Below are 72,089 nucleotides of genomic sequence, written 5' to 3'. Positions count from 1 at the left end.
ATAAATTCATCTGAAGATTTTACATCTTTTCATTTACTAGTATGGTAAAAAATGTAGCTTGAAAGCCATACTACAATATAACTACATAAGTTTATCAAGCTAGCACTATCGCACTTTGGGCTGCATCATTTTTGTTGTAGAGGGTTGTTATTATGGCTTACAGTATATTTAGGAACATCCTTGATTTATGTCCCGCTAATGACAGTAATATTCCACATCCTCTGTTGTGTTCATAAAAAGTGTTTTCAGATATTGCCAAATGTCACCTGGGACACAAATCAACCCCAGTTGAAAACTAGCAAAATAGATTAATCAGGCTGAAATATTAGAATAATAAATTAATTAAGGCTATATTATATATGAAGAACTAAAACATATTTGAAACCCTGATAATTCACCATGCTACTTAATATAACCTTATGATTGTTAGTCCATGCTAAAACCTTGTATTTTTTTTCAGAGACAGAGAGAGAGTCAGAGAGAGGGATAGATAGGGACAGACAGACAGGAACAGAGAGAGATGAGAAGCATCAATCATTAGTTTTTCGTTGCACATTGTGACACCTTAGTTGTTCATTGATTGCTCTCTCATATGTGCCTTGACCGCGGGCCTTCAGCAGACCGAGTAATCCCTTGCTCAAGCCAGAGACCTTGGGTCCAAGCTGGTGAGTTTTTGCTCAAGCCAAATGAGCCCGTGCTCAAGCTGGTGACCTTGGGGTCTCAACCCTGGGTCCTTCCGCATCCCAGTCTGACATTCTATCCACTGTGCCACCACCTAGTCAGGCAGTACTTATTTTTTTAGTTAATAGAATCCTATTAGAAATAGACTAAGATTTCTTTTTCCCCCAATATCCTCCCATAGCAAGGAATGTAGTTTCTTAAAAGCTTTTGAGAGTTTAAAAATTAGGATGAAACAGGTAGGTGATTGATCAAAACTTTTTCCTGTGATAAATAGTGAAAAAAAAATGTGATGATTATTCTGGATGAGAAAAGAAACAGCAAAGCTTAAGTGGAAGTTAGACATATTAGCTTCTATAAACATTTAAATCTATAACATTAGTCAGAATCTGGATTATATGATAGTAATCCAGATCTGTTTGCAAAATATTTATTAAACACAATGTAGCAAGCAATTTTTCTATGTTCTGAAGCTAAATAACTGAATAATATACTGTCTTTGATTTGACATTCCCACAGTTAAGACAGGAAATTTATATTTATTTGTTTTTAATGTATTATTTTTATTTGTTAAAATAAGTAATTATATATGCATATATATGAAGAATAAATATTCATTTAAAGTTCCATATTAAAAATATCTAATCTTATATATATATATTAATGCCCCTTTACAAATAAGCAGACATATTTTTATTTCTGTATCCAGTACAATTAAAAAAAATACTCAGCAGTATTTTAAAAGTGTGTATGATGTAAGTTTTTACTATCTGTTCAACTTCAGTAACCAAGATTTATTTCCATTCACTTAACAGATAGATTGAAGCTGGATTCAGTAGTAGTCTAGTAGTTAATGGGGTCATTACTATATTTATACTCTATTTCTCCTTTCAAAAGTTGTGTTTAAAAAACAGACAAACATAAATGATTCAATGTATAAATACTAACAAGACTTTTCAGTATTTCTTTATTTTTGCTTTCTTAATAAATAAATAAAAAATTAATAAAGGCCAAAGCCTGAGAAGGTGGTCATTAGAAACTAATTCCATTCACAAAGAGAGCGAATCTTCTGAGGATGATATCCATACAAACTTGGAGTCTTTATTTATTTTTTCTTGCTCACTAATATTCTCCAATGTAAAATCTCTGAAACCAAAGTCCTGGCATGTGTCTTTTCCCACGTATGACATCTTTGCTTATACTGTAGAATCACATTTTTAAATACTGTACTTATTCAAGAGAAGAATCTGACTCAGATGCTAACTCTTCTAGGAAACACAGTGTCTCCAGGCCAACTTGATCTTTGCAATTTCTGGTTTTTATTACACTTGCTGTTTGTACCATGCTATGCCATTCAATTCTGTAGCGTTCTGGATCCTGACCAAACACTTCATGTTATCAAAAAGAAATAAAAATTATTTTAAAGAACTATATGCAGTGTAAAAAATATATAATTATTTCTTAATAAATAAATGTAATTTCATGCAGATTTGAGAAAAAAGTATTTGCAATATTTATGAACATTGGTAAACAGGGATGTATTACACGTAATATTTCATAGAAAGGAGAAATTCAGAGAAGTTGTTGGGAGAGACATGTTTATACTTTCTTTCTACCCTGAATACAATTTTAATTAAATTCCAAAAGAAAAACAGCAAACTGTTAATACATTCAATTTCATCAATAGTTAAGCTTGAACTAGTTTTATGTCTTCTAATTTAAGTTATTGTCTTCATCTATAAGAATAGAGAATGGAAACTAAAATAAAAAATGATTGTTACTTCACTCACTCTTCTTTATTTTCTTCAAGTTTATTATCTTAATATAAATATATGATCGACTGTAAATCTGTGCATTAACAAGCTTGACATTTCTGATCCTGTCATGTAGAAATTTATTAACTATACTTAATTGATTAAAATAAAGCTATATTTTAATTTATTATTATTATTTTATTTATTATTATTATTTCTTTTTTACAAATGTATTCAATGTTTATTTTATCAAAACATTAATCAGAGTAAAATATTCATTTTTAATGTAAAAATTGAGAAGAGACTTTCATGTAAGAAATGAACATTTTAAAATGTCATAATAATTCACTATAAAACTTTACTCTTATTTTTTATAGATTCTGGGACAAACAGGAAAAAATAAACATAAATCTTTTGTCTAACTAATTAAAAAAGCAGGCTTTTGCCTGGCCCTGGACTTTTTTACATAAAATATACTGAACAACATGCATGATCTTATTGTTAGCATTATTTAAAAATTCTAGTGAATTTTACAGACTATGTTGTATTAGTTTCTTATTCCTGTTTTAAGAAATTGCTACATACATACCTAGTGGCTTAATACAACAGAAATGTTTTATCTTATTATCTGGAGGTCAGATGTCTGAAAAAGCTTTCACTAAGATTTGTTCAAGGTATCAGTGAGACTCTATTCCTTTCTGGAGGCTGTAGAGAGGTATCTGTTTGCCTTATTATATTTCAGTTTCTAGAAGACACCCACAGTCATTGGCTCATGGCCCTCTTCATCCATCTTCATAGCTGTCAACATCAGATTGAATTCCTGCATCGTATCACTCTGACCTGTTCTTTCTCCTTCTTTCACCTCTAAGGACCCACCTGGATAATCCCCATATCAAGATCATTCTTCATTTCAAGATCACTTTATTAACAATCTTAATTTCTCTTGCCATGTAATATAAAGAATTAACAAGTTTGGGGAACAAATGTGGATATCCTTGGAGGGTCATTATTCCGCCACACCTTGTATCTGATATCAGCCATCCGGGAGAACACAAGTTTTATAATTCTTTCTCTGTGACAGGTTGGGGAGGGAAAGAATGAGGTGGACATTTGATGAAAGACAAATGTATTGTTTTTTATATTTTTTAAAATAGTATGTATGGCCCTGGCCAGTTGGCTCTATGGATAGAACATTGACCCAGCCTATCAACATCCCGGGTTTGATTCTGATCAGGGCACATAAGAGAAAAAAAACATTTGCTTCTCTCTTTCTCTCCCCTCTCTCCCTCTTTCAGCCAGTGGCTTGATTGGTTTGAGCGTAGCCCCAGAAGCTGAGGATAGCTCTGTTGGAGTGCAAGAGCCTCAGGCATTAAAACTAACTAAACCATTGACCCCAGACAGGGTTGCCCGGATCTTGGTAAAGGTGCATGCAGGAGTCTGTCTCTCTCATCTCACTTAAAAAATTAAATAAAAAAGAAATAGCCTAAAGATAGTCTGCACATACCAAAGGCTAATAATTCTCCATCACAAAGTACATTTAACAGAATGTTATGAATCTGTGGAAAAGAAAAATGTACAGTTATGGCTAGACAGTACAAATTATTTCAAAATATGGTCCACACAGAATTTAGCACCAAAATATGAACCCTTTTGAGAGTTAAAGTTTGATGCCATTAACAGCAGGTACTAAGCAGATTTATTTGTCTCCAATTAATTAGGGGTTATGTTCACCAAACTCATAAAGCCCAGCTTTTCTCATCCATTAGCAAGAAATAGTTATGAATGGTACTACCTAGCATATGTGAATGTTATATATTTTAAGAACATTGATAGATTTAGGGTGAAGTTTATTTATTTTTTATTTATTTATTTATTTATTTATTTCATTTTTCTGAAGCTGGAAACAGGGAGAGACAGACAGACTCCCGCATGCGCCCGACCGGGATCCACCCGGCACGCCCACCAGGGGCGACACTCTGCCCACCAGGGGTGGGGTGCTCTGCCCATCCTGGGCGTCGCCATGTTGCGACCAGAGCCACTCTAGCACCTGAGGCAGAGGCCACAGAGCCATCCCCAGCGCCCGGGCCATCTTTGCTCCAATGGAGCTTGGCTGCGGGAGGGGAAGAGAGAGACAGAGAGGAAGGAGGGGGGGTGGAGAAGCAAATGGGCGCTTCTCCTATGTGCCCTGGCCGGGAATCGAACCCGGGTCCTCTGCACGCTAGGCCGATGCTCTACCGCTGAGCCAACCGTCCAGGGCTGGGGTGAAGTTTAAAAAACAGCCTTGGCCCTAGCCGGTTGGCTCAGCGGTAGAGCGTCGGCCTGGCGTGTGGGGGACCAGGGTTCGATTCCCGGCCAGGGCACATAGGAGAAGCGCCCATTTGCTTCTCCACCCCCCCTCCTCCTTCCTCTCTGTCTTTCTCTTCCCCTACTGCAGCCAAGGCTCCATTGGAGCGGAGATGGCCCGGGAGCTAGGGATGGCTCCTTGGCCTCTGCCCCAGGCGCTAGAGTGGCTCTGGTCAAGGCAGAGCGACGCCCCGGAGGGGCAGAGCATCGCCCCCTGGTGGGCAGAGTGTCGCCCCTGGTGGGCATGCCGGGTGGATCCCGGTTGGGCGCATGCGGGGGTCTGTCTGACTGTCTCTCCCTGTTTCCAGCTTCAGAAAAATACAAAACAAAAACAAACAAACAAAAAAACCAGCCTTAACTATCCCTCCAGTATTCCCATATGATGTTTCAGTAACACTTAGAGGTAAACAACTAAAAGAATAATTGAAGGTCGAATTGGAACATTTCTGGTATTTACTCATGCAAACATGGTAAAACTCAAAGCAAAGACAAAGAGAAAGTACAGATTGAAAGGGAAAGTATGGTCTGACCAGGTGGTGGTGCAGTGAATAGAGTGTCAAACTGGGATGCAGAGGACCCAGGTTCAAAACCTCAAGGTTGCCAGCTTGAGCACAGGCTCATCTGGTTTGAGCACAAGCTCACCAGCTTGAGGAAGGGATTGCTGGCTTGGGTGTGGAATCATAGACGTGACCCCATGGTTGCTAGCTTGAGCCCAAAGGTCACTGGCTTGAAGCTCAAGGTCGTTGTTGGGCAGATAAAATATATTATACTCACTTTGTTAAAGATAGCGCTGCCCAAGTGGTAGCCTGTCGCCCAGGTTATATTAATGGGTGTTGGGGACGGGCTGTGGGCAGGCAGGATCCTTGTAGCCTGGGGTTTGATTTTAGGACTAAGTATTTCCCATCCTTTTTGATGTGAGGTGGTAAATCCCATCATGCCTCAGATAAGTGACTTTGTATTAGAGAATTTTCTATTTTGTATATTGGATTAAAGGTTTTGATTTTTGCACTATAAAGTAGGGCAGACCAAGAGCTTGCTCTCTTGGTTCCTGAGATTAGCATTAGAAAGCAGAGAGCAGGTTGGAGACCAGAGAAAGGCCATGTGGAAGAGAAGAGAGGCAGCCAAGATGGTGGAGTGCTGAAAGAGAAGCCCGTTAGTGCAGAGTTTGTGTAGAGAGAAGGAGATGGGGAACAAAGGAGAATGAGGCTAGTGAGCTAGAAACCTTTGATTCTAGGAAACTCGGATTAGTCAGTACCTTTGTGAGCACTGAATGAGTGGGGTTTGGAGCGCAGTGTGTATTTTTACTTGTCCACCGGGTGCAAGCTAGGATTAAAGATAATGGCCCACCAGTTTGTGGCTCTCTTGTTTCATTACTGTCTGTCCGAATCCTATGCGAAAATGCATGGGCCAGGTGGTTGTGATGATGGCCGTGTATACTGGCTTTACAGTTGCTGTCTTGAGTCCAAGGTCGTTGGCTTGAGTGAAGGGTCAACTTGCTCTGCTGTAGACCTCCGGTCAAGGCACATATGAGAAACCAATCAGTGAACAACTAAGATGCTGCAACAAAGAATTGATGCTTTTCATCCCTCTGCCTTCCTGTCTGTCTGTCCCTTTCCGTTTCTCTCTCTGACTTTCTCTCTGTCTCTGTCAAAAAATGAAAGAAAAAAAAAAAGAAAGGGAAAGTATGTACTGAAACAAATTCTTGAATCCTTAGGACAAATGTAATCTTAGCTATACTAAGCATTCTTCTCAATTATTACTCTTCACATCTCTTCTTGTATCAGCTTTAATATCATTACAGAGACTAGTGTCATGCAGTGGTGCTCCATTATCAGCCCTTGACATCACCACACCACTAGTTCCCTAATCCAAGCCATCACTCTACACTTTGCACTAGTTTACCCATATGCTAACCGTTATCCTTCCAAGCTAACTCCTTCTTTCAAGGCTTCAGATAACCTCCCGCTCAGCCATCATCAATGACTTTTCATTTACTGAAGGATCAAGCCCCAAATCCTCAGCTTGACTTTAAATGCCTAATGCAGGCTGCCCTAACCTACATTTAAAGTCATAGAGATTTTTAAAACTTAAAGATAATCAGATCTAAATCCTTCATTTCGTAGAGGAAGAAAACAAAGCTCAGAAGGATTAAGTAACTTGACCAAGGTCATGCTGCTAGTAGCAGGTAAAGGAAAAGAATAAAGGTCATCTGACTCTTATTCTGTTCTTCTACAAAAGCCTAACACATTTTTCTATTAAGCCCATTATCACATTAGTCCTGATTTCAACCCTGCTAAGTAGAACACCTTTATGATTTACTATTGCCTTCTTGAAAAAAGACTAAAGCGTAACACTAAGTTATTGAAAATAGCATTATTGATTTTTTTTTTGCATTTAAGTCACAATAAAAGAACACAATATTTTTATCACTTTAAAAATGATTTTTCATTCCTTTCTGGTGTTTTAGAATTCTTCAAATTTCTGCTAAAATTTGCAATTTATAGTAACATCTTTTTCTGAAATCAAATCATTTACATGTATAATATTTATTTGCTACAACATATTTTCTAGAAACCGTCAGAGAACTAAGGTCGCAGAGTAAACATGCAACTCAATATTTGGAGAGAGAGAAGCAAGTACAGGAAGAAAACAGGGCCAAACAATTTGGATAGCAGGGAGACAGGTGTTCGTAAATTCCATATAAACTGGTGAAAAGATTATGCAAGAAATTTAGGACAAATTGCTTAAATTAAGTGTGGTTTAGGATGAGAATTAAAGCACCTGCAGGCCATAACATGGGAATTCCATACCTTTCCGAGAGCTTTATTTTTACAAACCCTAGTAGATATGAGTAGCTGAAGAAAATCCTGAAAAAGCTTCAAACACAGCTACAATCCACATAAACTCCTCTTCACTATCTCCACTACAAAACAAATACCTCATTCTGCAGAGGAAAACAACAACAACAAAATACCTGTAACCTGAAGGCAAAAACTGGTTGTGTCTGGGAGAAGTAAACAAACAAAAACCTCGAGCCCTGAGAAAGAGGCACAAATAGCTACTAGGGTCTGCATTCCATGAGGAACTTAATAAATTGGCTTTTGTTCTTTTTTTTTTTTATGGGATCAAATTGTGTGCACATTAGGAATTTTTTTATATAATTTTATTTTTTTAATGGGGTGACATCAATAAATCAGGATACATATATTCAAAGATAACAAGTCCAGGTTATCTTGTCGTTCAATTATGTTGCATACCCACCACCCAAAGTCAGATTGTCCTCTGTCACCTTCTATCTTGTTTTCTTTGTGCCCCTCCCCACCCCCTTTCCCTCTCCCATTCCCCCCTCCCCCCCGTAACCACCACACTCTTATCAATGTCTCTTAGTTTCACTGTTACGTCCCACCTACGTATGGAATAATACAGTTCCTGTTTTTTTCTGATTTACTTATTTCGCATCGTATCATGTTATCAAGATCCCACCATTTTGCTATAAATGTTCCAATGTCATCATTTCTTATGGAATGCTGATCCTACTAGATATTTCTGCTGCTCCCTCAGGGGAACAGGAGAGCTCTTATGAGGGCCATACTTCCAAAACCAGATTAGTAACACCTGTTTAAGAATGACACTTACTTAGCACATTAGGAAATGCACATTTTGCCCTTCGTCACCACATTAACAATCACTGGGTGAAAGCAAATTGAAATAGAGTAAAGAATACTATAAGAGACACATTCTCTTGGCCCTGTCTGGTTGCACAGTGGATTGAGCATCAGCCTAGTGTGAGGATTTCCATGGTTCGATTCTTGGTTAGGGCATACATGAGAAGTTGACCATCTCCTTCTCTTCTCCTCCTTCTCCTCCTCCTCTCACTCTTTCCCTCTCTCAGTCAGTGGCTTGATTGCTTCAAATGTCAGCCCCTGGGGTGCTGAGCATAGCTTGGTTGATTTGAGCATTGCCCCAGACGGAGGTTGCTGAGTGGATCCCTGTCTAGGTGTATGTGTGAGTCTGTCTCTCTATTTCCCCTCTTCTCACTTAATAAAAAAAAGAGAGGAGATGCTTTTTACTTTTTTCTTGAAGAGTAAAGTGGTGTAAAAATCTAAGCTGAGCAAAGACAATCCAATGGGTACCACCTTCAAATCCAGCCAACATGTGACGAGTTTTATACACAATGAACACCAAAGTCTTAGACCAAGGAAATATATGCTATAATTCACTCATTCCAATTTTATATTTTTATTTTTTATACAATCCTACAAAATATGTCAAGCTTTCAACAAAAAGATTTGAGACACACACACAAAAAAAAAAAAGTAAGAAAAAGCCAGTCCAAAGATATAAAGTGAGCATCCAGAATCAGATATAACACTGGTGTTAAAGTATTCAAAGTTTTCAAAATAACTAAAATAATGGGTAAAAGGCTCTAATGAATAAGATAAACAACATACCAGGTCAGAGAGGTAATTTCAAATAAATAAATAAAAACCATAAGGGAAAATCAAAGAAAGTATCACGATAGAAAAGCAATGAACAGAAATGAAGGATGCCCTCACCTGATCATGATTAGACTTAACACAGTCCAGGAAATAATAAGTGAGCTGGATGATAGGTAAATAAAAACAACCCAAACGTTCACTTAAAGAGAAACACAGAGCTAAAGAAAAAGTAAAGAGGGCCTTGGCCATTTGGCTCAGTGGTAGAGTGTCAGCCCAGTTTGTGGATGTCCTGGGTTCAATTTCTGGTCAGGGCACGCAGGAGAAGTACCTATCTGGTTCTCCACCCCTCCCCTTCTCACTTATCTCTCTTTCTCTGTCTCTCTCTTCTCTTCTCTTCCTGCAGTCATGGCTTGATTGGAGGATGTGGAGGATGGCTCCATGGCCTCTGCCTCAGGTGCTAAAAAATAGCTCCAACTGTAATGAAGCAAGGGCCCCAGATTGGCAGAGCATTGCCCCCTAGTGAACTTGCCAGATGGATTCCAGTCCAGGTGCATGCAGGAGTCTGTCTCTGTTTCCCCATCCTCTCACTAAAATAAAATAAGATAAAATACAGAGAATTCAAAGGCCATGGGACAGTAGTAAACAGTCTAACATACTATTAATTAGAGCTTCAGAAAGTAAAGAAATTGAGTACAGCATGGAAGAAATATTGAACAAAATAATGGTTGAGAATTTTACAAATAATTGATTATCACCATAGCAGAAATTGAAGAACTACAGAGAACACCAAACTCAATGAATAACAAAACAAAAATGCCAGTTAAATCAAAGCCATTTAAACTGCTGAAAACAAAAGAGAGAACACCTTGAAGTGGCCAGAGAAAGAAGAAACTTGATCTACAGAGATGTAAGAATTAGAACAGAAACGAAAGAGAAGGATCAAACAAGACACAAAACTAACAGAAAGCAAGATATAAAATGGCAATAGGGAACTCACAAGTATCAATAATTACACTAAATGTAAACCGATTACACTCACCAATAAAAAGGCACAGAGTAGCAGAATGGATTAAAAAAGAAAATCCAACTGTATGCTGCCTACAGGAAACTCATCTAAGTAACAAGGATAAAAACAAATTGAAAGTGAAAGGCTGGAAAACAATACTCCAAGCAAATAACATCCAAAAAAAAGCAGGTGTAGCAATACTCATATCGGATAATGCTGACTACAAGACAGGAAAAGTACTCAGAGACAAAAATGGCCATTTCATAATGGCTAAGGGGACACTGAATCAAGAAGACATAACAATTCTTAATATATATGCACCAAACCAAGGAGCACCAAAATATATAAGACAGCTACTTATTGATCTTAAAACAAAAACTGACAAAAATACAATCATACTTGGAGACCTCAATACACTGCTGACGGCTCTAGATCGGTCATCCAAACAGAGAATCAACAAAGACATAGTGGCCTTAAACAAAACACTAGAGCACCTGGATATGATAGACATCTACAGGACATTTCATCCCAAAGTGACTGAGTATACATTTTTCTCCAGTGTACATGGATCATTCTCAAGAATTGACCATATGTTGGGCCACAAAAACAACATCAGCAAATTCAGAAAAATTGAAGTTGTACCAAGCATATTTTCTGATCATAAAGCCTTGAAACTAGAATTCAACTGCAAAAAAGAGGGGGAAAACCCCACAAAAATGTGGAAACTAAACAACATAATTTTAAAAAATGAATGGGTCAAAGAAGAAATAAGTGCAGAGATCAAAAATATATACAGACTAATGAAAATGACAATACGACATATCAGAATCTATGGGATGCAGCAAAAGCAGTGATAAGAGGGAAGTTCATATCGCTTCAGGCATATATGAACAAACAAGAGAGAGCCCAAGTGAACCACTTAACTTCACACCTTAAGGAACTAGAAAAAGAAGAACAAAGACAACCCAAAACCAGCCGAAGAAAGGAGATAATAAAAACCAGAGCAGAAATAAATGAATTAGAGAACAGAAAAACTATAGAAAAAATTAATAGAACAAGGAGCTGGTTCTTTGAAAAGATCAACAAAATTGACAAGCCCTTGGCAAGACTTACCAAGGAAAAAAGAGAAAGAACTCATATAAACAAAATCCAAAATGAAAGAGGAGAAATCACCACGGACACTGTAGATATACAAAGAATTATTGTAGAATACTATGAAAAACTTTATGCCACTAAATTCAACAACCTAGAAGAAATGGATAAATTCCTAGAAAAATACAACCTTCCTAGACTGAGTCAAGAAGAAGCAGAAAGCCTAAACAGACCTATCAGTAGAGAAGAAATAGAAAAAACCATTAAAAACCTCCCCAAAAATAAAAGTCCAGGCCCTGACGGCTATACCAGCAAATTTTATCAAACATTCAAAGAAGACTTGGTTCCTATTCTACTCAAAGTCTTCCAAAAAATTGAAGAAGAAGCAATACTTCCAAACACATTTTATTAGGCCAACATAACCCTCATACCAAAACCAGGCAAGGATGGCACAAAAAAAGAAAACTACAGACCAATATCTCTAATGAATACAGATGCTAAAATACTAAACAAAATACTAGCAAATCGAATACAACAACATATTAAAAAAATAATACATCATGATCAAGTGGGATTCATCCCAGAATCTCAAGGATGGTTCAACATACGTAAAACGGTTAATGTAATACACCATATCAACAAAACAAAGAACAAAAACCACATGATCTTATCAATAGACGCAGAAAAGGCTTTTGATAAAATACAACACAATTTTATGTTTAAGACTCTCAACAAAATGGGTATAGAAGGAAAATATCTCAACATGATAAAGGCCATATATGATAAACCATCAGCTAACATCATATTAAATGGCACTAAACTGAAGGCTTTCCCCCTTAAATCAGGAACAAGACAGGGTTGTCCACTCTCTCCACTCTTATTTAATGTGGTACTAGAGGTTCTAGCCAGAGCAATCAGACAAGACAAAGAAATAAAAGGCATCCATATCAGAAAAGAAGAAGTAAAGGTATCACTTTTTGCACATGATATGATCCTATACATCGAAAACCCCAGAGAATCCACAAAAAGACTACTAGAAACAATAAGCCAATACAGTAAGGTTGCAGGATACAAAATTAACATACAGAAGTCAATAGCCTTTCTATATGCCAACAATGAAACAACTGAGAAGGAACTCAAAAGAATAATCCCCTTCACGATTGCAACAAAAAAAAATAAAATACTTAGGAATAAACATAACAAAGAATGTAAAGGACTTATATAATGAAAACTATAAACCATTGTTCAGGGAAATCGAAAAAGATATAATGAGATGGAAGAATGTACCTTGTTCTTGGCTAGGAAGAATAAATATAATCAAGATGGCTATATTACCCAAAGCAATATACAAATTTAATGCAATTCCCATCAAACTTCCAATGACATTTTTTAAAGAAATAGAGCAAAAAATCATCAGATTTATATGGAACTATAAAAAACCCCGAATAACCAAAGCAATCCTAAAGAAAAAGAATGAAGCTGGGGGCATTACAATACCTGACTTCAAACTATATTATAGGGCCACGACAATCAAAACAGCATGGTATTGGCAGAAAAATAGACACTCAGACCAATGGAACAGAATAGAAAGTCCAGAAATAAAACCACATATATATAGTCAAATAATTTTTGATAAAGGGGCCAACAACACACAATGGAGAAAAGAAAGCGTCTTCAATAAATGGTGCTGGGAAAACTGGAAAGCCACATGCAAAAGAATGAAACTGGACTACAGTCTCTCCCCCTGTACAAAAATTAACTCAAAATGGATCAAAGATCTAAACATAAGACCTGAAACAATTAAGTACATAGAAGAAGACATAGGTACTCAACTCATGGACCTGGGTTTTAAAGAGCATTTTATGAATTTGACTCCAATGGCAAGAGAAGTGAAAGCAAAAATTAATGAATGGGACTACATCAGACTAAGAAGTTTTTGCTCAGCAAGAGAAACTGATAACAAAATAAACAGAAAGCCAACTAAATGGGAAATGATTTTTTCAAACAATAGCTCAGATAAGGGCCTAATATCAAAATATACAAAGAACTCATAAAACTCAACAACAAACAAACAAACAATCCAATAAAAAAATGGGAAGAGGATATGAACAGACACTTCTCCCAGGAAGAAATACAAATGGCCAACAGATATATGAAAAGATGCTCATCTTCTTTAGCTATTAGAGAAATGCAAATCAAAACGGCAATGAGATACCACCTCACACCTGTTCGATTAGCTGTTATTAGCAAGTCAGGTAATAGCAAATGTTGGAGAGGCTGTGGAGAAAAAGGAACCCTCATCCACTGTTGGTGGGAATGTAAAGTAGTACAACCATTATGGAAGAAAGTATGGTGTTTCCTCAAAAAACTGAAAATAGAAGTACCTTATGACCCAGCAATCCCTCTACTGGGTATATATCCCAAAAACTCAGAAACATTGATACGTAAAGACATATGCAGCCCCATGTTTATTGCAGCATTGTTCACAGTGGCCAGGACATGGAAACAACCAAAAAGCCCATCAATAGATGACTGGATAAAGAAGATGTGGCACATATACACTATGTAATACTACTCAGCCATAAGAAATGATGACATCGGAACATTTACAGCAAAATTGTGGGATCTTGATAACATGATACGAAGCGAAATAAGTAAATCAGAAAAAAACAGGAACTGTATTATTCCATATGTAGGTGGGACATAATAGTGAAACTAAGAGACATTGATAAGAGTGTGGTGGTTACAGGGGGTGGGGGGAATGGGAGAGGGATAGGGGGTGGGGAGGGGCACAAAGAAAACAAGATAGAAGGTGACAGAGGACAATCTGACTTTGGGTGGTGGGTATGCAACATAATTGAACGACAAGATAACCTGGACTTGTTATCTTTGAATATATGTATCCTGATTTATTGATGTCACCCCATTAAAAAAATAAAATTAAAAAAAAAAAAAGAAGAAAAAAAAAAAGAATTAGAACAGAGTTCTTAGCGGCAATCACACAAGCGAGAAGTCACAAAAATGAAGTCTTTAAAATGCAAAAAGAAAAACAAAACTTTTAAGGTAAAATTTTATAAACATATTAAAAATATACTTCAACAGTGAAAGAAAAATTAAGACTTTCCGAACAGAAAATGTGGGAATTCATTTGTCAGGAGAGCTGGTCTACAGAAAATGTTAAAGGAAATTCTTCAAGCAGTAGAAATTTATCATTATTAGAAAGATTGACTTACTTAAAGATGTAGAGTTTCAAAATAAAACAAACAAAGGTGAAATATATTTTTCTTAATTTTATGCTATAACAAACCTGAATGTTAAACCAAAGGTTGTATTAAGCCATTTTGTTTTTACTGTACATGAAAAACTGAAATATAGGGCGAACATGGCCCTAGGGTTGGAACAAGTGAATACACTGAATACACTGCTTAAAGTCTCTTTTTTTTTATTTGAAAATAAAATAAAAATTTATTCTTTACCTAGCTCCCATATGATTTTCATACCAGTACGTGACTTTTTTTAAAAATAATTTTTACACTCAAAGTCAAATTGTCTTCTGTCACCTTCTATCTGGTTTTTTTTTGTGCCTCTCCCCTCCCCCCACCCTATCCCTCTCCTTCCTTCCTCCCCACCCCCCTAGTTACCATCACATTCTTGTCCATGTCTCTGAGTCTCATTTTTATGTCCCATCTATATATAGAATCATATAGTTCTTAGTTTTTTCTGATTTTACTTAAGTTTTACTTATTTCACTCAGTATAATGTTATCAAGGTCCATCCATGTTATTGTAAATGATCCAATGTCATCATTTCTTATGGCTGAGTAGTATTCCACAGTATATATGTACCAAAGCTTTTTTGAAGGCTCTTATACTACAACTACATGTGAAGTATAACATGTAGTTGCATAACATAATTTTTTATATTTATTTATTCATTTTAATTTATTAGGGTAATAGTTGTTAATAAAATAATATAGGTTTAAAGTATACGTTTTTATGATACATGATCTGTACATTGCATTGTGTACTCACTACCCAAAGTCAAATAATCTTCTATTACCATATATTTGACCCCTTTTATCCTTTACTATTCTTCACCCCCTTCTCTCTAGAAACCACCATACTGTTGTCTTTGTCTATGAATTTTTGTTTGTTCTTCTTGTTTTGCATTTATTGCTTTCAATTTTATATATTACATTTGAGTTTAATCATATGATTCTTAACTTTATTTGTCTGATTTATTTTCTTAGGATGATATTCTCAAGGTTCATGTTGTTACAAATGGCTGTATTTCATCCTTTTTCATGACTGAGTAATATTACACAGTATATCTATATACCATATCTTCTTTATTCAATCATCTATCAAAGGATGCTTCAGTTGTTTTGATGTCTTGGCCACTGAGAAAAAAATTTTTATTATTTAGAATTAGATTATTTAAAAAAGGTATATTTTAACACTTGGGACAAGCACTAATGTTGACTTTTTAAAATAAATATCAAAAATAAGTAAATAAAAAAGATTAAGCCAGAATTATAAAAACAAAATTTTCAAGTAAGACCAAGTAATACAGGAGAAGGAAAAATAAAGAATAAACAAATGGAACAAATAGACACAACTAGCAGTAAGGTAAAGTTTAATGTAATTATACCACTATTATGTTAAATATTATTAGTCTAACTGCACAAGTTAAGACAGAGTTTATAAAATTAAAATAAATGTAAAAGTAATTAACTAAATTTGGCCCAACATTCATATATAGTGGTTTAAAGTTACATTACAAAATAACTGTTTTTGATTACTTTTCTATATTCTAAGATTTAAACTCTATGAATGAATGCACCTTTAAAAGATAGTTTTGGTCACATCACATTGTTCATTTATTCAATGATGGAACTATTAAAAAATTAACAATGCTGATCATTTTCACTAACAATTATAGCTTAAGTTATTATAAAATTGTTTTACTAAGTATGAACTATTAAAAAAACCAGAAACTTAAGCCTAAGTATATGAGATAATTAAATAAAGGTGTATTAGTACAAATTTAAGAAACACATTATCTTATCCATTAGTGAAAATGATAAACACATTTTTCATAAAGTCTGTACATTATAGAAGAAAATTCTATGAATAAAAGCAAGACATAACTACTGTACAAAGAAGCATAAATTGAGTGCCAAATATATGTTATCTATTAGACAAAGAGGAGAAATATTATATTTGCCTAAGATAATTTCACTCTGGATGGTTTTTCTTCTCCCTGCTCTATGAAGAAATGTAGATATTATTCAAAGAAAACTAAATCTTTGGACAAGTCATTAAGTGTCACTGTCAGTATATACTTTTCTGCATCCTATAATTACTTTCTTTTTCTGCCCTGGGCAATCAAATAAAATCAAATCATATTGAAAACCCCAATTCTATTCTGTCTTCCTGTTCCATTGTATGGGGTTATTTCTCTTGTGAATCAAAATTTAAATGACCTGTAAATGACAGAAACTTAAATTTTTACAGTACCAGTAACTGTGGGTATAACCTTATGTAGATAAGTACAGTGAAGCAGGATGGTGAGAACAAATGGGAATATTCTCATTGAAGTATGTAGAACCAATTGTAAGTCACCATACTACATGATGCAGAGAAGGTAAATTTAATAGTATTTACCTTCTTATCTTTATTTATTAATAATTTTATTGTTACTTTAATCTTTAAAAAGAATGATGCTATTTTTATAATCTGTTAAAAATTTTACTTAAGACTACCAAACAAGCATTTCCTAAGCACCTACTAGAGTGGTTCTCAAACTTTTTGAAGTCGAGGTGCATTTAAAATCCTACAAATAATTGTAGGCACACTGTATACAAATTTCTGAGAAATATGTTATAATAATTAAGCCAAATATTAAAGAAAAAATATAAAGTTCAAGAGTGTTTTTATGGTAATTAAATGAAATAAATATGACAAAATTAAATTTATTCTGACATTAAAAAACATTTTTATGTTACATTTTTTGAGTTTTGCTTTTTAGAAATCATAAAAAGGGGGTTAAAAATAAAAAAAATTATCTTTTTATATATACAGGTACATTCTTAGTAAGATTTAGTAAATTTGGCAAGTCCCAGCAAGAATGTGTGAAGTTTTTTCACTCTTGTGTTTATAAGAAACATGAGCCTGATGTGTCCTAGAGACTTCTTCAATGTTTGGGCATATATTTGAAAGACAAACCCTCATTTCCTCATCAATACATTGAAGAAGTCTCTTTTTACTCTTAATTGTGTTGAGTGCAGAAAACCCCCACCATACATATCATCTTAACTTTACATCAAACAAAGGATAGAAGAAACTTGCCTCCAGTCTTTCAGGGAAACATGGGGGGGGATACTGTAAACAATCCAGCACCACAACTTAACAGCCTTTTGCAACCTAATCAGGCAAATGAGGTGGGAGTTTGAGGAGACTGTCAGTTTACAGCCAATTCCCCACACCTCTGTCCTCCCAAAATCTAAACTCCAAAAACCCTGTTTGTTTTTTTGGTCCCCAACAGGCACATATTTCTCTGGAATACTATAGGGTGGGTGCACGTGGAAATCTTCTAGGGCACATACATTGAGAACCACTGACCTACTAAATGTGAAAAATCACTGCTGAAGATATAGGGATGAACAAAAATGATCCTCAGCTACTAATGTCTTGAAATTAAAAGGAGACATAAATGTAAAAATAATTAAAGAAGAACATGGGATATGCTCTAATAAAAAGAATAAGGTGTGAAAAAAATATAGAAGAAGATTCTGCCTTGATGGGCATTAGGATGTTATAATGTTATTGGAGAAGGCATTGGAGGTAATGATATGCTATTTGGTGAAGAAGTAGAAGTTATACAAGACAAAATGGGGAGTTCTTCCTAGACAGAAGGGACAGCCTTCCCTAAGATAACAGAAATGGAAGTAGGGCAAATCCAGAAATAGCAAGTAATCCAATTCAAATTGGGTGACGACTGGGTAATGAAAATTGTCAATGGAGGGAAGTAAATATCGGCCACACCATAAAGATGTTTCTATGCCTTGAAAAATGTTTTATTTTAGATATTGAAAACCAGGGATTTGCTTATTAGTTACACAATAGGGAATGACACATTCACGGTCACTATGAGAGTTTTGAACTTTGGGCACAGTGGTGAATTTGCCAGGCAACAGATTAGTGGGGGACTAAAGTTAGTTCTCATTCTACCCAGCCATCTGTGCACTCCTGCTGAATGAGGGCTGCTTCAGCCTGGGTGAAAGCATGCATTTTTTTTGTAATCCTTGGGCAAAGGGAATGCCTCTTTGAAATGGATTTAAAGATTAGGAGATTTGATCTTTTTAATAGTCTTGTGAAGATAACATTTTCTTTGTTTTATAATTGAAACTACTGAAGATCAAAACAATCAGCACTCAAAATGGTCAAGAAACAGGGCTTCTGTGTTTGAAATTAATAACCACTCCTCCCTGGCTGCTAGATCTTTAGCAGATCACTTCACAACAGCTGCATCCTAATTTTATCATGTTTAAGATAGTGATGATGATATTATCTTTCACAAACAGTTGTCATTACTAGTATATTAATTTAGTATTAATGAATGATTTGATACAAAGTGATTATAACAGTACCTGTTACATTTTAACTATTCAACTGTTTGTTTCCTGGATCAAATAAGTAGTAAGAGATGGATTGAGAAACAACACTAGCTCCTGGTTAAGTAAGTTTTATATTTTTATGTATATATGTATTTAATATTACAATTTTAAAACAAAATATTGCAAGTTTAAAACACAGATTGAAATACAAATTCTCTATCAGTTTTGTACATCAATTATGGAAGCCTGAGAGGGTGATACTAGAATTAGACCCCAGAGCAACAGGTCTTAAATGGATTTACATAAGGAAACTCAGCAGCCGCTCAGTTTACACCTCCGATATCGTAGATAAAATCAAAAGCAAAAAAAAAAAAAAAAGGTAGAATACATGTTCAAATAATTCAACATGTTAATGATACTTTTATTTGGAAAAATAATAAAAGTACGCCTGAAAGATTTGTATTTAGTGCCAGCATAAGTCAACAAATCTTCCAAAAATTCTTTATCAAAGGTCCGCAGAAGAGTAAGAGGATCAGAGATAAAATGACCTGAAGGATTCACAGTTCTTATTATAATATTATTTTCAATATCTGTATGAAATTCGCTTCCACACATTCTGTAGACTGAACATTAAACATTCTGAATATGTTTTTTTTCCTTTTTTATTTTATTTAGTTTCCCTAAATTTACTACAGAAAAAATACACAGAAGCAATTGGAGCACAAAAGCAAAATGGATACTTTGTAATTCAAGACTTAAAAGAGGAAGTGCAAAGGTGATTTAAATTTATGCAACATGTAAATAACTACTTGATGCTTCCTCATTCATCTGGACACACCTATTGATAAGCACCAGTTCTCTGGTTGTGTCAGCATCAGGGGACTCGCACTAACCATCAGCAGTTGGGGATTCCAGTCCTAGATGAAAAGCATTGCTTCTTTACCCTGATTCTCTCACTTTGTGATTAATCCATTTCATTTTCTATTGTAACTGTTGCTTTTAGGAAATGGTGATGCTATTTGGTTTGTGTTGATGTTTTTGTTTTGTGTTATTTTTGTAATCACACCCAGGATGCAACATTTATTTTGAGCTAAACTAGGTCTTCATCCACTTTGTGCCACAGCTTCTTATATCTCAGGGCATGAACTCATTCACGCTCTGGTAACTCACTCACTTTGTGGTGAAAGTTATTCTGGTTGGTAACTGATGTGTTTTCTTTTTTACTTTAATGATTTTATATTAGACTCATTCTGAAAGTACTCATTATGATAGCCACAGTTTCAAATCTGCTCTGGATAACTCATAAAAATATATAAGTATCTATATCAAATTTGACTTATCACTCTTGGCAAATATGAAACAACTCAATGTTTTCTATTCACAGATCTCTTCTAATGATTCTATGGATAGTTTAGAAGTTCAAAGGAAGATAAATACCTAACATACATTCTTAAAAGAAGAAAACATGACTTTTTTATCTCCATTCAAATGCTGTGTAATTATCCTTTTGTAGAACTTCTAGCACAAGTCAGAAAATCAGTTTGAAATAAGAATGGAGCCATTGACAAAAGATAACCATAGTCACTCTGTCCAAATATAATACCCTACAAAATAAAACTACTTAGAAACATATTTGCTAAAAATGTAGATTATCTTTTTAATAAAAATATATTTTTAATTCAAACATAGACTCATTATTTTAATCATCACCCAACTGTACCTACTGATAAAGCAACCAAAAAAGATCAAGAATTTACACAAGTAGCACAGACAAGAAGGGCTAACTTCCTGCAGTCTAAATAAAATTAGGGAACCTTGATCAAATTTTCTAGGTAGTACAGAAAAGGGAAAGATAAATAGGCTTATGCCATCCTGGTGAATGAACGATACCTTGGCCAAGTGAAGCCATTTGTTGATCTCTGAAATTTCCATGATGCTACAAATTTCTGGACTTTTACAAACGATCCTGCTTAGTATGATATCCTTCAAGTCTACTCAGTTTAGGAGAAGAATGTTAGGGCCGCCACTTCTAAGAAACCAGGTTCCTCTTCTCTGGGAGTATAGTAACGTGTGCCTATTGGCAATTGTAAATATTTATTAGATTCATGAATAAAAATCACAAAGTAAAAATTAATTTAAAAAGACCCAAAATGAAAGGATTTATTTTAAAATGTAAAAAAACATGTTATCTTAGGAAAACATAATATAAAATGGTAATTAATAACAAAAGTTGTAAATACTTAAAACACTGAAGATTTATAGAGTCAATTTCATAAAGAGGCTAATGATAAATTTACAAATGTATAGGAATTAAAACAATTTTAAAGAAAACAAGCCCTGGCCAGTTGGCTCAGTGGTAGAGCATTCGCCTGGCATGTGGATGCTCCTGGTTCAATTATGGTCAGGGCACACAGGATAAGTGCCTATCTGCTTCTCTCTCTCCCCCTCTTGCAGCCATGGCTTGATTGGAGTGAGATGGCCCTGAGCGCTGAGAATGGCTCCATTGCCTCCACCTCAGGTGCTAAGACCTCAGTTGCTGAGCAATGGAGAAACACCCCAGATGAGCAAAGCATTGCCTCCTAGTGGGCTCTCCAGGTGGATCCCAATTGGGAAGCATGCAGGATTTTATCTCTGCCTCCTCTCCTCTCACTAAAAAAGAAAAAAAAAAAAAAAGACATAGGTATTTACACTATTTATGTAACATTTGTGATTCAGTTGATATAGAAAAATATCACAGACTTTTTCAAAAATTTACCATGTCACCACTATTGGAAACTAAACTATCTGGTAGACTTTCTCTTTCTATATATATATTTTTAATTTTATTGTTCAATTACAGCTGACATACAATACTATATTAGTTTCAGGTGTACAACATAGTGATTAGAAACTCACATATCTTATGAAGTGATCATTCCAATAAGTCGAGTGCCTTTGCTTCAAATACAGTATAATATTTTTCATTACATATTAGAATTTTTATAATTTCTTATATTTCACATATAAAATAATGTATCTCACTAACAATATTTCTATGTGTTAAAGTGTTTTTTTCTTATCATCACTGGTACAACAATTGAACAATATATTAAATACCAGTGTACTTTAATTTAACACTTATTATTTATTTTGACTAAAAATATTTTAGATACCTAAAATATTAACTAATATGATAGGGGTTTAACAGTACTAAGTAAGGACAACTGTCATTTTTTTTTCCCTGAGATAAATGGCATGAAAGATACATCAGATGAATTTCTGAACCGTAATACTTATGCTTATACTCATATGACAGATGTAATGTGAACTATTAATCTGACTGTATGGAATTTCTCTTCAATTACCAATCAGTATTAATCTCAGCAAGTTTCAAGGGCATTCTAACCTTCTGAGATCACTGATGTGTTATATAATTTGTAACTTCATCTTTAATATGTTCCCAGCAGCACCTAGAATATTAGTTAACATCAATATTTTAAAAATGTGTTATTATATTGCTGATCTGGTTCCTTCAATAAAGATAAAAATGTGATAGTTCAATTTCAAAAACTAATCATTTTAATTTAAATTTTTAACTTTTTTCATAATATACTTTAATTTATATTTATTAAATCTATAATTGTTTTTGCCACAATTTAAACAGATTTAGGTATTCAGCAGTCTCCTCTTTTTTCTCTCTGCAATACATTTGAAAATGCCCTCCAGAGATCCTAATGGTGGTTTGCTTCGGGAAAATGAAGACTATTGTTTTGTTTTTAATTCTTGCTAAATTATAATTTCTGAGCTCAGAACCAAAAGGTTTAGCATTTCTACACTTTAGTGACTGATAATATTCCAGAGTTGTCTGTGTGTGTGTGTAATCTATTTAATCTTTACAGTCACATGACCTGCATTTATAAAATAATGAGGTATTACCAAGGCGAGACTGGAATTTGAAGAGCACTGAATCAAATTCCAGACTATCTGCCTCCAATCTTTTGCTGTTCTCTATACCAGACATAACTTGGTTCATAGCAGAGTTGCATTTTACATTGATTTTAAGCTCAGAAATCAGATGTTTGATTAAAAAAAGCTAGAATTAAAAGTCATAAATTAAGTCTCTTTAAATCATTTTGTAATCTTAAGGAACTGGGAACTTGACATCAAATTTTGCAAGAATAATTATTTTTGTTTTTCTCATCTTAAGCATTTTTTCTCCTGCATTAGTAGATGAACTTGAAAAGAAATGATAGCCAAATGCATCCATTCCCTTCTCTCTCATCCTCTCTCTTATACCTCCAGACATTGGCCAATCTTCCTTCCCTTAGTCACAGAGGTCCATATATTTTGGCTTTGGATGGTTCATTCATTGAAGTATCACTACACTATTTTAGGCTCATGAGCCCCATATTATTTCTGACACTTACTATTCTTGTTCCATATCAACGAAATGGCAGGACACTTTTTCTGGTTGGTTTTTCATTCTAAAAGTATTTCTTTAATAAAATTTGTAAGCTTTTTTAAGTGGAAGAAAAGCAAATACAACAGATCATGATTTAATCAATTACTGCTCTAGATTGTTGCCAAATTAAATAAAAACAACTATCAAGTGAACAAAAAAATTTTCCCCTACATGTTCACATGCCTGGTATAGAAATATATATATATATATATATATATATATATATATATATATATATATATATAAAATAATTCCATTAAAATTTTGGTAACAGCAAAATATAAATCTTGAAAAAGCTTTTCAGTTATGTGTTTTCTACAAACAATCTTTTCATACTAAAATATCACAATTTAGGCAAATCTCAAAATCCTTTATTTTTACCCAGAGGCATCTAGAACTATTTTAGCTTACAATTATATTTTAGAAATATATTATATATTTAGCCCTCAGAAAGTCAAATACATATAAAATGATTCATTTGTGAAGCATTACTGTAAACATATTGCCAAAATTCTTGAATTATTTTTAAAGTACCATTTGCTTATTGAGCAGATTCACATTTTTATTTATTATTTTAATGATTATTCCTACAGAAATTTGTATTAATAAATCTGATCCTCAGCCTTTAATTCTTTGTTACGTGGTATTTAAAAATCCTAAATGCGAAATAGATTTTATCCGTTGCTGCATAAGAAACTGTTCCCAAATTAACGAGCTAATAAGGTGTTAATCATAATGAAATATTTAAGTATATTAAATCTATACATTGTATACCTTAAATTTACACAATTTTATAATACATGTCAATTATATCACAGTAAAGACTGGGGGGGGGCAATCCTTTTATGTGATCAGGATTTTCAGATCGGAAGCTTAGGCAAGGCTCAGCTGTGCTGTTCTGCGGCGACATGTGGTTTCCACCGGGTGGTTTACTCAGCTGCACTGAGCTGGTGGCTGGTCATAGCTGGAGCTGTCAAAATGGCCTGGTTCCATGGCTGGCAGTTCAGCTCAGGCTTTCATGAGAGGCAGCATTACCTGTCCTCCACAGGGCTGCTTGCTTTTTCAAAGCACTTCCACTGCCTTCCAAAGGAGCATCCCCTCTGTGTGAAAGAAAAATACACATCCCCTAAAACCGCCATGGAAATCACATAACCTCCCCTATGCCACATCATGTGCAAAGTAAGTGACAAGGTGCAGCCAAGACTAAAAAGAGAAGAACCAGACCCCCTTCTTCATGGAGAGTTTCAAGGTGATTGTGCAAAATGGCTATAAGGTGAGAGGTAATAGCTGTAACCAAGTTTACATGTACAATCTATCAGAAAAAAACTTTCCTCAATGACTTACAGCTTAAATTTTAAAAAAATAATTGTAAATCAAACATATTGTGCAGTTTATTTTGTTTAATGGCATGAAAACATGTGCTTCAAAAAATTCTATGAAGAAGTATGAGATAATCGGATATCTATATTCTGCCTTTTTAAAGATTTTATTATGAAAGCAATAAGCAATTAAAGTATTTTACCATACTAAAATGTAAAATTTGAAAAGATCACCAAGGTTGCTGGAAAAAAGAATAAATTGTAGTGGAGTGAGTCCGAGAGGGGATAAAACCCAATTTGAGAGAGATCTATTAAAAGACATAGTTCATGTGACAGTCTGGTGGTTTTTACCATGATTATTTGCCTGGGGATGAAGATAAATGAGCACATTATGAACAATTAATTTAATGGCATTCAATTTTTTCATATTATAGTATCTCTAAAGTTGGAGTGCTTCTTACAACTGATAGCATATAAATTCAGCAGCATTGTTTTTCTCAGTGGTAAATAAGGTATGCTACAATACATAGCATGTTCAGTACAAAAATATGTGATACTTAGGGTGGTGCTAGGCACATATAGTAAACAGTAGATGTTTGTTAAACTGAATGACAGCCAAGTTTCATTAGCTTATTTCCCTCAATTATATATTTTTAAAATATTATATATAGAGGAAACTCAAATGTATTATGTATTTGATGTGCCTGAGTTTTAACTAAACTAAAAAAAAAAAAAACATCTAGGATTTGACACCAAACAAATTGGTCATATTGATTTGGTATAAGAAATTTAGCATAGTTTCTTATTCAGTTTGACTTTTTTCAGTCAAAAGTTTGAAGAAATACTTGAAATGTTCTTCATAGCAAATGTTTTCCCCTATATGACATAGAAAAATTTTCACTATGCTTTAATATTCTTCTGAAAATACATTTCGAGTAGCAGACCACAAACAAGAACAAGCTTTAAAAGGTGAAAATGAGATAGGGCGATGTAACCATACATCATTCAGACCTTGTCCATTTTCACCCCAAGTCTTGCCAATCATATACTTTTTTCACTTGTCACCAACTTATCAAGCCTCCGTTACAATAACAAGTCTCTCTGAAAAAGATTTTAAAATATGTACAAGACTAAAATATCTAATAGATTAGAAAATCTTACTTTCTCAAATATGTTGTTTAATATATACTGATGAATAACGGTAAACTCATCTGTTATATACAATTTCAATAAATTTTAATTAACAGCAAGTTGTGGAAAGGTTCTCTCTGAAGGAAATCTCAAATTCTATATATTTTACCAAAGTTCTTATAATATTTATTTTCTCATGAGAGAGTTTAATGATATTAAAATCATTATAAAAATAGCATTAGATGTACTTAGTATCCTATTTCTTTAAAAATTACACTTTACTTTCAGAAGCTCTTAGATGGAAGACATAAATTACAGTCAAGTTACTATGATGGTACATCACAAAATTTAAGTTATGACAGTTCAAGATTTTTCAAGAGTTACTTTTGGAAGTCACTTCACCTACCTCTTATTTGGTGGTTTCATGTTGTTAATTAAAATCACATGCTTTTTATAATAGTGACTGGAGAGGGTTGGGTGCTAGAAAAATTGTAACTGATTTAACCAAATAGTATTTTATGCATGTATAAAATAGATCTTACTATGTTGGTTTCAATGCATTGATATTCTTAATGTACAAATAAAGTTATTGAGCTTATGTTAAAAAGATAACTACATACTTTTTTTGCTATTAATTGGGATATATTTTCTCTTATCAGACTATACCCACTCACCCTGTTATTATTAAAATTAATGACAGGGCCTGTAGCTAGTTGGGTTTGTAGCTAGTTGAGGTTAGGGAGAGTTCTAAATCCACGTACTAACATAAAGCTAATCAGTTCATACAGGGTTTGGGTTGAACCTCTGATCTTGTCCTTTTTATCCCAGAGGTCAAAGTGTGCTCTACCATCTAATCACTGTTGTTCACTCAATCAGCTGCAAGAACACAAGTAAATAGAAGGAGAATGCCTTGGAAATTGGAATTATACCTTCCTCTTTTTTATTTTTGAAGTATTTTCACTTCAGATTACAGAGCACGGACAAGCTGCCTGACCTATCATGCTGAACCACCAGGATGATGATAAGTGCCGCCTGTAGATCTGTGGATTTAGTCAAAGTGGGTAAGGTGTTTCACCACACAGGATGTTGTGCAGAGCCTCATATTGAAACAGTTGTATAGATGGTCTGACATTTCTAGTACTTTGTTTTGCTCACTCAAATCAAGAACATTTATAATAAAATTTTATTATCAGCTACATTAAAACCCTTCACTTATTATGAGCTAGTTCAATTCAATAGTATTTATAAATTTTGTGAAAATCATCCTTTCTATTTTTATCTTAAAAAATAATAAAATTAATTCCATAGTAACATTTTTGAAGAAGTCATATATACCCTGCAAATATAATATGTCAGATTAGTGAATGCTAGATATCATGAACAAAAAAGAAGTGATATTTGACTTAACCTGACATTCCTTGATTTGAGTAAAAAAGAAAGTCTAATTCTATATTAATATAGAAAATATATATCAATTAAACCTAATGATATATGTTTGCTTTTCAAGTGAAAGATAGAATCATATAGGTTAGTTGCTTGAATACTTTAAAGACATCTTTCAGAATAAAATTTAAGGAAGAGGGGCTAGGTGAAAAAGGTGAATGGATTAAGCAAAAAAAAAAAAATATATATATATATATCACACACACACATGACATAAGACATGGACAACAGGTGATAACCAAAGGGAAAGGGGGATGGGAGGAGGTAAAAGTGGGCTAAGGAGCATTAGTTTGAACAGAAGAACAGAAGGAGGCTTTAATTTGAATAATAAGCATACAATGAAGTATGCAGATAATGCTTTATTGAGTTATACACTTGAAACCTGTATGGCTTTATTAACCAATATCACCCCAATAAACTCAATAAAAAAAATGGTCATACTGCAACAACAGTAAATTGTTAAAATTATTTCAGCTGAGATGATAAATATTTAATAATTGTTTTAAAATTTTAATAAAGAAAATTAGGTATATTTAAAGTATGTTTATTTGCTTCATATTTTATAAGCATACATATTATTTCCCATTAGCCAAATCCAATTTAGAAGTTAGTTGTTTCTAGACTTAAAAATAAAGTTCTCTATACTATTATTTCTCATTATGCAGAAACAGTAAGTTTATTGTCAATTTTCTTCCCTTTTTTAAAGTGAGGAGAGGAGACAGACAAACTCCCACATGCGCCCAGCTGGGATCCACCCAGGAACCCCTGCCTAGGACTGATGATCAAATAGGCCAACCTATCTTCAGTGCCCAGGCTAACGTTTGAACCAATGGAACCACTGGCTACAGGAGGGGAGAGAGGGAGAAGGAGGAAACGGAGGGAAAGAAAAGTAAATGGTTGCTTCTCATGTTTGCCCTGACCAGGGATCAAACCAGGGACTTTTGCACACCAGGCGATGCTCTATCCACTAAGCTAACTGGCCAAGGCCTGGCAATTTTCAAAATTAGTCTTATTACTAATGAAAGGCAGCTCTTATGCAAATAAGCGTAAAATAGTTAAATAACCAAACAAACATTCTCTGCTTAGAAGGGGGAAATGTGATGGTGCAATACATAAATTAAATTAAGTGATGTTTGTCTAACAACTGGCAGACAGTTGTTCACGTAGCATTTAACCAGAAATTATATAATGACCAAAATACCATAGCAGCCAAGAGAAAAAACTTATTTCCAGGTATTTATAAGAAACTGCATAATGAATTTTTACAATGGGCACTCTAAGTTTCAACTTTTGATATGTGTGGTGGCAAATAGTGGGAATAAAAATAACCAATTAATGAATATTTTGCATTTTAAATTATAGATACTGCATCTGCACATACTCAGCAATTTTTTCAAGTCTACAATTAGCATGTCAAGTCTGATACATGCCATGATGAGATGTGACCAGTCCATGAGATTTCTGTGTAATACACTATAAGTTTCCATTGACTATAAAAGCCATGAAATGAGATTTGAAAAAACAAAAACAAAAACACAGAATTTGAGGATCGCCAATAACATTTTGCTGACAGTGAGTCTAAGACTGAAAAAACTTGTGTTCCATCTTTTAGCATCCTAACAACAATTATAAAACTAGAAATTTGAGCAACTTTATTCTAATGTGTTTTCACATTATTATAGTTTTCTTTCTACATCCCAGCCCACCAGTCCCCCAACTTCATCAGTATGTTTCCCTGAATAATTAACTGCTACTCTCAGAGCACTGCATAAGAATAATGACTAAAGGGTTATATTTTACGTAGAGAGGGGGGAATCCCCATAGAGAAATCTAAAGCAAATTTAGACAGAGAAAAACCTTTGAAGTAGTTTATATAGGATTTAAACTTTATTTCAATTATCAGGTAACCGAGAAGCTGAAAGAAACTTCCATCTGTAGGAGATGCTTGCAGCAGACAATGGTATGATTGAGGAGCTAAGTCTGTGGATTTTAGGCTAGCTCTAGAATTCCAAAAAGAAATTAGGTTATCAGAATTGTCCTAAGGACTAGGTTGGCAAACAAAGAAAGTGAATATATACTCATTTTTCCAAAATAGCAATAAAAAACAAAAGAGTCAAAAATAAAATCAAAATCAAGAAGGAGAAAAAAAAAAGACCATAATGAAAACCCAAGATAGAGGAGATGTTGAAAAAAAAATAAGGTATGTGCTGCAGAATTCAGAAGTAAGTTTTCAAAGCAGGTGTGCCTTTATGAACAAGTAAGAAGTAGTCTTAAAGAGAACATAAAATTAAAACAAAATAGAAAGTAAAATGGCTCCAGAGGGCACAAAATTAAGCTCTATTAATATTTTTAAGAAAAAAAAATGTATTGTTACAGCAGCAGCATCTATAAATATATTGAGCTCAAGGAAAACAGCATCCAATATTATACAATCAAAAGGAAAGCCAGGATATTCATTACTTCCCAAAACAAGTAACTGGCATGAGAATTGTTTTTCTGTTCTATACAACTAGAATATGGAACAAATATATAAAACAATATCTTTTAGACATTGGGTAACAGTCAGTGTAGAGCTTTGAAGCTTAAGAGAAAGGAAATAAATGAGTGAACTATAATCTCAGCTTTTTGCTTGGAGGCAGTATCTAAACTATAACTGAAGGTAGAAAAAACACAGTCCCAGTTAGGGGTTGATGAGCTCTCTGAGTTTAGGAGATGGATATATAAACTCACAAATGCCAAAGCTGTTAGGATTTTAAGGAAATAGTACTGAAAGAAAGAGACTAGGGAGAAAAAAAATCCACCAATTTGCATAACATTGTCATGAACGATTTATTTAACAAGTAAAAAAACATCTCCCTCCCAAAAAAGCATATAAATTAGGATACAAAACAAAGTATGAGAATAGATTATATTATTCTTTAATATTTGTTTTATTGTCTATATTTTCTTACCCATCTTAAGTGACATATAATTGAAACAAAGATATTATAAAAGCAAAAACCATGTAGGCCTCATACGTAGTACCGAAGAGTCAATATAGACAGAGAACAAAGATTGAATACAAGGATCCTCGGGTTACATCAGTCTCAACAAATGAAGTTTTGAGTTTATAACGCTCACTCCCATAAAAACTGAATAAAATTGAGACGTGAATATTTTTGTTTTTGCTATTAGCTTCATACTTATGGACTACATGGGTGAACTATATAGTTTGGTTGTGTGCAGTGGAAAAGACACAGTACAGTGTACAGTACATTTATGTCCTTACCTTTTTCTGTTGCTTAGTTGTGTTTTTATGTTCTAGATTATAATTTTACAACTGTATTAGGACAGGTAAGTGACTTAGGCAAGGTGAGTTTTGACTTACACCAAAATTTGGGCGATGTCACTGTTATAGAAATGGAACTATGTTGTAACCTGAGGACACCCCTGTATACCCTACCTGCTCAACTTCCCTGTCCTAGATCACTTCCTTCTTGCAAGAAAAGATACTATTTTTCCATTCTCTAGTTTACTTATGATACCTTTGGAACTTTGTTTTACTGGGGAAAAAGCTTTGGATTATAATACATTTGCTAAATAATATTAATTTGGTGTTGACATTTTAAATTTTAATTGATTTTCCATTAAATCATTGATTTATATAAGGAGTATATTTCCTCCACTAAAATGTTTACTCCTCTGATTTTTATTTTCCTTAATGCAGAAAATTGACATGATAATAAGGATAATTTTAAATCCTTCTTACAATTAATACTGAATTGCAATCATAGGAATCTCATAAACACTGAAATATTAAATGTATATTTATAAGAATAAGAATGTATAAAGCAACTATGTGTTAATACAAGCTCCTTTTTATTTAATTTATTGTGTTTACATAGATTCTAGTGTCACCCTGAATGCACCCCCTCCCCCATATTCCCCTCAACATCTCCCTTGTCCCCCTCTCAACAGCTCCCTCCCCCCTTCCCTTCAGGTTTAATTCTGTTCCTCAGTTCACATTGTTCCTTGGATTCCTCAAATGAGTGAGGTCATATGATATTTTTCTTTTTCTGCCTGGCTTATTTCACTTAGTAGTTTCCATGTCCATCCATGTTATTGCAAAAGGTAAGATTTCCTTCTTTTTCATGGCCCCATAGTATTCCATTGTATATATGTACCACTGCTTTTCAATCCACTCGTCCACTTACGAACACTTGGGATGTTTCCAGATCTTTGCTATTGTGAACAATGCTGCCATAAACATGGGGAGTACATTTCTCCTTTTGAAACAGTGCTGTGTTTTCTTGGGGTATATTCTTAAAAGTAGGATAGCTGGGTCAAAAGGCAGTTCAATTTTTAATTTTTTGAGGAACTTCCATACTGTTTTCCACAGTGGCTGCACCAGTCTGCATTCCCACCAGCAGTGCAGGAGGGTTCCCTTTTCTCCACATCCTTGTCAGCACTTATTCTGTGTTGTTTTGTTGCTGAGTGCCATTCTGACTGGTGTGAGGTGATAACTCATTGTGGTCTTAATTTGCATTTCTCTAATGATTAGTGATGTTGAGCATTTTTTCATATGGCTATTGGCCATCTGTATGTCCTCTTCGGAGAAGTGTCTATTCATTTAGTGTGCCCATTTTTTGATTGGATTGTTTGTCTTCCAAGTTCTTAACAGTAACATATATCTTTACTTTTTAAGAAAACAAGAATTATAGTATTGGTGTTCCAGAACACTTGTCAACAATGAAAATGTAGCTTACCTAATAATTCTGAGACTCAAATAGGTTTTAAAACTTACTCAACACTTCGCAGGTAAGAGATGGCAGAAGCAGAATTAGAATCCACCAAAGCCAACACTTGGCTCTACACGTTCTTAGGCAAATATATTTGTTTGTTTTTCTGTTGTTGTTTTGTTTTTTATTTGTTGGTTTTTTGAGAGAGAGAGGGAGAGAGGTATGTAGAGAAATTAGAAATCTTGCACATTGCTACTGGGAATGTAAAATGGTACAACTGTTATATAACACAATATAACAGTTCCTCAAAAAGTAATTTCCAAATGATCCAGCAACTCCACTTCTGATGTATATCCAAAATAATTAGTTGCCTCTGCTTTGGATGTGAGGATGATCTGGCTGCGACATCTGTCACCCCATTGATCGCCAGGGTTGCTTCAGACTCTTTAGAAGAACATATGTGACTGAGCTTCAAGAGCCTTACTTTCCAGTTTATCAGCTTCATTCTTTTCCCATTTCACTTTATTGATAACTTTCTCAGATAAAGAAGTAACCCTAGCATCTCATAGTGCAAATTTTACAATCCAAGTAATAGATTCAGTAAATTAAACAGTACAAACAACCACAGAACATTTTGAAAGTATTATGCCTTTAAAACGTTCTCCTTGGCAACTGTGAGAAATAACACAAAAATAAATTGATGTTGCTACATTGAATTCAATGCTAACACAGTATCTTCTCCAACTAGATATACTACTAATATGAATTCTGACCCTTCATATGAATCATAATAGACTTTTTCTATTATCATCTTTTAGAAGATGTCAATTCTTAACAAAATATGTAATGAATATATAAATGAAGATATTCTATATACTTAAAATATTTGCATTCTTTTTATTCTTCCTCATATAGCTTTGGTCAACAAGAGAAAATATTCAGTTATTTATAAACCAAGAAAAAGGAAAACAAATTAAGCATCTATGATTGGGCACTTTCAGATAAGAATAAATTTGCTCTCTTAATTATCTGAATTATAACTTATATCTATATCGGGGTCGGGAAACTTTTTGGCTGAGAGAGCCATGAACGCCACATATTTTAAAATGTAATCCCATGAGAGCCATACAACGAGCTGTGTACGTTATGCATTATCCAATAAAAATTTGGTGTTTTCCCGGAGGACAGCTGTGATGGGCTTCAGCCACCCGCAACCATGAACGTGAGCAGTAGGAAATGAATGGATTGTAATACCTGAGAATGTTTTATATTTTTAACGTTATTATTTTTTTTATTAAAGATTTGTCTGTGAGCCAGATGCAGCCATCAAAAGAGCCACATCTGGCTCACGAGCCATAGGTTCCTGACCCCTGATCTATATCTTTATTGTATAAGTGTCATTAAAAATATACATTATTATTTCATAAACATAGGAACTACCTTAAGCTTTGGTTTTATATTTTAATTTTAAAAAACTTAAAATGAGGAAGAAAGAATATGCTTCCATTTCTTTCTAGAAATTTTCTATTTCGGCTCTATTTCTTCCCACTCTTAGATAGCACTTCAGGCAATATTTGTCATCTTACTGCTTTATGTGCACTTATTTGATGATAACAATTCTTCTTAAGAGGCAAATACCATTATTACATAATATGTAAAATGTTGTATTCTCCCTAATCATTAAAGATGTTTGCATACAATGTTAAAAATAAAATGCTGGCCTCTTTATATATATATTGTTTTATATATATAGAACGGTCTTCTCCTCAAGTTTAGAGAGAGTCCACTTTATGGTATAAATTGAAGAGCTCACCTAATGCACAATTTCTTTCAGGTTGTCAAGAAAGTTGAGTTCCAAGCCAGAAAGCTCATCACATACAATGTAAAGAAGCAGCCTTCTTTTCAGATTCCCATGCTGGATAATCCTCATTGTAAGCACACGTACACCTGAGTCTTTGGTAAACTTTATTTTCCCCAAAATGCCATTTTGGTATGGATTAAAATTCTGTTTTCCTGGATATCATTGATACTTAGTCATAACAATTTATCAGTGGTAATATATGCAGCTAATAAAAATGAAAACTTTAAATTCAAAGACCTCAGTGATACTAATGGTCAGATATTTTCAGTGAATTCTTAAACGGGGTTTTCAAATATTAAGTGGGCATGAAAAAGTTAATTAAGCTTAGAGAGGATGGCTGAAGTCACAAAAATATGATTGGAGAGATAGTGAAATAGATGCCCACTTTTCTATTGAACAATAAGGTGCTGTTCTCGATATGTAGCTTACAACTGTTTGCATGTACACACACATATGTAATATTTTATATATTATATATGTATATACCCAAAAATTACACAGTAATTCAATTCTATAAATAACATGTCAAAATCTAAATTTTATTTTCAGATAACCATTATAAGTTTAGCTTTTGAGAACAGAAATTACCCGTGCATAGAGATATGTAGGGAAAGGTTTCAGCACAGCACACATAGGAAAATATATTATTGGTTTCAAGTAATTGGTAGGTCTGACAATGTTGAAAGTTTTAAATAGAGGACATTCTAGCAACAATACATACTTCTTGGGCAGTTCAGCCAGATTTTTCTTCAAAAGTCACAGATACCTTGGACCTCAACCTTACTTCTATGTAGCAGTCTATGGACAATTCTAGTGTTTATTGATCTATCCATGTTGATGTATCTAATTCTTCCATGTAACTTGCCACATCAGACAGTTGCAACTGCAAGACTTGGATATCTGCTCTATAAACTACCAGTGGAGAGGCTGGAGTTACCCTAATGTGAACATGAGGCTGACAGCATGGAGCTGGAGACAAGGTTCTGCCATGGCACTCTGATAGTGTGTCCTGGTTCCTGGACATATCAGGGAGGAGGAGCCCAGTGCTCCCCTAATGAAGTAACTTTAGAGCCCCATGGCCCAAGAACAAGGTCTCTCTCCTTGATTCTGTTTTGGCTCTGTTGGTTCTCTGTGCACTGACATAGATTTTTGTGGACAAAAATCTCACATCTGCTACTGCTTCTAATGACCCAGGTTTTTCCGGGACCTGATATGTGTCCTGTCTGGTTACTTGTCCTTAACATTACTGCAGGGTCACTGTAAGGTCGGTGGATAATGGGAAAAGCTCAGGCCCGGGAACTTTGGCTAGGACCGCCCACAACCAAGCACGCCAAAAGAAACTTCCCAGGAACTCTTTGGAAAACAGTGACCGTCTGACAGCCAGTGAGATTTCACCATGTCATATTAGCTCGACCACCCTAGGGACCCTTTAAATATCTCCCACACGGGTCACCACTTGTGACTTCTTTGGCCTCCATCTTTCCTCAGGGGCAGGGAACCTCGTTGAGCGGGATGAGCGCTGTACTCAATAAAGCCTTTTATTATTCCATACTTTGTGGCTCCGATCCCTTCCTTCCTTCTCGGCGAGGAAAAATACATTACAGTCACCTCTTTACTTTCTGTGTCACTCAGACAACCTCCTGAAAATGGTAGTTCTCTTGGAATATCTCTATTTAAAATTTGTGTTTCAAATACGTCTCTGATAAAAGCTTTAATTTCACTTGAGTGTATTCTGGAGAAAAAGATTAATGAGGACAAGGGAAGAAGCTCAGGAGAAGCTCCGTGTGCAGGGAAAGTCAGGACTTGAAGAGTCTCATTGGTTGGGTAACAGTTCACACAGCTTTTACTAAATGTCCTCATAACTCTCACTTATGTTCTTCAAGAAATCATTGCAAGTCATTACTTATTCTGAAGTACTCATCATCACAGAAAATGACATTCTATCACTTGCAGAGAGCAATTCTGTGTCCTTAAAATACAGGCAACAACAGATTTCCTGCTCTACACATCCAGATAAAACATCACGTTCGGTTTTTCCATTAAATCAACTTCTGCCACTCCAAATTGAAAGCAAAGGGATATTTGGATAATCCTTAACAAAACCTAATGGACCTAGGCTTAAATGTGAAGAAAATATTTTAAATTACCTCAAAACTCATTTGCCTAAAAGATTCTAAAAACACTAAACTCCTTTTTAGTTTCTTTTTTCTTCTTCCTGCCATTGTGACTCCCTGTAACTGTTATGTTTCCATTCAGTGGGATATTCAGCTGTAATCTCTCTCTTTACTTGGAATTCTTGGTGTCATTTAAAAAAAAATTAAAGGCTTTTATTTATCTTTGCTTTGCATGAAAACTCATGGTGCCTAGACTTGGAACTGCCCGGAAGTGAATGCTCAGCAACCACAGGCATGGAAGTGCTGACATCACAAGAGAGTGAGTGAGTGTTGGTCAAATAAATTTGTAAAATATCATTTTTATGTTTGCTCACTTTATAGTTTGCATTGGGGGCTGGGCAGCACCAGGTATATGTGATCTGTGAAATTGCAAATTACAGTTTTGCTTTGGAGGGGCCATTGTTTTGCTAATGTTTGCTAGAGGAGGAATCTTGGTGGGCCCAGGTAGTTTTGCAGATGGGAAAGAAGCCATGTTGGCAGGAAAAGAGAGAGAAGTCATGTTTTTCAGTGAGAGCAGAGAGAATGTAGAGTGCTGAATAAGAAGCCAGTTTCTGCAGAGAGAAGGTGTGCAGATGAGAAACCAGAACTGAGGGGCTTTGTGAGCCCTACTGAGGCTTGTGGGGGGCCTTTGATTCTAGAAGAAACCAGAGAAGATTCTCCTGGATGTGGAACCAGAGAATGTGTCAAGGCTTTGAGAGCCACTGAATAAGAGGGAAGTGTTTTCCATGCATGGTTGCTCATCAGCCACCCTGAGACTTTAATAAAAGAATGGCCCATCATTTTTTGGCTCTACTGTTTCTTTACCATCTGTCCAAATTCAATGAGAACCTGCATGGTCATGACGTTGGCGGCCCCTGGCCTTACAGTTAATCTTAGAGATCCCAGAGCACCAATGCACATGCAAAACGGTCTTCATTTAGCTTGCAACAAAGATGGCAGAGTTAGGTTATAACCACTAGTGATGCCTACCTTCAAAGAATAAAAATCTTAAAGCAACCAACATTTTATCAAATGCAGCAATATCCTTATATTTGCTTATAGGAGTGGTTAGTCTGTAACCATCTGAGCTAAAGTGAAACTCTTCTGGGACTGTGGGCCATTAAGACCACATAGTAAGAAGTGAACAATACACACAGCATCTCAGCCTCCCTAATCCTGCCCTTCGCCACTGACTCCCAACCGAATATCTTCCCACCCGCCACAACAAAACAAAAATCTCACTACCATACTGTGACAAATTTCTCTGAAAAGGCTAAGCAAATAGTGGGAAAGCTTTTTTGTTGTTGGCTTTTTAAGAAGACTTCAGAGGGTGAACTGAATTTAGAAGAGAATGAGTTAGAAACGTTATGCTTTAAATTTTCATAAACCATCTTATATTCTGGTCTACAAACACAGAGTGTATTTTTGAGGCTAAGAAGCACCACTGCTGTGTGCGTTTGTTTTGTGAGGTCAGTCACCTTTCCTTCTCATGGGGACAATAACGTATGCAAAAAATTCAACTCATACAAATGGACCCCACAGGAAAATCAATGCTTTTTTTTTTGGTCATGCCAACCTAGTTCTTTTTCTTTAATGATTTTGGGCTAACTACACACAGTCGAACAATGTTCACTAGAAATAGATTAACTCGGCCTTTCAGTGGATGTGAGCTGGCTTCCAATGTTGGTGATGAAGACAAAAGCCGGCCAAACAAAAGCTTCTCCCCTCTCTTTCGTGGCTTTGATGCTGAGTTTCAGCCCTTCTGTGCCTTGACAACCTCATCGCTTGTGATTGATCTGAGAACCTGTGCACTTGGATTCCTTGAAATCTTTTGTCTTGGTTTTGCTGGCATCTATTTTGCATTCAGGTCCGATATCTGTGACTTCATCATATCCATGTCCTGCCACCAGATACAGAAGGGCTTTGTTCCGCCTCTCTTCAGGCTGGGGGAGTTTTTCCAAGGGGTCGCTTCTTGTTCTCAAACATGAAAATGTGCGAAGCATAAAACTCCAGCTGTGAATACTTACCTCCCTGCAGTGTTAAAAAGTTCAATATACAAAACACCTGGTTTCAAGTAAAATCTACACCAAGATATACGGCAAAGAGACAGATTTAATATACCCCATAGGGCCCTGAGGCAGTTTTTAAATTAAAGACACAACACACTTTTTTTTTTCAGATGAGGTTTTACTATTTTACAAATAATGAACCAATAAACATGATGCAGTTTGAAGGGAAAGCTGTAAGAAAAGGTGGAAAGGATCATTGTCATGTAAATGAAAATCACACTCAGACATTACTTAAGACACTTTGTAAATGCATTCTGGTCAGTAAAATTCTTTTTACTAGTGATAAATGTAGCCAAAAGCCTCAGTGATTGAAATTCTGTAGGGAATAGTGGGCCTTTTAACTTCAGTGACCTCCTAAATGTTTATCATGAGTATAATTTATTTACAAGGAGATAAAAGTGGTAGAGTGGCCATTTTAATGGGAAGAATTCTTGCCTTCTTTTCAAGAACTCTAAAATTGTGAAAAATTATTATTAGAGAGTAACTGGATAATTATCTTTTGTACTGTCTTTTAATTCTCTAAAAATTAAACAACATATTTTAGGTAGAAAAATTATGGGAAAAGATATTGGGAGGGGAAGGGTAAAGCAGTCAGGAAACATTTTAATATGCCTCCTTACAAGTTGTTATATGGAAGAAAATAAATATCTTTAAGATTTTATTATTCTTTCTTTGAATTTCCCATTTCCAAAAAAAAGTGCCAAGTAGCTGCCCCTAGTTGATTTAATGAGTGTGAATGTGCGGAGATGTATAAGGAATCATGTCAATATGGGATAGTCTCTTTCAAAGGGTGTGCCAGAGGCTCCAGCAGAATGTATATTCACTGTTCTGCTTCCCCTCCCTCTCCATTCATTTCCATGCATCCTCCCCTGGCTTTTCTCTCCTGCTTTTTAAATCTAGATATCTAGGACCGTTCAGAATTAGTCTGTGCAGAGAGAAACAGCTTCCTATTGTACGTCCTGTGCAGCAGGATGGCATTTCCCTACAGTTCACTTTAGTCGAGGGGACAAAAGGGATTAGATCCATTATTCTGTAATATTCTCATTCATTTGAGATACAGTTGTTGAGAAGCTCAGAACTTTTGAGTTCACATCTCAAGGCTCCTTCCGCTGTCATTGTGCTACATACAGTAAATCATTGTGCTGGTTTCCTTATCTGGGAAGGATGTTAGTGACAATCTCATCAGTTTGTGAAGAGGATGCATTAAGACAGAAAAAAAAGGTCTTAGAATAGTGCCTGTCACATAATAAAACTCAGAACTCTTAACGATCATCATCATCATCAATTGTTGTTATTTGTAAGCCTTCTGATCCTAGTATACACTCTACCAAAAGGTTTTGATTCTATTTTACTTAATATTTTGCAGAAGTTCCATTTAAAATATCAGGCTAAAATGAAAAGCTATTGACATTATATATAAAATATTGAGGCAGTTGTTCTGCAATTATGCATTCATCAAAATTCAAGGATGCTCAACCTCCAGGACACTCTCCTTTTGAAACAAGGAAGCTGCAATGGGCTTGGTTTTTAGATCTCTAGATGACAGGAATGGTTGTATTTTTAGTTTAGCATGCATAAACATGCTGTACCATCTAACATCTCTGAACTAAAAGTGCACAGTCACAATCTTATTTGTTTATGCAAGTATGCTCTGGAATAAGTATAACATTTCTTCAGTCAATTAGTTCTCCTAACTCTGGCATGATCATTTTTGTTATCCTCCCAAAAGTAACTAGCACCCCTTCTCTCTTTTCTATTCACCAAAGTTAGATAACCTTGACAGAGGTAATTAATGTCATTAAATGATGAGTCTCCAAGTGTTGCTACCTGCATCAGTAACCTCCTTCTCTCTTGTTAAACTAAAGGGATGCTTTTTCTTTATAACTAAGGCCAGGCTAAAGGCTATGTTTCATTACTCTTTAGTCTGCATGCTTCCTTCAGTTCTACCACCTTCTTGCTTATGCTGAACAAAGCCACAATCGTCTTGTTAGATAATGTTTCTTCTCTACTGTCAACCTTCCAGTGACTCTTGTTCTTACTGAGAGTCAACACTAAAGTCTTTCTCACATTCTCACTCTTTCTTACTACCTACAAAATTCTGGAGCTGTAGTTCCCAAGATGTGCTCCCTGGAGGAATGGCTGCAGAGTCCCTGAGGGACCGGCTACAAATGCAAACTCGTGGGACTATAGAAAAAGCTGCATTTTAACAAGCCCTTCAGATGATTCTGACATATTCCTCATCTTTTGTTCTAATCTATACGCATAGTTTCCCTTTGTTTTCATTACATCCTCAGACATACTCCACCTCAGGGCAATTTTACTTTTTGTTTCCTCTTCTTTAAACAACATTCACCACATAAACTTATAGCCTAATTTCTTGCCTTCTAAGTTTATTTAATCAAATGTCATCTTCCCAGTAAGGGTTTTCTTGAACACTCTATTTTAAAGTTCATCTTCCCCATCAAGTTACATTTATCCCCTTCCCCTGTTGTACTTTCTCCACAGCATTTATTATCTTATCAAATATGAAATAATTTCCATATTAAATGTGCATCCTTACACTAGACCATGAGCTCCTCTTCACCTAGGTCACTTCCAGCAATGTTCACAAATATATCCCCTGACCACAGAGCCTACAAGACTTTGCTCTAGTAAGTTACATCTTAACTTCAACTAGTGCACACCCTAAGTTATCTTTATAGCATCAATCATCTGTGTTTTTTAACATTTACTATGACAACAAATAACCCTAAATCTTAAGGTCTTAACAATCTTGTTTTTACCATTTAAGGTCACATAAAGACTTTAGAGAAGACACAGTTTTGTTATGATCTGCTGGGCTTTGCTAGACTGTGCTCAGCTCAATGCTACAAGTCTTTTTATTATGGGATTCTATTTGAAGGAAGAATCTCAGGGTGAGGGGCATATGTGTGTGGGGTGGGAGAGTACTTAAAATATCTCTAAAAGATGCTTCTAAGGTGTGACAAACATACCTACTCACATCTTATTGACCAAAGCTAGATGCATGACTAGCTCCAACATCTACAAAAAATAATATATTTCATCAACTAGACAGGATAGCAAGGAGAGTGAAAGTAAGAATCTGAATAATACATATTTATGCCTACCTTACATCCTCATCCTCAGAAAAGAAATATGACAGGTGGGTGTCATATGTAACAGAAAAAATAAGTTGGATTTTTCCTTGAAGTGCAACATTGTTTTTCTGCCATCATTGGACATTTGGACATATCCACTATATAGGTACCTATCACTCTATTATCAATCTACTTATCTATCTATCATCTATCTATCTATCATCTATCTATCTATCTATCACCTATCTATCATCTATCTCCTATTATATATTAATGTCTACACTTTCTGCACTGCCTAGAGCAGTGATACTCTTAGAGTAGGCATTTTAAAATGTGTTTGAGAAACCAATAAAATCAAGAAATGTATGCTTTCATAAATGTTTGTCCCAAAACATTTAAATTGATTGTTAAGTATGATTTTATTTATTTTTATTTTTTTGTATTTTTCTGGAGCTGGAAACAGGGAGAGACAGTCAGACAGGCTCCCGCATGCGCCCGACGGGGATCCACCTGGCACGCCCACCAGGGGGCGACGCTCTGCCCACCAGGGGGCGTCGCTCTGTCGCGACCAGAGCCACTCTAGCGCCTGGGGCAGAGGCCAAGGAGCCATCCCCAGCGCCCGGGCCATCTTTGCTCCAATGGAGCCTTGGCTGCAGGAGGGGAAGAGAGAGACAGAGAGGAAGGAGAGGGGGTGGGGTGGAGAAGCAGATGGGTGCTTTTCCCGTGTGCCCTGGCTGGGAATCAAACCCGGGACCTCTGCACGCCAGGCCGACGCTCTACCACTGAGCCAACCGGCCAGGGCAAGTGTATGATTTTAAAATAACCTAAATATGCACAACTTATGAACATTTTATGAACTTTAACTTACCTTTGAAATTCTATAGACTCAAAGTTGAATAATTTAGTTGAGTAACAATAAGTCTGAAACTTTATTGAGTTCAAGTTTTCAGTTTGGCAAAATATAGAAACATTGAATGTATATCTAAAAGGCATCAATACTGTCCTTAAATAGGTGAGAGAACTTCAGATTTATAATTTTAAGCAAGTTTCTGTTGCTAAGTAATTATAATAAAATTCAATAGGATGCTAGTTATAAAATTCTAAAGTTCTTAGTCTTAGAGTATTGGCATGTTCTTAAAATTATATTGTGTTTGTTTTTCATTGTTTTCCCAATCTTCCTCATAAAAGTAAAGTGTTGACTATTCCAGGAAAAAAAATATTTTGCTAACTTTGATCACTCTAATAATTTTACTTTACATTAATACAGATATATTCATTTCCACTGTACCCTACCTCCTGAAAGCTAAGGAATTTTATTAAGCCTGAATTATTGGTTTCTATTCCACTAAATTGAACTATTATTTATAAAGCTAAACATGATATTAATATAAAACTTCATGCTATTTTATCAATAACAGCTTTGTTTTCTAACTAATGATCTTAAATTTAGTTTTGCATTTACCTTATTTTTTATTAATTCTGCTCTAGGTAGAAGAGAGATGATATTAACATTTTGACATTAATTTCCCAGTTTTATAAGTGAACAAATTCATCCCAAAATAAAGTAAGAAAGATGACTTTCTTATCCTCACTCAAACAATTAGTGGTGTATCTAGAAATCAGTTTTAACAGCTCAATTACTGGGTTAATATTAGATCTGTAAAAAAACACACAGTAAACATTCTAAATCAATGTTCACAAAAGATAATGAGACAGGAGCAAACTACTTGCTGCATGCTTTCTGTACATAGTCTCCATATCAATTTTTAAGTATAATATTTAAAAGCATATTCAGGGGGGTTCTGCTAATATGAGATTGCAAAAGGGTAAAGTTAGGGTAGAGAAGTGTTTTTTAGATTTCCAATTTGCATGAGGGGTCTCTTGAAATAGGTTGTTGTTATCTCCACCATCTCTAGATCTTAGTTCTTCCCACAGAATGCTACAAAGAGTTTTGTAATATAGACTGCATACATGTTCCCTAGCATAACAAGAACCTTTTATCAGTGACCATTTAGTCAACTCCTTTCTCTTCAGGTGTTATTACAGAGGAACTAACCAGTAATGGCTCTTATAGATAATTCTAGAGAAAATGCATTTTTTAATAGCTTGATTTGATCTGAGAAAACTGTACAAAATTCATATCTGGGCAGAATATAGTTTAGAATCGGTGCACCACACTGGCAACCCATTCACAAGCACTGCAGGTACCTTGAAGCTCCCCAAAGCTGCTGAAAACAGCAATTGGATTATGCCATAGTTGTCATTTAAACTCAGGGTGAAAATAGTCTGATAAATGTCAGCCTTACACCGGGCTGCTTAGTTTTTCTATTTTGCCAGGAGGCAATGTGATAAGGTACAATTTATTCAATATAATGTATGAACAAACAAATATTTAATAAGTGCTGAGTAAAATCCATTGCCAGATAACAATAGAGCTTCAATATCAGTGACAGCCTAGAAAAACTGCACAGAGAGCTGAATTTGAAGAAAGAGGTGGCTTGAACATGAGCTCATAGGAGCTCAATGCACTGAAACCACTTTAGAATGCATGCTGTTAAAATAAGTAAAAAGAAAAAGATTGAGACATAATTGGCTGGAATTTCTTCAGATGATGAGAAAACTTTGCAGCTTAAGAATTGTTTCTGTGGATATATACTCTATGACCAGTTACATGCAGAAGGTCTATTGGCTGCAGTGCACACAGAAGAACCGCCTATAACAGAGTGGAGAGGCTGGATTGGACACAAGGTAAAGTTGACATGCAATATGGTTGGTGCTGAGTCCACAAAAAGCTTTGGATCTGACATGACCTTTAAGAATTGTTGCAAATCATAGCAAAGGAGCTCAAGCCTTAAATCTCCATATCCATCAGCCAAACTTTAGCCCTGAACTACCCGCTTAGGAGGAATATAACCTCAGGTTAGACCGTTATCCTGAGCTAAGAGCAATTCTCAGAAGGAAGTATATCTGCATTTTCTTGAAGCCACTACCCACAGCTGGTGGGATATGTGTGTGCTGGCCCCGAAACAGGTATCCAGGCAGGGAGTTTCAAAGTGTCTACTTATATCTGTATGAACCATTTTAGAAATGTACTGTGTTCAGAGCAAGATTTTACTGCACAAGCTCATTACTGATTAAATCTACTTAAAAGACAAACTGTTTCTAAGCAGTGTGGAGTTTAATATAGGATAGCAGGGAAAAACAGGATTCTCTCATAAAGGTTTTCACTACCTGGTAAATGCTGACAGTCACTCCTTTTCGTAAGTAGATCAAACTTCTCTGGCTAACATGAACCCTCCCTTTGATTTGTGATTCTATATTTTGGCTCCTTAATAAATCACCAGTGTTGAATCTTCATATACACTTACATATAATGTGATGCCTGTAGGATACATCAGGAAGTCATGTTTCATAGTTCTGATGTTTGGAGTTCCAGTCTGATTACTCCATAAACCTCTTAAACATTTTTCCTGTGTTCAACCCTGTGACCAGTATCTTTAATCTATGCTTAGTCAGCCATACAATATATACGTCTTCAAGAAACCAATTTTTAAGGCCAAATTCTTTAAATTCTCTCTTCTGCAGCTGAAAAAGGAAGAGTGTACATTCCAAATGATTTCTGAACCAGAAATCCTGGAACACTGACCATTTTTTAAAAAGCAGCTATCTAGATCTTAGCCACAGAAGTGTCAGTGCTACGGCTCCCTAGTATATGAGGTTTTGAGACTGAGCTGAGATCTGGAAGTTTGGAGAACAAGTTGAAGAAGGGACTTCCTTTTGGATGTAGGTTGTAGTTGGAATTAGCTGCATAAGTCACTTTGCATTTTGCTTTCCCACAAAGACATATTTACATACTTTGGAATTAGAACAACTTTTCTAATCTCTTGCTAACTTCTATAAACTGTTGTCATATGTAATATGTATGTTTGTTAACTTTCCAAGGAATGTATGATAAGTTTCAGATGCTTAAAAGCCATCATCGAGACCAGGCAACAGTTGTGGCTGGTGCCATGTAACTGTGATGACAAGTGTACGTATGCAGTGGGGTCAGGGGGATGAGGATGTGAATGACTGTGAACTTGAATAGGCTGTGCTTTATTCACAGTTTGTTTCTACCACTGAATATAGTGAATGCTGTGTCATAGAGATGCTATTTTTTTGTACTAAATAAACAGGGTATTTCTTTTGAACCTTTGTTGGCTCTTCTTTAAAATGACTCAAATCCTTGGGAAAACATGGCTCTGATGACATTGAGAGCCAGATTCCATACAAAGCTATGCACCTGTGAATGTACAATAAATCTTGGTTGACTGGTTGACTAGTGTATACAATACTTCTATGGTTCTCCTAAAGATCAAGCAATGGACTAAATAATCTTGCAAGGTCTCTTCCAGTCTAATAATTCTACTTTTGTCTTTCTAGTCACAGATGAAAGATGATACCAAGAGCTATAATATTGCCTGTCTCGACATGTGAACTTTAACAAATGATGCATACTATATTATGCTTTCTACTTGAAGCACATGTGTAGATGGCCTTTCATTAGTAACTGTGGGCTAGATGCCACTTTGACACCATTGGTCAGGTGCTTCACCTCATGCACTTTAATAGATCTTTCAACAAGAAATGCTGTCTCCTCTCAAATTGCTTCAGGCCAAGTCTGCTTTGTTACCTCTCAGAAATCATTGTATATGGGTGATGCCTTCCAGTACCATATTTTCTTACATTAACCTTAATGAGTGACAACAGAATCATTTAGAGACTGAAAGGTCCTTCGGGCTTTGTAGTTGAGGGGCGCAGAGCCAAATACCCTTTCTTTTTTTCTGTTCTCACTCTGAGTAATGTGTGCCAGCTTATAGAAGACCAGTACATTTAAACCAGTAATAAATAACCCTTAATGAGCCTGACCAGGCGATGATGCAGTAGATAGAGTGTTGGACTGGGATGTGGAAGACCCAGGTTCAAGACCCCGAGGTTGCCAGTTTGAGTGCAGGCTCATCTGGTTTGAGCAAAGCTCACCAGCTTGAGCCCAAGGTTGCTGGCTCAACAAGCAAGGGGTTACTTGGTCTGCTGTAGCCCTCCTGGTCAAGGCACATATAAGAAATCAATCAATGAACAACTAAGGAGCCACAACAATTGATGTTTCTCATTTCTCCCTTCCTGTCTGTCTGTCCTTATCTGTCCCTCTCTGACTCTCTCGTCTCTACCACAAAAACTAAAAATAAAATAAATAACCCTTAATGACATTAGCCAGAGGCTATTGTCTTTTATTCATATTATAGCATATATCTTTGAAATTGTTTGTATATATGATACAATACAGTATATATGTATTCATAATTGATATCTGTGTGTCAAATGTTTAACCATGACCTTAAACTTTGTCATAGCATACATAAAATTTGCTGACCTTTTTAGGGGTTCTGAGTGCTTTTCTCCCACACAACTGGTCTTCTGTAGTACACACTTTGATTCTTTATACTGTCATTTCTTTTCCAACTCATCTTTGAAATCCTTATCTCATTACATTACCCTGCAGAATCTGGTAAATTCTCTGTGTCCGACAGCAAGGATCCTCAAACTATGGCCTGTGGGCCGCATGAGACTCCCTGTGCCATTTATCCGGCCCCCGCCATACTTCTGGAAGGGGCACCTTTTTCATTGGTGGTCAGTGAGAGGAGCACAGGATGTGGATGCTGTACTCCTGGAGTACTGTATGTGGCGGCGCCGCAAAGCGGGGCGTCATTCACGTACAGTACTACTTCCGGTGACACCAAACTCACGCGTCACGGCTCTGGAAGCACGTCATATCACTTGTTACAGCTAGCAGTGACAAATATAAAACTGGACATTGACCATCTCATTAGCCAAAAGCAGGCCCATAGTTCCCATTGAAATACTGGTCGGTTTGTTGATTTATATTTATTTGTTCTTTATTTTAAATATTGTACTTGTTACTGTTTTGTTTTTTTACTTTAAAATAAGATGTGTGCATAGGGATTTGTTCATAGTGTTTTTTTTTTTTTTATGGTCTGGCCCTCCTACGGTCTGAGGGACAGTGAACTGGCCCCCTGTGTAAAAAGTTTGGGGACCCTTGTCCTACAGGATATCTTTTACTTAATTTTTTTATTGCTCCCACCATTACCACATGAAACATATGAGATTTATAAGTTGTTTTCCTCAATCTAGTCTCTTTCTTTCTTTCTTTATGACTTTTATGCCTGGTATTTAATATTGGTGGTTCTCCAGAATTCTTCCCAGCTAATTTTTTTTCTCAGTAATCCTACTTACATTGAGATTGACAGCCTATTTTTTATCTCTGTCCTCCACCACCATGATTCCCAAAGCTCTAGTATAGATCTTTCTCCTGAATCCCAGTCATTCTAGTATTTATTGAGTTCTGGCTATTCATCACCCATGTATTTAGGAATCTTATAGTAAGTAAGACATTTCTATGCTTGAAAGAAATCCTGTAGTTAAAGGATGCAGTGCTACCAGACCTTACTGGACATAGGCACTTAAAATTAGAAAGGTCTCAATCAGACACCCTTGTTTCCCAGCTCAACACCTCATCACCCGCGTGTATTTTTTTTAACCTGGATTAAAGACCTCTCCATCCAATCAGGCAATAAAGATAATTTTCCATAGACCCCCTTCTCCATCCCAATTCTCTCTCAAATTTTCTTTTCTGCATCTTTTGTCTTCAGCTTAATTTTCTGTATCTGATTATCTTTCTCCAGGATTACTGCAATAGAATTCTAAATGTCTTCTTTCTGTTTTGGGCCCATTTTATTTACTTCAAATTGCTCACAGAGGAAACCTTGTAATAAAAATTGTCACTTATCCACTTTATAAATAAACAAAAATAATGATGGATTTTCATTGCCTCCTAGTAAATGATTCACAATCCACTGATATGTGATAGCTTCATCTATCTATTAAACTAAGTATAAAATACAATTAACTGTAAGTGAATGAATTTTCTAATGATATCTTATAACTAGGTGGTTTTAATAAATATTTCTACCTTTGAGGTTGGAAGCAACATTGCTGTATATGAAAATGTGCTATTAAATTCTCTTTACTCAGGTTAACCACACAATGGAAAACAATGTTTAAACAGGCAATTTGGCATATTAGCTAAGATTTTAGACTAAGTAGAAATCAAATGTTTAAATTGCACATCTGTGGCTAGCTATCTATATAAATTTAAACCAACTACTTAACCTCTTTGTGCTTGAGTTTCTTCATTGGTAAGATGATAAAGGTACAGATAAAATAGCCACCTAAATAGGAAGATTTTTGTGTTAATTAAATTAATACATTAATATAGCTTCTCATAAGCCTGGCATAGAGTGGGGAAAGAATGCATTTGATTACTTATTACCTAGTGATAGTTCATGAAATTCATAGATATTAAGAGACAGCAGTGATTTCTCTCTCTCTCTCTCTCTCTCTCTCTCTCTCTCTCACACACACACACACACACACACACACACACACACATCTAACTTCTGAAGAGACACATTTAAAGATATTTAAGGCCTTGATCAGTTGGCTTAGTGAATAGAGTGTCAGCCTGGTTTGCAGCCGGCCTGGGTTCAATTCCTGGTCATGGCACACAGGAGAAGCAACCATCTGCTTCTCTTCCCCTCCCTCTACCTTTCACTCTCCCTTCCTCTCTCTCAACCAGTGTCTTGATTGGTCCAATCATCGGGATGGGCTCTCAGGATAGCTCGGTTGATTTGAATATCAGCCCCAGACAGGTGTTGCCAGGGGTATCGTGGTCAGGTCTCATGCAAGAGCCTATCTCTCTATCTCCCCTCCTTTCACTTGGAAAGCAATAGAAAAGGGAGGAAAAAAAAAGAAAAAAAATGCTACATTAACTAAAATTGCACCAATACTTTCTATTGACAAAAGAGGTGAGATACACTGTTAGGGGCATCAAGGTCTGAATGGCTGGGTTCACATCTCTTTCTTTCTTAGCTAGACTCTCTGAGACTCAATATTATCATCTATAAAAGCAGGATAATAGCTATCTCAAAAATCCATGCCTCCATTAAAGAGAGTGAGTGCAGTGTCCAAAGTTGGCACTTAATAAGTGGTAGTGACTATTATTATTTTAAATGGAAGATAGTTTGTTCATTCAGATCTGAAACTATATAAAAAGATACCATGTTATATAAATAATAATAATAGTAGTAATAATAAAGATACCATGTTATAGAAATAAATAATACAGTCATGCTTGGGAATATTTGAGATGATGTACAAATTTATTTTTATTAAACTCAGAAAAGAGAAAAGAAGAAAAGTGATCATTTAAAAACTAGCATAAGGCCTGACCAGGTGGTTGTGCAGTGGATAGAGCATTGGACTGGGATGCAGAAGACCTGAGTTTGAAATCCCGAGATCACTAGTTTGAGCGCAGGCTCATCCAGTTTAAGTACAGGCTCACAAACTTGAGCACAGGGTCGATGGATTAAGCGTGAGATCATAGACGTGACCCCATAATCGCTTACTTGAGCCCTCTGGCTTAAAGCCCAGGGTAGCGGCTTGAGCCCAAGGTCGCTGGCTTGAGCAAGGGGTCACTCCCTCTGCTACAGACCTCCTCCGCCACGGTCAAGGCACATATGAGATAGCAATCGGTGAACAACTAAGGTGCCGCAACAAAGAATTGTTGCTTCTCATCTCTCTCCCTTCCTGTCTGTCTCTCCTTATTTGTCCCTCTCTCTGACTCTCTCTCTCTGTCTCTGTCAAAAAAACAAAATTAAAATGAAAAGTTGCATAGGTTTGCTTGCAGAAGATGCCATTGGTACTTAGCATCGTCAGGCCTAACACCCATAGATAGAAACGCAACTCCTCTGTTAAAGCTTTATCATTTGCTAACACCTCTGTGTGCTGGTAAATTTGCTCCATTCATTGCACATATTTCAAATAGTGAAAGTTCTCAGGCTGAGATCTAGGTGGCTCTCAGCCAGATCTAAGCGTTTATAAATGAATAAGAACCATTTTGGACAATATAAATTATTTGATTTAATTTAATTCTGAGTTTGGCCTCTAAGACATAAAAGGGGTATGTGTGCATTCCATTAAAGTTTGTAGCTGCTTTTCATGTCTTTTTCTCCATTTATTTTGGTTTTTATTTCTTGTCAAAAGAAACCTTTGGCATTAAAATGATAATATATCATTAGTTTTCAGCTCCCTTTAAGAATCTGCTACAAAATAATAATTAGATGACAACTTATGATAAAATAAAAATACATTATTGAAAGCTTCCTTACTAAAATAATAAATCCATCATGTAGATTTCTAGAAGTATATATTTTTTTCTGACAAATTAGGTGTAAAACAAGTTTAGATTCTGAGATAATCGTACTAATTAAGAAAGGTAATCTTGGAAAACAAATTTTAGTGCTTGTTAGTTGTAGTTTTCTAAAACCACATGATGAAATATGATTTGAGTTTATATTGCCTCATTATTGAACAGCTTTAAGAGTCTTAAAAAAGTTTAATCTGAAATGAAAAATTATAGAGTCTAAGATTGGGCTCCGCTTGAAACCAGGTACCAGGGTTTCTGTCGCATCAACCAAGAAACCTTGGTCAATTATTGTTTCTCTCCTTACCTGCTTATCTATAAACTATAATTCACCTCACCACACTGGGGAAGAAAGTCATTTGATTCTATCATATTTTCAACAACATTTTATTTCCACCTTCCTCAGTGACATTCATTTTCCCTGCTATCAAACCTGTCCTTAGGTATATTATTTAAAAATAGCATTGTACTTCCTAACTGCATAGGAGATAAAAACAATTCACAACTCTGCAGATTTTTCAAAGATAATTCTGTATAATTTGGGCTAAAACAAATTTTATTTTGTTTTAACCAGTCTATATTTTAAAAATTATATAGGTAGTGAAGAATTTAAAAAAATTATAATAATAACAATCGCACTATTCAAGCTGAGCAGATTTCCTTGGGGAGTTTAGAAAAAAAAGCAAAGGTCATAGCTCTCAGTGGAAGAGGCTTTCTGGAAGTGCAAATAAGGCCAGGGGACCTTGTACCTGCCTTCCCTGTCCCCAGGCCAGCTGCATAGCTAGACCCACAGTTACCTTTGCTTCATTATCCAGCTGCTGTCATTGAGTTTGTGACTGGGTCTCAGCCCTTTAAAGATGTTTCTTTCAATTTAGATTGCTCATGCTGAAGGCCAAGGCCATTTTTATTGATTCTGCCAGCTACATTGACAGGCACATTCAAAAATGAAAAGTGGATCTTCAGAGAGGAAAAGCCTTAAGTACACGCCCAGCATTATCAGTTCTTACACAAATTAAGTCCATGAAAGCTGGCACGCAATGGGCAGTCATTATTTCATGCAAAGGTAGCACGAAGTTCTACTTTCCTGTAGCTTTTACAGCCATTAAAGTCAAAGCTAACAAATGCCATTGCTATCTTATTTCTAGTACAATTACTGCACTTTGATAAAATACACTCAGGGTTATTTCCCAGAAAAAGGCAGTGCAGTAATGCAGCCTTCTACTAATCAAAAGCAATTCTGGACAGAAAACATTCATTTTATGAATATAAAAATTTCTTCTATTCTATTTGAGACAGAGTGTAATGACGGTATTCTGCAGAGCCACAGGGCAAATCTTAAAAGTAATTTACTGGCCATACAATAAATTCTTAATTATAAAATAAGGTTCATTTAGATAAATTCACTATGAAATGAATGATGATGGGATGGCAAATAAGTGGATTTTACCTTTATGTGTTTCAATTTTTTTTCTTTCCTTAATTTATGATCAGCAAAAATGACTATATTTCTGCATATTTTTCAGTGGTTCTGGAAAGAATTATTAGGTATTTTTTATGTTTAATTTACAAGTGTCTTTCAATTGTAAAAATTTATATAGATATTTATATTAAAATGTTTATATATAAGACAAAAAAAATTTGAGAATATTTTTAAATGAAGCAATTGTTGCAATCAATGTTTCTGGGTGTTTTACTATCTCATTTTTCTATTTTAAAGACAAACTTCAATTACTCAAAAAGGGACAAAAGCATAGCTTTTTTCCATTAAATGAAACATTGCCTTTCTTTTACTTTTTCTTTCTTTCTTTTTAATGTATAATTTTTGGAAAGAACAAACATGGAAATAATTTGTTCTGCATTTTTGCATTTGAAAAGCATTTCTGTGCTTATATTTCATTAAAAAAAAATCTCTTACTCAACCATTAAATTTTCTAGTTAATATTATCAAATAACTTCCAGGCAGCAAATCAATTCGTATTCATAGTAATCCTAAAATGAATATTATTGTGACTACCATGGTGATATCCATCACAGAGATGAGAAAGCCAAGGCACAGAAAAGCTCACTAATTTAACTAGAATCACTTAAATTCCTTCTTTAATTCTTAACGTTTAATTTTTTTTCTGTGCACCACTGCCTTATTATGATGCTCACAATAACATAATGGATACATTCTATGTCCTTTTCCCCTTTTAATATTGAAATAAAAGAATTTGAGAGATTAAATAATAAACTAGTTATAGAGTCAAAATAGTTTTATAATTTAATATTTTTCTTTATTGCACCATATTATAGTTAATATTTATGGTTTTGGAAAACAATGATATACTATAACTATTATATAATTTATTTGACTATCAGAGAAGCATTATTTAATGCATTTTGATATATAGTATCACACTGTATTCTTTTAATAGCAATAGGTTTTTAGAGGAATTTACCAAAATGAGCAAAAAATGTCCAAATATACATTAAGAATAAAATACTGGCAGATTCACAACCTAAATATTTGTATTTTGTGATCATGTAAGAAGACTGCTTAGGAAACGTTCAGGGTAAGCACTGTCAATATTAATTAAATTGTATTAATTGTTAAGAAAATAAGCAGAATATACTTTTAATCAAATCAGTCATTAAAATCAATGATGTTCTCATGGAAATAAAAAACAAAAATTTGCTTTAAATGTTTTAATAGAATTATGTACACACAAAATTTCATAAACTGTCCAAAGAAACAACTTGCTTAATAGTACAATCTTATAGTTCGTTCATGAGCATGTGCACATTTCTAGATCAGACATATGCAGAAAATAAATTCCGGAAGACTAAATATAATATTCAATAGCCATTATTTTTACTGCTTAGGTTATATCATATATTTTGATATTTTTGAAATATTTAACTGCTTTTATGATAGTAATACATTTTTTTAACTAGAACAAATAATTATATATACATGTTTTACCATCAAAAACTATATGGTATAGAAACAATCTTCATCGTTTTGTATAGAAATTAATATAGATGTGTATGACAGGAAAAAATTAATATCAAGTTTAACTAAAATTTAAGATACATTTTTTTGCCACATTTTCCAAAATCTATTTCTCCAGAGCAGTGAAAGAAAAAAAATTACAATATTAGAGAAGTAGTGGTTAACACTTATATAACTAATAAGATTAGAAGAGAATAAAATCTGGAAATTTGTATAAAGACTTTAAAGGATTTTACATACATACAAAAATATTTTGTATTCTATAATGCATCATACCACAGGAAGGAAGCATTGTGACATTAACTTCAGAATATTTAGAAATTATAATGGTGAGACCTAAAGACATATTTTTCTGAGAATTCAAGTATTGGAAATTTGGAATGTTGAAGTATAATAGTAAGTCATATTGATATTTTTCTATTTAGTTTATTGCACAGAGTTTTCTATATATTTTGAACTTCCACATCTATAATCCAATTGTTTGTATTTCTTTATGGCTTATGCAAGAGGATTAGAACCCAACAGAATGAATACTCAGTTTATCATCAAATCATTCAGAGGCCACTAAGGGAATCAGAGCCCCTAGAAGTGTCATAGGAAAAGTATAATAAGGATTATATCTTACATAATAGGGGACAACTGGGAAAATCAGAACCTGGAATGTTGGTAAGATCCCAGCTGAAGTCCTCTGCAGGTATTAGAGAAGCCAGTCAAGCACCAAAATGGGAACAAGAAGGGAAACTGGAAAGTCATGTGTGGGAAGCTGAAGCCTCAATGTGAAAATTCTGGGTCAAAAGCCAAGCATCTGATCACGGAGTTGGGACCACTATTGTTCAACAAGGTCAGTGCACAGGAAGAAGGGCTGGGCATGTAACAGAGAAGAGCAAGGAGCAGCTAGAGTCCATCAGCCATATTTGTGTTCCTTATCACCACATCTGACTACAACAATCTTTAGTGAGTAATTATGATTGCTTGACTACTACCTTCTAATTTCATATCATTCCCCCTTTTACCAACTTTTACCTGGACCATTGAGCCAAAGGTGATCTTAAAAAATAACGTTCCTAGCTTAACAAAATCCATAATTTAGAACCACCAGAGTCTGAATGTACAGTTACATTGAAATCCACTAATAAATCACACCTGTCAGTATTCCAGAATTGGTTTACATGATCTCTCCACTTACCCCATTGAGCCTAGCAATGCTCATGGGATTTTCTTGAGACAATGGGTATAAACAAGCATGGAAATTGCTTAAAGAAACCAGAGACCACAGTAGGGCTGTGTACTTCATCTCTCCTCTGATAACAACAAGCCTGCTGGGCAGAAAGCAGAGGCTCTGCTCTCACTCTATCAAAACCGAGATTATGTGAAAGTATGGAATGATCCTAAATGCTGCTTGATAGTATTCATCTGGTTTATACCTGAAGGTTTACAATTTTTCCTCTGATGCGCTTTGCTAATACTAACGCCGATTCCCATTTTAGGAACCTAGATATTCTATTTAGGTTCAAACATGACAATAAAAAAAAAAGAAATTAAGAAACATCTTGCTTTTGGTCTCTGGAAAGCTGAGCCTCTAGTGGTTAGAGAGATCTTAATACATAAAAGAAATACTTGTAAATGAGAGCTGAGGGTGGGAGCCTCCCATGGGGCTTGAGAGAAAATCTCTGGGGCTGAACAAAGAAAAAAGTTAGATGGAGAGAAAGGAAACAGAAGTTCAGTGCCTCAAAGAGATGACCTCATTTTATGATACGTACTAGGCAGAGCTTTGAATGGGAGTCTGGGGTTAGAGGTAAAGAGAGATGGTGGATAAAAGGCTCAAAAATGAAAATGGGTTCATCATAGGAAATCCATGTAAAACGTGTCTTAGATCTCTTCAGTAAATAATGATTATTTCTTATTGTGATTATGAAACAGGTGAATGAGTACATACCCCTAAATATGATGCAAAGGTATCTGCTACCTGTAAGCAAACTGAAAGTAAGAACAGGTCAACAGGGTCCAGCATGGAGTCCTGTATGAGGATCCAACAACATGAGGATTTCTTTAGCAAGTACTGTATCTTCTTAGACAAAGACTCAAGATCAGATGTCAGATCCACCAGAATGGAATCTCAACATGCAAATAGACTTTATTTCAATGGAAATAGAAGAGAACAATTTCTATAATTCTTGAATACTTTAGTTATAGACACTGTTTTTTATCTGTTTACATCTAGTATATAGTATTTACTATACTCTGCAAGACAATGAGTGGTTGAACAGATAGAGGGTAGAAGTTCAGCCTGTAGAAGTAGAGAGCTGGATTATTTTCCTCAGGAGGCATTTAACGGTGTGAGAGAAAAGAGGAGTTGCAAATATAACAGAAAAGAATCAAGAGAGTGAAAAAGAAAAAAAAAATATATATATATATATATATATATTTAAAAGAGAGACTTATAAAAGTGTTAAATAGAGGAAAGTTGTTGAAAATTGATTTAAAATATTAAAAAGTTTATCTGGTTATTCCTTGTATTCGTCCATTCAGCTACCATAACAACGTATCACAAACTAGGTAACTTAAAAAAACATAAATTTATTTTTCATAGTTCTGCAGGTTAGTAGTCCTGGATAAAGACAGCACTGTCAGGTGAGGGCCTCTTCTAAATTGCACAATGCTGACTCCTGGTATTCTTACATGGTGGAAAAGGCTAGGAACTCCCTGGGGTCTCTTTTATAAGGGCATTAATCCCAGTCATGAGGGCTCTTTCTGCCCTCATAATCTAATCACCTCCCAAAGGCCGTACTTCCTAATTACATTGGGCATTTGCATTTCAACATATAGATTTTGGAGGAACACAAACATTAAGTGTATAGCAGTGAGATATCTGAGTTTGCAGTATGCAAAATTAGAAAGACTTTGTAAGCTGTTACAGAAAGTAACATGCACTAAGGGAATGATCACAATGAAAATAAGATCGCAAGTTAAAGCGTTTGACTATTGAAGACATAAGAAAATAGGAGAGTAATTTGAAGAGAGTATTAATGGATTTTTAAATGAAAAAGGTGAGTAGAGAAATGTGTAAGAAAATTAACAGTACTATTGGAGAAAGAATTCTTAAGTACAGGGGGTCTTTGGGTTATAAATCTCAGCATACAATGCTTTGAGTTTACTATGCTCACTCCCATAAAAACTTAAAAAAAAATGAGAGGTGAATGTTTCAGCTTACACTGCTAGTGTCAAATTTACAGACTACATGGGCGAACTAGTTCACGTGCAGCGGAAGAATACACAATACAGTGTACAGTACAGTATATTTATGTCCTTTTCTTTTTCTGTGGCTTAGTTGTTTTTACGTTCCAGATTATGATTTTACAACTATGTTAGGATAAGTAAGTGATTTAGGCTAGAGTGTGTTTTGACTAATACCAAAATTCAGGTTATGTCACTGTTGTAGGAACAGAACTGTGTCGTAACCCAAGGACCCCCTGTATGGAAATAATATGCTTCAGGAAGCAAAAAGGGGTGGGTTTACTTAAAGATGAGAAGAACCATCTCTTCTTCAGAATTCTTGCAGACATATATGAATGGATGTGGAAATAAATGAATTACATAAAAGGAAAAGCAGGTGGGAAATCGGTTAACCAAGCACCAGCTGTTTTTAAATTCAAAATAAAAAGATAAAAGCAAGAATGCAGATCAATCTGTGGGGGCAAGTGACTATGAGGGCAAGTAAAAACAATATACTTGGAATAACTTTTATGAGAAACAAAGAAAAATGTGGGTGGGCTTCTTCTAAATTAATATTTACTGCATTAAAAAAAATCACAAATGACAATGAATGCCAAACATTACTGCTTTCTTTTGGTCAGTATAAACCTGATACTATCTCATTGTTCATGGGAAACTCCTCAGTATGTGGCTCAGTGTAGCTTGATTACAAGTTGCAAGTTCTTTATCTACAAAATAGACATAATAGAGCCCACATTTCCCAGGGTTGTTATGAGAGTTAATTAATGTTTATAGAACCCTCCAGAACACAGAATCTAATATCTGCTACTCACATATGAACCCAGAATAATCTGAAAGCCTACTTAAGCCGATTTGCCCATAATGAACATCAGCATTTGAACTGATGAAGAATTTTAAATCTCTTCTGTATTTATTTTACTTTATAAATGTCTACTTATTAACCATAAATATAAGGAATAGACAGATTATAAAACAAATACTAAGACTTAGACAGGTCTTCAAAACAAATGAAATTGTAAATTGACTCACCTGGAGCAAATGAAGGATTCCTGAATGTTATATAAGGCCTCAAACAGACATGCCATGAAAAGAGTATAAAAACACAACTATTTCTAAATACTTAAAGAAGGAAATTATGTTCTTGAAAAACATAACTGACACTTTAGGAAGCATCTTACTATTATTGTAAAACTGATTGTGAGTCTAAGGGGATTAATAAAAAATGACACATAATTACCTCTCTGGTTCAGCATATAGTGTGTTGGTAAATCCATCAAAAACAAAATATTTCTTCAATTCTGCTCCTAAAGAGAAGTATTACAAACTTTTGATGTTTTAAAATCAAATTCTTATAAAGAGACCATGGCTGACATTAATTAATGGTTCATTTTGTCAGTCCCATAAAATTGTCAATTCTTACTTGAGTCATCCTTTGTGAATGAACAAAACTGCTTTCAATACCTGCAATATTTCAACATTATATCAGTACTTGTGGTGTATACATTTAAAAAGTTAAAAAAAATAAAAAGTTTAAATGCTTATCTTTAAGAAGCTGCAAATGCAAAGAATGAAATATTACTAGAGAATCTAAGATAATAGGGAATTAGAAGTGACCCCTCCCTCTATTACAACATGACTGCAAAGAAAGGGAAACATTATCAGGGTGCAATTACCACAAAATTTTGAATTTATATCTTGCATTTTTCACAACAATTTCTAGTGATTAAGTATGGCTTTGCCAATTTTAATATCTTTTTAAAATTGAAGTCAGAAATCTAAGGAATACAGTCTCTTTCTAAACTGTGAGTTTGCTAATTTATTATTTCTTTCAGCCCCAGTCTCCTTTTCTATAAAGTGAGTTAGTATTTACATCACAAAATAGCAAAGTGTAAATTAAATGGAATAACAGGAAATACAATTATAACAAGTGCTCAGTATCGATTTAGTTGCAACAGTTTTAGGAAAATAAGGACCTGTGGTCAGTCACAATGCAAAGTATTTTGGAATCTGGGTCGATAGAAATACACAAATACATATAAATCCAATATAAAAGTAGGCATACAATAATGGCCCATTAAACTTTTATTAACTTATTAACTTATTTAATAATTAAACAAGTAAAGAGGTTGGAAGTCATCACTCTGGTACATACAGTAAGAAGCTGAATAAACTGAAAACAAACATCTTTCCTTGGACCTATCAGAGAAATAAAGTGCAAAGCAAACCACCACCCTGAAATCTAGAGAGCGGAAAGCTGACAGATGGTGAGGTCTGCTTACCAGGGTAGAAGCTGCTAGAGACATAATAACCAGGTAGAAACACACTGCTCACAAACATTAGGGGATATTTTATTGCTTCATAGTCATTTTGAAATATCCCCTAATGTTTGTGAAAAGTATATTTAAATGGTACTTGTGATATACTGCTGGAAGCTGAGTTAGACTAGCATAAGCATGAGAAACTCCTAAGGACATAGTGTAAGGAGATCACTACACACTTTCATGGGTTTTATCTAAAGATCCCTATGAGGCTCTTAAAGTGAAAACCAAGAAACATCTTCTTTTGTCTGTGACAGGAAGAAAAAAGTAACCATTGCAAAATATGCTCAAAAAGTTTTTCAAAATTAATGCCTAACTAACTACAGATAAAAAGACTTGACCGGAGTCTGCTCTACCTTGGAAGGAGGTCAATTACAAACTCCTGGCCACAACAGCCTTCCTGTCTCACCTAAAGGAGGAGTGAGGATGCTGAGAACAGCACTTTGAAGGCCACATCTTAGGAACGCAAGCCCACAAACAGAGTGAGGCTCACTAATGACTTCATAGAATGTTTCCCTCACTCATACTTGACCACTGCAGCAAGAATGGATTTCAGCTACCAGAGGTAAAAGGCACAGATGCTCTTGGACTAGGAGGACTTAGGGAATCCTGAGCAGGGAAACCAAGGACACTAGAAGAATTTGAAAACTCTGACACCAATGAATACAGCACAAATACTGCGACAATTTTACAGTGTTAACTGTTTAAATGCAGTGCAAAATATTAAGCATGGCTGGAAAAGGCAGTCCTAAAGTTGCTGCTGGAAAATGGAGGGTAGTTTGAATCCCCTCAATGATGTTTGAACTCTATGGGGAGCTATTTAAAAACTTCGATGTGGGGTTGTGATATGATCACACACACTGTTTAGAAGATTTCTCTGACAGCCCTTTGGAAATGAATTGGTAGTTGTTGCTAAGTCTCTGATGAGCTAGGGGACCAGGTAAGAAAAGATGAAACCTTCAACCAGGACAGTGATAATTGGGGTGGAGTGGATGCAGAGGGCACAAAGACATAACAGATATAAATGACAGCATCTAGTAAAGAAGTCTGCATATGAAATTAAGATCATAGTAAAATCCAGTATCAATCTTAAGGTTTCTGGATCGGAAAACCATATGAATGATGGTGCCAGCTTGGAGAAAAGTAAATTTTAAAAGAGGACTGATTTGGAAGAAATGATGATGGTCTCAATTTTGGACCTAGTAAGTTTAGGTATCCTGAAGATAATTTCATGGAGATTCCAAGGGTATAACAGGATATTTGTTCCCACAATTCTGAATTATCAGTGACAGCCATATGAAACATGGGTATAATAAAACCATGCAAAAGTTACCAAGTTGCTCAAGAAAATTATGTAAAATTATATACTGACATTTAATTGGACACAGGAAGTCAAAAGGAGAATTTAGAAGGACTGTCCTGCACAGATGGAAAATAAGCAAATGAAATGGCAAGAAAGCTTGAAAAACAAGAGAACTGTATATATTAAAAGTCCAACAGGCCCTGGCCAGTGGACTCAGTGGCAGAGCGTCGGCCTGGTGTGTGGATGTCCTAGGTTTGATTCCCGACCAAGGCACACAGGAGAAGCACTCATCTGCTTCTCTGCCCTTTTCCCCTCCTTTCTCTCTGTCTCTCTTCCCCTCTCGCAGCCATTGCTCTATTGGAGCAAAGTTGGCCCGGGCACTGGGGATGGCTCCATGGCCTCTGCCTCAGGTGCTAGAATGGCTCTGGTTGCAACAGAGCAATGCCCCAGATGAGCAGAGCATCGCCCCTGGTGGGCATACCAAGTTGATCCTGGTTCGGAACATGCAGGAGTCTCTCTGCCTTCCCACTTCTCACTTCAGAAAATTACAAAAAAAAAAAAAAAAAAAGTACAATAATTTCAAAGGTTATAGAGAGTCAAAGACTGTAAGGGAAAATAGATTATCTTAACCAAGTTTAAGCATATTGCACCATTAACCTGCCATTTTGATTCAAAACTGAAATGATTTATTCCATCATTTAGCTAATACTTTTAGAATAATTCACAAATTTCTAACAGTGAATAGTGAAAAAGCAATGCTGGCACACTCCATTTCTTGGATACATTCCCTTCTTGTGTGATAATACAAATTTTTCCATCAAAATACTTTAATAAAATATCCAGGAATTCACCTACAAAGATGAGAAAGATCATTTTAATTGAGAAATTAGGGTAGATATAATAAAAAATAAAAACAAATGAGACCTACAAGGAAGCCAGTTATATATCAATATATATTTTTAATGTTAGTGATTAATGGTGAGTGTCTATATGTTCCAAAATGGCCGCCTAATTACCTCCCATTGCACATGTTCTTCTTATACAATGTAAATTTGACACCTCTCCATGCACCTCCTCCCTTGAATCTGGGAGGACTTGTGGCTTGCTTATAACCAATACAACGAAAGTGACTCTGTGTGATGTAAGAGCCTGGGTTAGACAAAGTGATGCAGCTTTTACTTTGTTCACTGGACCACTACTTCTTAGATCTCTGAGCAAGACCTCTGAATTCCCTGAGGTCACCATGCTTCAGGGAAAGTAAGAAAGCCAAGATTCCTGGACTGTCAATGAGAGGGTACTTCCTTCAACAATCCTAATTCGCAATTCTTCCCAGCGCTGCCTAAAGACATGTGAATGAACAAGCTTTGGGGATTCCCAAATCTCCTGCAGAAAGCTGTTCCAGGCTAGTCTCAGGTGTGAAGTAGGAACAAGCCATTTCCACTGCTGTTTCCAAACTCCTCATTCTCAGAGCCCTTAAGGGTACCAGTCATCTATTTGATTGGCTCTCAGTTACAAATACATTCTTTTTGCCTGCCCTCTGGTAATAGGGACATCTGGTAATATTTCTATTGTCATCAATTAATTGCTCAATTTGACTAAGTCTTGTGAGTTTTTAAACTACAAAAATATATACAATTATGAAATTTGAAAAAAAAAGAATCACTGTAAATATGGAAGATATTTTGCTTATATGTGTCATATGATTGAGCTATTGTGTAATTCAATTTTCAATTATAATTTTTAATATATACTGATCACAAAAATTAGGGGATATTTCAAAATGACTATGAAGTGATAAACTATCCGTTAAATAGAAAAGTAAAATGAATGAAGATGTTCTTATATTTTCAGTTCTTTACAGTTTATCTGTGAAGTTAAAAATGTACAATAAATGTAAAATAAATGATCCTTTTATACATTAATTTTAAACTTCAAAAAATTAAAGCAAAAGTGTTTTGTATAATATAAAATATATAGCTTTATTTAGAGATATCAAAACTATAAAATTTCAGTATTTTAGAGCAAAAAGAGGAATTCAATGGCTTAATTTTTTTTCTTTCATTTCTTCTCTTTTTATTGTGGATCTCATATGCAAGATGGCCAAGTGAAATGAAAAGATAATTTGTTTATTTTTATATAGTAAACACCATATTAGATCCCTGATTCTGCAACATCGTAGTAATGTGATATCAAAGATTTTATTTAACTGTTTGGGCTTTTTAGTTACCTCATCTAACATTCAAGTGTGATATCACTGCATGTATTGGGTTGTTATAAAAACTAATAAGAGCCTGACCAGGCGGTGGCACAGTCAACAGAGCATTGGACTGGGATGCGGAGGACCCAGGTTTGAAACCACAAGGTTGCCAGCTTGAGCTGGGATTCATCTGGTTTGAGCAAGGCTCACCAGCTTGAGCCCAAGGTCGCTGGCTTGAGGAAGGGGTCACTTGGTCAGCTGTAGCCCCCTGCCCCCGTCAAGGCACAAATGAGAAAGCAATCAATGAAAAACTAAGGTGCTGCAATGAAGAATTGATGCTTCTCATCTCTCTCTGTCCTGTCTGTCTGTTCATATTTGTCCTTCTCTCTGTCTCTCTCTGTTTCTGTCACACACACACACACACACACACACACACACACACACACACAACTAATGGAACAACCTAAATAGTGTAAACAATGCTTCATGTAGAATAAACAGTTCTTAAAGTCAAATAATTAGTCTCTAGGCTAAAAGGGTAACAAGATAAACAGATATTGAAGCTGACCTCTAATGCTATTAAGGAGGAGAAAGAATAATGAGACTTGCCCTGCTTACCCTTTAGGTTTGATTTAAATAATGGTTAAATAAATAATAGATATGGTAGAGCTTAAAAATATGAAGTTGTCTGCTAATACAGAATAATATTATTTCACAAGAAAAGGATATTTAGGCTCAGAGATTCAAGTTGAACTTCTTCCTAAAATAAATATAATATACTATAATTAAACTAGTATTAGTGGTCATACTAATGATATTGATTTGAAAGAGTCTAGTGGCACCACCTTAAATCACTCTGAGGTCTTAGCAAAGGTTTTGCTGTCATACCCTTGGCTTTATCTTTCTATCATGTTTGCCTGACAGTGGATTTATCCTCTGCCCAAAAGTCATTTCTTGATTTTAGCATTATTTGCCATTTGAAGAGCATAAGAATGAGGAATAATTTTATTTCCAAACCCAGTACATTGTGGCTCTTTTGCATTTAATAGTTCTTTCTCTAGATTAATTGTCTTTTCTCACATTCTCATTAAATTATGAGATAAAGCCAAGTGGTTCTCAGGTCACTGTCCTGCCTAAAAATCTCTTTTCTAGGTCATAAGCTTCACTAAATAGTTTATTTATTTATTTTCTAAGTTACTTTAGGTGGTAGTGTTGCAAAAACTTTTCATCACTACATAACAAGTGTCCCCTTTTTAGCTAGCTTTTAATATTTGATTTAAAAAAAAATTTCCTTTAAGCCTGTTCTAAAAGACACCTTGAGACCCATCAGGATTCTGCTCACACTCTCTCCGAGACTCAGGCATGACCATTGTCCCTAATGTTCTTACTATTTCTGCCCATTGCTTCATCCCAAAGCTAAGACCCCATGTTTGGGTTATTCCAGAAGCAACTTCCTTTAAAGTTTCAACTTATGTTTCAATGTACCTAAACACCAAGCGGCTTCGAACATCAGCAATCTCTTTATTGCTCTCTAATCTGCCATGAGGGCCAGAATTAGACAAGGCATCTTGTCTCTGGTCCATGAGGTATCAGCAGTAGAAGCTAGAAAGCTGGGGATGGTTTGATATTTGGGATTGATAACCTCAAAGTGGGACCTCAGATGGGGCTCTGTATTAGTTGGGACCTCAGAAGAGTCTCAGTATCAGTCAGCTTGAGCTATTATAACAAAATAATACAGACTAAGTGGCATAAACAACAGACATTTATTCCTCACAGTTCTGAATGCTTGAAAATCCAAACCAAGGTGCCAGCAGATCCAACACCTGATGTGGGCCCTCCCTCTGGTTTTCAGATGACTGACTTCTCACTGCGCCACTCATAGCAGAGAGGAAAAGCTCTAGTGACTCTCCCTCTTTTCATAAGGGCATTAATCCCATCATGGGATATTTCCATCTTATAATATCATTTAAACACAATTACGTTCTAAATGCCCCACCTTTAAATACCATCACATTGGGCATTAGGGTTTCAAAATATGGATATGAGGGAACAAACACTAGGCCCATAACAAGCTACCAGCCAGAACATATGTGTGTAGTTGTTGCTCCATGTTGTTACTTGATTTTCTTACAGCGTGATGAGTAGGTTCCTAAAATGAGTTCTGAGAGAGCACAGCAGAACTGCATGGCACTTTTATGACCTAGCTTTGTGATTCAATTTGTATCACTGTCACAATACTCTCTCCTCTGAGGTTACTCCATCCAGGTTCAGAGGAATGAAATACATTCAGTGAATGAGAGCAAGTGGACACCACATAGTAAGAAAGGCCTGTAAAAAGGGGCACGTTGAACTTTATAAAATACAATCTACCAGAGTTGCCAAAGTCCCTTTTACCCACAGTGAGGAATGATGAGCCCCAAGGCAGCATGAGGATTGCTAAGAAAGAAGTCTCTCTAATATATATGTATAACATTTTCTTCTTACTAGAGAGCTTTCATTTATCTTAAAAAATAAGTAAATACAGAAAGAAATAATCAAGAAAATGGCAACATGTATCCCAAAGGATTTCATAATTGCTCTAGACTAGTAGTTGTTTGTGCACCTACTCTTCCCCTCCTAGAACAATAATATGGAAATTCCTTATTCTATGCCTGAGCCATTACTAAATATTGAGTTAAGGGTGAGGGGTGGAAAACTTCTCTCTTTAATTCACAGGTCTTCAAACTGAAAGGACATACTTGAGTAGCAGGATTGAACAACTGAACCCAAGAAGCACCATCTACACCTGGAGATGATGTAGAATGATGCAATCATATCATTTAAACTGATACTCTAAGGACATGAGCCTTGGGGTTGTTAGGAAATGTTCAGATATATTTTGCATTTAAGAGGGGAATAGTGTACTGTAACAAGAGGGCAAATTGGCCAATGGCAATTATGAAAAATATCCTCCATAATATAGCTAATCTCACATGCCTTTCTTAATATGTTAAATTGACATTCTTCCCATCAAGTGGGGGGTTTTATGTCTCTTCCCCTTGAAACTGGATAGAACTGTGTGAGAAGAGACAAAAGGATGTCATGTGACTTCAAAGGTTACATCATAAGAAAGCCTTGCTTGTTCATTTTACCATCTTGGGATACTTACTCGGGAACCCAGAAAACATGCTGTTGGGAAGCCAAGTAACCACATGAAGCATGTGCAGGTCTGCCAGTGGACAGCACCACCTGAAGTCCCAGGTAACATCCAGCCTCCACTGCCAGGTCAAGTGATGCATAGAACCATTGTAATCTCAGCTGCCGAATAACCCTCCTTTCATACTGGCTCATATGATGTCATGTGAGGAAGAGCTGAGTTATCTATATGGAGCCATGATCACACTACAGAATTGAAGGCAAGATAATCATTGTTGCTGTCACACTCTTGGGTTTTGTAGTGCTTTACTATGCAGCAATAAATAACAGACAACAGTTAATAAAAATATACTGTTGTATTTAACAAAGAATGTTCCTTCTATGCACCCAATGACAAAGAAGTCCTTAATTTCTATAATATTATTAGTTGGCATATTTTGATTAAATAAACTATTATTTCATAATATTAAGTCACAGGGTTGCAAACTTCAAACCTAAAATAATAAATTGCGGAAAGAAAAAGGCACCCATGAGCTCATATTTTTTTTTCCTAACTAATCTAGAAAATCTATTTTAGCTGGGAAGACACACAAAAAAAAAAAACAAACAAAAAAAACCAGAGAAGCCACTACATAATCCTCAGGCATAGGATCTCAATCCATGTTTGTCTTTTTTTTTTTTTTTTTGTGATAGAGACAGATAGGGACAGACAGTCAGGAAGGGAGAGAGATAAGAAGCATCAATTCTTTGCTGTGGCACCTTAGTTGTTCATTGATTGCTTTCTTATACGTACCTACATATAAGACTGGGACACTACAGCAGACCCAGTGACCCCTTGCTCAAGCCAGTGACATTGGGCTCAAGCTGGTGAGCCTTGCTTAAGCCAGATGAGCCTGCGCTCAAGCTGGAGACCTCGGGGTTTTGAACCTGGGTGCTCTGCATCCCAGTCCTACACTCTATCCACTGCATCACAGCCTGGTCAGGGCTCAAGTTTGTCTTTTTGACATTATTACACAGTCATATTAGAAATATCATTTGGAAGTGCTTGAGCTATAATATAGGTAAGGCCTCTTTTGTCATTAATAAGTCTTACTACAATAAAAAATAGTATCTTAGAAGACTTTCATATTTAGGTTTACATTATTTTGTCCTGAGGAGATTAGTGTCAAAACATACATTTAAAAATTATGGAAGAAATCCAAAGTGTAAGTGGTTAATCTACTTTAAAAAGTTTATATATATACTAATATATATATATATATATTAAATTGACATTATGGCCCTGGCCGGTTGGCTCAGTGGTAGAGCATCGGCCTGGCATGTGGAAGTCCCGGGTTTGATTCCCTGCCAGGGCACACAGGAGAAGCGCCCATCTGCTTCTCCACCCCTCCCCCTCTCCTTCCTCTCTGTCTCTCTCTTCCCCTCCCGCAGCCAAGGCTCCATTGGAGCAAAGATGGCCCGGGTGCTGGGGATGGCTCCATGGCCTCTGCCCCAGGCGCTAGAGTGGCTCTGGTCGCTACAGAGCAACGCCCTGGATGGGCAGAGCATCGCCCCCTGGTGGGCGTGCCGGGTGGATCCTGGTCAGGTGCATGCGGGAGTCTGTCTGACTACCTCCCCGTTTCCAGCTTCAGAAAAATACACACACAAAAAATTGACATTATATATAAATATATATTAAATAAAACTATATATAAATATATAATTATATATAATAAAATTTATATATAATATAATATCACCTATATTATATAATATATATATTTTATATATATACACAAACATATATTCTGGATGTCGTTTTCTTTCTTTTTTTTTTCTTTTTCTTCATCCATTATTGTAATTTCCAAGCATTTCCAAAAATAGTTAAATTTCCGATGATGCTTCCAGCTGCATACTTTCTTGCCTTACTAATTTACAGACATCACTTACTTGATATCACTTCACACAGCTGTCTACCCCAAAGCTTAAATGACTTTTTGATTTCTGAACAAGAAGTAGCTATACAAATAATGGCTTCAGACTAGGTCTTTGGTAGTATAATTTTATCCGCTAGGCCTAGCATGAACAAAATGTTAAGAAAAAATGGGTTTTTAATTTCTCTTAAGTGTCTACATTTCAGTTGTATCAAGTGATAAAGAATATAATTAAAGAATTGCTATATAGCATTTCACATATGTATCTTAGTGTCTTTTATCTCATTTTTTTCCCCATGAGCTTTTGTCATAGAGGCAAACTTTTCTTGTTTTCCTTCTTTTACTGCCCCCACCCCCACCCCAGTAAAGTGCTACTATGATTTTGGCAGCATTTTCTCGTGTTTAATTGTTGCTATAACCAAAATGTATCTAATCCTTCAGTCAGCATTAACTGTTACCTGCTTGAAAGAGCAATCAGAATCCTAGAGTTAATGGCATGTGATAGGTAAGGCTCAATTATATTAACTTTTCTAACATACCCTAGCCCTCTTTTCTAATACATCATGTATGGGAAGTTATTAACTGAAAAAGTGCTCCACATTGAAAATGGCTCTCATTCAAAAAGTCAATAATAATATTACTAATAATAATAACAGCAGCATTAATAGCACAAAAACAATTGTAAAGAATCAAAGATTATAATGAGACTGGAAATACAAAAAAAGTGAATAGTCACAAAGTCTTTGAAAGTAAGTAAACAAATAAACAAGAACTAAAGCCTTTCTATTAGATATTATGATAAAATATACTACCGAATAAATGTTTTAGAAAAAGTACTTTATTAGTAAAAATTTTTAAAAAAGAAAGATCAAACAAAATCATAAATATTTGTAGGTCCTTGCAAACAAAAAAATGGTGGTCATGTCAGAATTCGTTATTCATTTCCCGGCTTGTGCTCTTTTAGCATCGTTTGAGTATGAAAACACAAAATAAATGTCATCTAAATATCAGTTTTCTTTAATTATTTTTTCAGGTCTATTAAAAGTTGTACTAATAAATAGGCTATGAGGTACATTTTAAAACTAAAAGGAATAATGGCAAATACTACTGACAACTTCTTATATCACATTTTTGTAAACTTCTTCAGCATAACTATATAAAACCTAGTAATAAATTCATTGGTACTTTGGAAATGCACTTGAAAAAATACTGTTTTCTAAAATAAGTAGGTTGAATCTGAAAGCACATTTTAAATTTAATCCATTGCATTCTCAGTAATATCTTAAATATGGAGCAATTATAGTTTCTTTCTAAATCTTGTCTTTTCACGATAGAATTAAGCAAAATTGTAGATAGGTCTCAAATTGGATTACATTTTATTCTGCTCTCTAGACCAAACCAAAAATGAACTGAGCTAATCAGAGCACTCTGTGAATATAAGAATATTTTATCAAAATAAGAGAAGAAAAGGAACAATGTGTCTTTTCAAGGACTAGCAGCTATGCAAATAGCTTTTAACTGCCCCTTTATGATAGAAGCACGAAGGGAGGAAGAAGCCTTGGAAGGAGACTTGGCAGTACCACATTATTCCAACCCAAGAATGATGTTTCCAACTCCATTATATTCATATGTGTGCGAATATCTAACTGCTAACTAACCTCCAGGTTTCTTTCACAAAGTACAAGAAGAATCATTCAGATCTTGGTGAATATAACTTTTCTCTGTTGGTATTCTTCTTTGAAATTGCAAGCAACTTTCGTGTAAAGGACACCTGAATCTGTACATGTTCAGTTTTTTTTCTTAGCACCTTTCTTTTATGACTAAATGCAAGAAATTCTTCTAAGTCTATACTATATGCCTCAAACCAGACTAAGAAGCAGACAGTCCTGCCCCAATCCCAGCTTGATAATATATTTTTTCAAGACAGTATTTATATTATTTATTACATTATTTGAGGAGTACTTCAAAATTTATCGATGATTCACTGTGTTCCAATTCGGGGAAAATAAACACCATACCTTGGGTGTTTTATTGTAAACTAAGAAAGTGAATTTTTATTCCTCATCTTTGAGCATTTGGTTTTATGGCTTTGTCATAATAAATAAAGCCATTATTTTATTTATGTTTTTGCATTTCTTCCGCTTGTATATAAGTTGTATGAGGGCAGGGAGCTTCGTCTTATTTATAGCTGCATTCCCAGAAATTAGACAAAAGTTTGACAAGGAATAAATGTTCAATAAATATTAGTTAAATTAGTGAAAAAAAAATACATTATTGAAATGGCTGATTGTCCTGAAATTATAATTTATATTAGATGCATAAAATATATTGCAATAACAGTAATTCAGGCTTGACGTATCTTAAAATAATTATTTTAATAATATTGTCGAATAACAAAGGAATTAACGTGTTATATCGTTTTTAAAGAAAAACCTGGAAAATACAAATATTACCTCTAAAGCTCTCAAAGATTGATGAAATATTGTGATTTAATGGATTTGGTAAATAATTATGTATTTAAAGTACTTAAATCTTCAGTCTGCCTGATCTGTGGTGGCACAATAGATAAAGTGTTGACCTGGAATGCTGAGGTTGCTGGTTTGAAATTCTGGGCCTCTTTGGTCAAGGCACATATGGGAGTTAGTGCTCCCTGCTCCTCCCCCTTCTCTCTCTCTCTCTCTCTCTCTCTCTCAAATGAATAAAGTCTTAAAATTTTTTAAAGTTTAAATAGATTCATAAATAATGGAATTTGTTTTGAAAACAGAGAATCTACCTTGTTTCTTGGCACAAAATAAACATGAGATATTTATGTACAATAAAAGTAGGCTCTGGGGACTGGGACCTATGAATAACTACTTACAGGAGTCTTTCTCAAGATTGTTTTGGAAAATAAATACAGAATAAAAGAAACCAACTTTAAAGTTCTTTTTTAGCTAAAAGATTCATGTTATTCAAGATCTGATAATGTTACAATGAAACCCAATGAAACAGCCAAGCAGCAAACTGCAATAGAAAGCCATGGGCTCTGTAATTAGCCATGAAGAAGGACCATGTGAAAGGAAGGAGATAACTTTTCCTTCCATAGCATGAAATTGTAGACCTCAGGTCAACTGAATGACATATTTTATTACTGCTGAACATACAAATATGGCGTAACACAGAAACTGCCCCTGGAGAGCTGAGTTATGGAGTATTCTATCTGTGAATTAGGCAACTACTCACTTTAAAGCATTGCTCTAGCTTAATAGCAACAAGACTTCATTACTTCTCCTGCTGGTGGTAGAAAAACACTGCTACTACTGAGGGAATATACATGTTTTTGTTATAGACCCAATTTCATAGAGTTGATTTGTCTTTACAGTCATTTTAAGTTACAAGTAGAATGTACTTTCAATGTACATAAGTTGTTAGCTCAACTGAAAAGGTGTTTTACAAAATAGTACATCACTTATAAAAAGTGCAGTATGGTTTTAAAAATGAAGCAACACATTCTTTTTAAGTCCATTAAAAATTAGGTTATGGCATTCACTGAGCAGTTATGTACTTACAGTACTAATTTCATTTATGAAGTGAGAGGTGTTCTGATATATGTCTTAAGGGTAGCCAAAAAAAGTGCTTGAATTATTCACAAGGGAATAGAGGGAAGAATTTCAATGTCATAAGCTGTTCAAAATTCTCATGACTCAGTTTTGATAATTCATGAAATTCAATCAGCAACATTTATCAAACAACTTTGATAATTTCAGTTGAGAAAAATATTATTAATTTGCAGCCATTGTTTTTAACTGAATATTAAGTATTCCTATAATTATTATAGTAATAAGACTTGTTTCTAAAGGTTTGAAATATTTGTTTTAATTAACATAAATATGATAACAATAGTAGTCAATTCTGCTTTTTGAAAAACTTAAAGAGATAAAGATTTTTAGGTTAACTCTCTCTAATGGCAGAAAAATATAATGTAATATATAAAAATAATTCAGAATTAATGATAACAGAGGATTGAAACTGAACTTGGAAAACAAAATTAAACTATGCATTTCTTTGACATAGGGACATTTAAAATGTTAAGGATCACCCTGGCCGGTTGGCTCGGTGGTAGAGAGTCGGCCTGGCGTGCGGGGGACCCGGGTTCGATTCCCGGCCAGGGCACATAGGAGAAGCGCCCATTTGCTTCTCCACCCCCCACTCCTTCCTCTCTGTCTCTCTCTTCCCCTCCCGCAGCCGAGACTCCACTGGAGCAATGATGGCCCGGGCGCTGGGGATGGCTCCTTGGCCTCTGCCCCAGGCGCTAGGGTGACTCTGGTCGCAGCAGAGCGACACCCCGGAGGGGCAGAGCATCGCCCCCTGGTGGGCAGAGCAGCGCCCCTGGTGGGCGTGCCGGGTGGATCCCGGTCGGGCGCATGCGGGAGTCTGTCTGACTGTCTCCCCGTTTCCAGCTTCAGAAAAATACAAAAAAAAAAAAAATGTTAAGGATCATTTCAGCAAAATTGAAATTTAGTCTATTGGTAA

The sequence above is a fragment of the Saccopteryx bilineata genome, chromosome 6, assembly GCF_036850765.1.
Source record: "Saccopteryx bilineata isolate mSacBil1 chromosome 6, mSacBil1_pri_phased_curated, whole genome shotgun sequence".
Lineage (NCBI taxonomy): Eukaryota > Metazoa > Chordata > Mammalia > Chiroptera > Emballonuridae > Saccopteryx > Saccopteryx bilineata.
This window is presented reverse-complemented; position numbering follows the sequence as displayed.